Genomic DNA, 72,089 nt, shown 5'->3' with positions numbered 1-72,089 from the left:
TTATTGTTCTTTTAATGTGTTATTCCATAATCAAGTACACATTACCTGATCTTTAATATCAGATGGAGACAAGTTGACTTAATTAAATTATAAGATAACCATTCATAAGTTTACCTGATGTATTCTAAGCATCGGTATTTTTACGAAAAAGAACGGACAATTCGTCGCACGGAGAAAAAAACAGTAATCCGTTGAATGAACCACCGGTTTGCGACTTCTTACAAAATACAAAGGAACTATATGTTTAAAATAACGAATATTAATTAAGGTCGGTATAATACCAATAAATAATCACAAAAACTTTACAAATGATTGACAAATAAACCAAACATTCTTATAACAAACATCATTACAGCCATCTCGTGTTTGTGTGTCCGTTTACGACGAGCCTTTTGGTATTTGGGTAACTAACAGTTATGCGAATTCGCGCAATTATGTCGACTTAAAGGTTTTTTGCCTATTATTTGACTCGAACTCTTCTCCGCCCATTATCTGCAAATATAAGGTTATATGTCGTGTACACGTATTGGCGCAGCTGCATGGACGTTGCAAAGGTCTTCGGATGCAAGCCGCTCGTCTCGTCTGCCTGTTCCACACGTTTATTAAATCTGGGAACATTTCACACACAATCACAATTACGTACTCGTAGTCATATTGTATCAACGTTGATCAAACATCGTATGAAACATTGCAGAATTATGAATGAATATAACAATGATTAAAAAATATTTAGTTCATTACACATGGGTGGATTCACTAGAAGCGAATTATGCAATATGCATTGTACATGTATATAATTATGACAATTAGAGTGAAATAAACTAAGGTATAATACAACGCCACAAACTTACCTTTTTTTCAAGGAATAAATCGATGTTTATTTTAATACATTTTAATGCTATTTGAATGTACATGTGTTGTTGTGTGTTCTTAATATCGAATTATAATTTTACAACATATCTTATCGCTGAAAAAGTTAGCTTTATATAGATGAAATGTGTTGTCTTTAAAAGAAGTAAAGCATTCATTTTAATTTCAGTTATGCGACAGGTGTGTCTTGCTACGGCTCTATACACTTCGGCAAAGCTTTGTTTATCATTTATTCTAAAAAATAAACGAATTATTGTTTGTAGTGCGTAAACCTGGGCATGTGTTGGTTTAATATTATCATGGATACAAAAACAGAGTGTTTAAAGATATGGCACAATGCACACATGTGAAACACGACCTTGCAAACCACTATCATGGTGTAAAATAAAGGGTTTATGGAACATAATGTAATTTTTGGATTATTAAAACACAAATGATAATACAAAGTTCTAATAGTTTCGAAACATTACTGAACGACTCACAGTTTAATTCAGACAACATTAAATGTTTACATGAAAAACGCATTTGATTTCGTTAGATCACATTGCATATTGAAACAATTTAGAAAGATTGAAGATACTTGTCCGGAAAAGAACGTGCCTTATCTTAATAATGATGCAAACACAATAGGATGATAGTTGTTATTACTTGCAAAAGAGGAAACATGCATCAACCTGTTTTACTGAGTTATTTTGTTTAAGTTATAAGTTAAAATGATTCATCATTCGCAATGGGCAAATAATTATACTGTATAACTCATTCCTCTTTAACCATGCTAGATGTGAGTCAATGAAATGCCATCCTTTTTGTAATCAGGTTTAAGTATAAACATTAAGGATTGTAGCACAATCAAGCAACGACTTTTCATATTGCTACATCATTGCAATTTGCATGACTTATTGATTAACCTATCGACCTATTTAGTAAAATGTACATGTTTCTAGTTTACACACAACTGTAATCGAAAACGGCGTAAATAACAGACGTGTTTAAAGCGAGATTGTACGATTTTTTACATGCGTTAAGTTGTAATATATTGATAAAATATGTTACACAAACACAAAATAGGCAAGAACAATTATAAATTAAATACGAATTTCATAAAATGCAGCAAAGACAAATTAGCGTCCGTGCCGATTTTGACGAACATAGTTTCCTACAATAACCGAAGCATTCGTCTTTTTATTAGGACCAGAGTTAGTGTTCGTGTATATATCGTTGCAGAAATTTAAAATGAACCGTTAAACTAATTTTAGATTCACATCGTACATGCATGATATACATGCTGGCGAATTCGACTGTACAGCCGTTTTCGATTTCAGAATTAAATATCTGGCCTATTTCGCATTTTCGACACACGTTCTTCTGAACTTTTATTTTATTTTATATTGAAATATATATATAATAAGTTTTTTACACATGTTATATAAATTCATTAATATTTGACAAAATCGTATAATCTCGCTTTAACGTACGTTTAATATACACTATGTATGTTCATATTGAGTTTTTTTTAATACACTCAATTTCAAAACCACACTTGTTTCATCATAGTTCACCATGAACATATTTTATTAAACAGCATTTCTCTAGACAACTTTTTGATTCTGCTCTTCAGAATACTTACCATAGCATTTAAGCTATTGAATTTAAAAAGACCTCTATAATCCTCTGAAATATTATTTCGCAAATATGATTGATATGAGATACACAACAAACACCCTCTTCGCCTTGGTTGTTTACTTTTAGACATTCCCCAAGCACGTTTGTACACCATGGAACAAAATGTAAAAGGAAAAACCCATATTTAAATTAAAAACAAAACAAAAAGGAAGCACTAGTTACACCAGGCTTCAATTTGCCAACACACAATTTGATAGGTATACCTGCTATTGCATATTACCCCGACGGTCGTTCCGCAGTCACATTATATGTGGCTATTTTCGTTTGACAAAAGCACCGCCATACAAGCACGCAATATGCTATTTACGCTCGAAATGCTAAGTGCGAAGCTTCCATTCACGCAGTGTGCAAAAAAGTACTGCTTTTTTATATGGAAATTCTTTGTGTTGGAAAGGAGATGATGTTTCACGAATCTATTTTATGTGCAAAAATCATGCTGTATGGCTCTGCCTATGTATAACAATATGATATTATTAATAAATCAAAATACAAACCTTTACCTGATGTATTGCTGTACATAGGGGTAAGAAAGGTAAATATGTACATAACAATACAATCAAACCTGATATGCATTAAGAAAACGCGTGTATCACATAGAAACAAATTCAATCATCGATCGACATCCTAGTGTAGGTTCGTATGAGTTGCGTTAAAATGTGTGTGACGTGTTTAGTATGGAAAGAGTAATGTGCATACAGATAGTGTTGTATGCTATTAAATTATCATGCCATAGACATGTATATATTTTTTTGATGAAGATAAATGACGACATATTTGCTGGCACAGTGGTTATTTCTTAGAAACGCACACAAACAAACACCTTTACGTTCCTATACACACAATGGTCACAAATCAGGCGTGTTTTTTCGCGGTCAAAGAAAAGCTGCTAATTGTGTCTCTAAGGCAATAAAATGAGTACAATTGTACACTGTTATTTCACATTCATGCCGGGCCAAGGAGCATGGCAGTATACAAATATTTAAGCTAAATATCAATTTACTATTTACAATTATATGTGTCTATCTGTGCATGTTTGCGTAATGCGTTAACTCGATATGCAACATGTCAAAACATATGCATTAATTTATTCCTTGGAAATATCCCACTTGCAGTTTGTTAATGTTTTGTATTGGTCCATGCAATGCCATCTAGTACCGTGCATTCTTCTTATTATTTCAAAATAAAATGCTTATGCAACATCGAGTAAAGAAAATTGCTCAATTCTTTTGGCGTTTGTTAAACATTAACATGATTTCGTGCATGTATGATAGGACAATAAATCGCAAAGAAATAAGGTCGTCATTTTGAATTCAACATTGTTTTTGTTCAGGAAATATGTTTAAGTCACTGTATTACCATTTCTGATGGATGCCCTTGGATCAGTTTTATATTAATATTACATAACATAGCAAAATAATAAAATATTAAATATAAAATTATATACAGTCATTATGTGATAAGTTATTGATTAATTGAATGAATATGAACATGAATAGACGAGGAGTGACGGAACCAGCATTTGGGGAAGCGATCGATGAAAAAAGCGATTAAGCGTTTTAATACGTATCGCAATTATTTTCTTTGAAACAAGGTACAAATCCTAGTAAACTACATTTCGTCAATGTCTATTTGGAACATACAGACAACCGTATTTGAGGTATTCAATTGTTATATTGTATGTACTTAACTTCGTTGTAGAGACAGATTTCAATTAGGTCAACCAATTAAAATATTAAGATATTCGACCCATCAGTAGATTGTAAATTCTGTTTTATTTTTACGCATCTGTACCCGGTCCTATGTTTTTGCCTTTCGCCTTAGAAAACATTCCTCGACATCTAAACAGGTGCTTCGTTTATAGTCAACGCCGAAGAAATAAATAGCAAATGTAACAGTATCGATTAAAAAAATAAAATTTAAATAATTTTCAACGACCTTGAGCTTACAGCGCAGAGAACGTTATGATCGTCTTAAGCCCCTCTGTCAACACGGTAATTGTTGAACACGTCGCTATAACATGGGCGTATACAATAATTATTTAATTCTATTGCTTTGCACATATTTTTGAAAGAGCCATTTCACCAAGTCAGAAGCCAAATAAATTCTGATGTGTATACATTTTTAAGGCAGGTGTGTGTCACTGAATGTTTGTATTGTGCAAGTTGTTGGTTCTTTGGTACTTGTACAACAATGATGACTGGTGTTTAGTCGTGTTATTACTATTGATGATAAGCCTTTTCACGATGTGTTAAAACATCAGTGCTCTTCTTTAGAAACTTCAAACGTTTTACATTTTGCTGACTTGACGCTACTTGTACATCAAATGTTTCTTTAGAGAAACAATGTTTTACAAAATAATACATCTAATCATAGAAACAGCAATACTTTAAACATTTTATTGTAAACCTTTTAATTATTTAGATAATGTATCTAACAGTGTTTGCACCATGTTGGAGGTAATCCTGGCTGTCGGTGTTAAATGGCTTATCTTGAAGTATAGCTAACGGCGGTTATTTTTATCATCAACACATGGGTGGACGCAGCTGATGTGCAGTAATATGTACAATCAACGATTTCCTTTCCTATTGTAAAGTGATTGCGAACATCGCGTGTCCTCTTTTGTTCACCACAAGGCAAACTATTCAGGATAGGAAGTTTATATTAAACTATGCATGTAAACATATGAACCTACATTAGTGTCACAAACATTTACGTACAAAACAAGCTATTTATATGTTGCTTTTTTAAACGAAATAAGCTATTTAAACACAGCCTATTTCAAAATAAACCCTTTCATTTTTTTAAAGTTATAAGATCTACGTGTTGATGCTTTGTGTGATTCTTTTGCATATAATATAAATATAGATTTATTGTATCTGCAAATATATACGCAATAATTGAAACAGCCCTTCGCTGAACGTCACATTGTGCCTTAATGGAGGTCAGATTGTGTATTGTTGACTCATGTAATATGATACCAACACAATTTTAATATTTGTATTATAAAAACTATCTTTCTTTCATAAGGTATTAAACATATATTTTTAATATTTTTGGGGCACCAATCACATATTCCGAAAAACTTTTTCCAAATAAAAAAAGAAGATATATTATTTTTTTAGAAACAACGCCGTATTTTTTTAGGGGTGGGGTATACCGTTTGTCAATTTTGTATTTAATTTATTATCAGTTTATTTGTTTGTTTTTTCCTTATGTTGGAGCTTTCAAACACATAAGTTTTTCATTCAGTTAATGCATGATTTTATTTCGGCGGTAAAACAGCATTAATCATGCTCCATGTTTAATATCGTAGTGCATGTATTATCTTGTTTTGTAGAGGCACTCAGTCATTTGAAGTAAGTAAAGGGCGAGCGTAAAACTCCTCTCTTGATAATGTTCCTTGAGTTTCACAATTATTATTTATCACATATGATCTTATCGTAATAAGTTAAAAACACAGGAACAACTATAATGGTTCTGCATGCCTAAAGAGATAACGATGTTTTTGTCACTGTCTTCAAGAGCTATGAATTTGATTATTAAAAATCTTTGCGCCAAAACCTACAATCAGTGACGAATACATGCCAAACGATTAAATAAATCTGATTATTACAAAGCGTCCTGATTCGACATGGCTAAAAGGGGAATTATTTTTTAACTTTATTGATTGAATCTTGATTCTCATATTCAATTGGTTAATCTGTATACATGTATAATTAACATACACGTTATTGTTTACGTAATCGATGAATCTCGACGTTGAGGTGATCAAGTAAGTTAACAAAAAATGAAATGCCGAAGTTTGAAATGAAAATTCATATTATGTAAATGTAAGTGCGTAGAATTAAACATGAGCGCCAATTCACCGTGCATTTAGTCATACATTAAATTATAATTTGACAGAATCCAACGTCGTAAAGAAAAGCAAACCTTTGCATTTAAGCCACGTTACTTTACGCGTAAATAATATGTGCATGTTAATATAAATATTTTTTTCAATAATTAAATGTCAAGAAGAAATACAAATTTGTTCATTTTACAACACGCTAACTTTCGATAAATCAAATACGTAATTGTAAATAATATCGTGGAAGTAAGACATGTCGAAACAATAATTCGCTAACAAGCAGGACGTGCTAATGCTTCTTCGATATCTGTACATAAACGTTAAGGAAATGGTTATCAATAATAGTATGTTACAACCGATGCTTCTGTTAATTCTTATTGGTGTATTTGTATGATTTCGATTCTCGTCATTTGCCGGTAATCATATCAAATGTGGAGCGGTCGTATGATGGGAATGAATGTCTCAAAGCAATCACGAAGAGATTTCACCCAAAGAAGTAATCAATACATTGACAATTCATTCGATAACCACAAACGAAACATTTACCGTTATTTGAGATGAAGACATGAACTGTATAGTATCATTTACAAAATGTAAACCACATAAGAGCAATCAATGTCCGTATAATATATACATCTTTGGGAATATCAGTATGTGAAACATCGGTAGAATGAATTTCGTGTTCGGTAATAACAGAATATGTTTATTTCCAAATAAATCCTCAACATGTTCTGACTTCTCCGCCATAATCGTTAGTTTACCATTCGTGTTATTCCTCTGAGACATATTTTTGTATTTATATATCCGTTTATCAAATCTCGTTGCACTCGTATTTTCCATCGTTCAGACGTCATTTAATAAATCACGCGCTCTATGAATGCGAACACCACAAGTTAATGTCCCACGTGTCACAATAAAAAATGTTTTAAAGACTCGTCTTCAGGACCAACCAAAAAAAGGGTTCTTTCTTTCAAACGATATATTGTAGAGCCCATGATCACAAAAGTAAAAACCATTTGTTCGCAGTATAAATACAATATGTATGTACAATGTTTAACAATTGAACATACAACATTGATCGTGCTTCTTTCCGAAAATGCCGTGATATTGCGCATGGACTTCCTCACGAAGCTTCAAATACATGCGTGCTTTTAAGTCTTAACGTCTCTGAGATATAGTGTTTTTTTTAATTACTGTTTGTCATACCTTCTTTAGACTGCATCATAAGTGCCCTTTTAAAGCAGAATAATCCTGTCTATATGTAAGTTCTATTGTCTACATTTCCTATCACAGGCCCAAACAAATGGGGCGACAACGAAGGCTGGACTATTTGCAAATCAGGGAAATGTAAATCGCCTATTATTTTTTAACTTTGCATATTATTGTAAATTGTAGATCCGCATTTGAATCCGCCTTAAGTTGAAAAACGCATGTCAGGTTAATTCTACTCCATGATTTCTTTTCAAATTAAAAATACCTCAGTTTAACGTAAAGTTTCTATTTTTCTCAATACATATTTTCAGAAAACAAGCGCATTTTTATATTTAATTATTTATTTAAAATGCATAAATCGAAACTTAAAATACATGTCATCGTGATATACGAGACCAAAATTAAGCTAGTATATTTGATCGTATTATTTATTTTGCAAAACAGATGATAGTGTCATAAAATCAAATAACGAATAATTGCATTTAATTGCATATATGGTTTGTACATTGCAAATTCCTTTATGCACCCAATGTATATGATTTGTATCGAAATCCCCATTAGCCTATGCAAACTCGTGTATACGACACATAGATACCACTAATGATCTTCAATAAACACGGATATGTTTGTTATCAATGAATAGCCCATACAGAATCTTTAATAATTGTAAACAATAGCAATAGGTACTTTAGACCGGTTCCGAACAGACCATTAACGGCCGAGGTTGTGAATAGAGAGGTAAGAATAATCCAAACCAAAAGCTTTATTGTAATGACTTAATTTTAATACTTAATAATGTAATATAATGCAAGAGTCTGTTCACTTTTATATGCATTATTAAAACACTGAATAATTTGATTATATGTTTTTACCCTGTCTGTTTGTTGGAGTATTGGTTTGTTTGCGTCAAGCTTTAACATTGGCCATAACATTTGCAATTATGAAGATAGCAACTTGATATTTGGCATGCATGTGTATCCACTGCGGGGAATCACGTGATCTGAAAAGTACATCGTACGCACAAAATGGCGGAAAAAGCTCTCGCTTAATGACGAAAATCAAGGTATTCTCATATTTATTAATACTAAAATAAATGATAACTATGCACAGAGTACCCGCTTATCTTTGTTTATCATAATAAAATTGTAATAACATCTGTGATCAGCCAAGCGATTTTTCGTCCAAATGACGTTCCGTTCTATGATAGAAAACCCAAAATCCGGTGTCTTATTTTGCATGTTTACATAGTGTTTAATTTTATTAAATACAATTTTATTAAATTAAGTACAAGTCACGCTCGAAAAAGGTTATTATTTATATACATAAAGGCATGAAAATAATGTAATGCGAGGTATGTCATTTGGACGAAAGGTCCTTGGCTTTTCACATATTTATATTTAAAAAGACCAAATGTAGTTTGCAGTAAAACTAAACTAAACTTAACAGTTCTTTTTACAAATTTGGCGCATGTGAGTGCTTATTAAAATTATAATGCTCGGCTCGAAACAGTGGCAGCTCTGAGTTGCGGTGATTTTTGTCAAGCTTCAATAATATATGTAGTATATAATATTAAATGTAGTGTTAGTCTAAATTACATATATGTGGTAATCGATATATAATTATTTTTGTGAAGATAAAATATTGATGTCATCAAATAAATTGTTATAATTAGATGTCTGTTATACACAGCTGTTTTGTTATTTCAGAATGCGCCAAAAGTCAAGTCTATCTCTTCATCGTTTGAAGAGAAAGCGCTCGAAAACATCGCAATTAATACGATTAGTTACACCAAAATGCATTTCGTCGACTGCATGTCACGCTGGAGTTTGTCTGCAACAAATTACACCTGTGCAAACGCCCATTAAGTCACCATTTCGTTCACCAGTGTATAAAGTATCTCCACCCAAAAAGCGAGCAAAGAAAAGCATTTCTACAAGAGCTCTTTTTGAGCAGCAACCATCTTGTGAAAATATATGCCGTGGCAGTCATGACGCTACTGAATCAGATTATCTTCTGAACATTAACAATGGATCACTCAAAACAAAAGGGAACAGTTAAGTGGAATCGATATCGTGTGAATCTCAAAGCTATGAGAATACTACAACACAAGCAGACAATTAAACGAGATACATATTCATAAAATAGTTTGTACTAATGTATCTAAGATATGAAATATTTGTATATATACATCTCATATATTAACTCCTCTTAGATTCTACCACCTCCTTTTAATACCAATTTTATAAATTGTTTTAGACTTTCCGATTGCTTTAAGAATGCTTTGTGCTATTTTATGCAAAATACAAATTATGTTTATGTTATGTCATGAAATAAAATTTAAAGTTAATGTTAATAAAGAAGTCATTATGACCTAGTGTTATATTTTATATGAAACATCATATAGAGGCCCTCGAATACATGTATGTGTTATTTAATCTTGACTGGGGTCAGAAGTGGCCACACGCAGCCAAGAAGTAAAATATTTTATTGACTCAAATAGCTAAATAACTGATAAAATAACTTCTTACCGGACATGTGCCCAATTTGAGGGGGGGGGGGGGGATATAAGACATTAGCAAAAAACAGCAAATACAATTTACACAGGTTATCATGCTTCAAGAGGAATTTACTGGATAACAGCATTTTGAGACCTTTTTATCTATTATCTATTGTATATTCAGGAAACCCGGTACATGAATGTCCTCCTATCAGAATATACTGCTGTTGATAGCCCAGCGCAATGTTGAAATTATGCATTTGTACACTTCAGCATGTGGTGCATTACAACTAGTGCATAGCGTTTTTTCTACATTGTCAGATACAAGTTCCAATAGACAACATCAGCGCAGCAAGATTTTTTATTAACGATAGTGTGACCAAGGTTTTGCTTTAGCCATACAAGGTAAACTTTCCCGCTCCCATAACAACCAATGTTCGGACCAAGTTTCATGAAGATTGGAGTATAAATGTGACTTCTAGAGTGTTTAAAAGGTTTTACTATAGCCATGTGAGCAAATATGCCCCCCTGGCGGCCATCTTTTTCAACAAACCTGAACCATTTTCAAAGAAAGCTTATATATCATTAAGACATACTTTTTGACCAAGTTTCAAGAAGATTTAACTATAAATGTGAATTTTAGTGTTAACAATCTGTTTCTATATTTTGACCAAGTGACCTTGGTTTTGACCTGGTCTGACCCAGTTTCGAACACGACATCAGATATCATAGGAAAAACTTGTCTTACCAGGTTTCATGACAATCAAGCAATAAATGTTACCTATAGAGTGTTAACAAGGAAAACTGTTGACGACGCATTAAGGACAAAGTGTGATCCTAAAAGCACACCATGAGCACATTGTGCTCAGATGAGCTAAAAAAAAAGAAACTATACATTCCATGTTTTATGAAACAAATGTAATTTTTATTTGCACTAAACTGAATTTCCAGTACTTTACATTAGTTATGTCATAGTCAAAGAGGTAAAGATTATGCACATATACAGTACATAGATTGGCATGTTCCCAAATTCAAATATATGACTGTTAGATTAAATAAATTCTTTATCACAGTCATTCTCAAGATTTATTAAAGTCATATCACGGTGATAATTTTGTCATCAATCCTTTGACCGGATCGGCTGTTGGGGGGAAATTAGGGACAACAATACAGAAATACTCCTCCAGTCAGGTCTGTTGTGTGTTGCTTAGAGTAATTCATCCATGGAAAGGGATGTCCACTCTTACATTATCCATCCAGCTTTTCTTCTGACGGCCTCGGCGTCGACCTCCCTCTAACGTGCCCTGGATAACAGTCTTGCACAGAGATTCGTGCCTGGTGACGTGTCCATACCAAGCCAGCTGTACCTTAGCACAAATATTCGTGGTCATGGTAGTGCAGTTATAAAATTACCCTTACTGAAGCTTGTTTCATTATTTCACTGTTGTTTATTTCTCAATATGAAAAATCAAAAGCAATCCAGTGTAATGTGTCCACTTCATATTGAGGGCTTAATTTATTTGCCCATCGATATGTAGAGAGAACATTACTGGATTCGATTTGCTGTTGGCATATATGGTAAAGTCTTTTTGCACCTTGTGTAGTACAAGCTGATTATGGTTTTTAAATTAATTCCATAAACCGTTCATAGTTAGCTATACAATGTCAACGTGTTCGACGTTTTTATTCGAAGTCATATTTATCGTTGAATCCCTGTTAATAAGCAAACAACTGCTTCAATATAAATTATTGTACGATTAATTGTGTAATTACACATAGAATATTGTAATTATCGTATCGCTGCATTTAAATCGGCCGAATATAACGTTGCATGATATATATTTGTTATATCAGTTCAACAGGCAGTTCCTCTATCAGTCGGATGTAGGTCATTGTTCTCTAAATCAACTATAAAGTAATCATTTTTAGTTAAATCGAATCAGATTCAACAAAACCAACAAATTGGTACCAAGATGTAAAATATTATAAACACAAAAAGGAACCCCAAAAGCAAAAAAAAACATGTTCTAAAAATATAAAGAGACAGCTCTTATTACGTTATTTTTAACCCGTCGAAACACGAAAATCATATTCTTGCCCGCTAAAAATGCAGCTTTTTAGCGATTTAAAAAAAAATCTTTAAAATCGGGAACGTAGAGGTATGATTAACAGATATCAGGGTTACTGCCTGATAATTGTGTAATGTATCAGGCTCGGCACGAATAAAATAACTCGACAAGCCTCGCCGAAATATTATTCTAAGCCTTGTGTGATATATCGGAAACACATCAGGCAGTTACCTGTTATCACAACACAAAGAACACAAACAAATATGTTGGTATTTAGCGGAAACATCATGCGGCGCTTCAACTTTGCATATAAACCAAAATGTGCAAACTTAACCGTAGCGAACATTTGGAAAGATTTGGTCGACAACAATCTAAGGCATGTCGATTCAATTTAACGCAACATAAATTAAACTAAAAAAAATAAGACAAGAACTTGAACGATTTTTATTGGACTTTTGATTGCTATTTGACCACCGAGAACAATTCTGAATCCCCGTAACTTGGGGTATACCATTAAAAATAAAGTTTATAAAGGTAAACGTTATAGAACGAACAAATCATTGAAATGACCGACAATTGGCACACATAAAACACCGAGTCGGTAGGGTTTGTGCGGGAGTTTTAATTTAATTTTAAACTTGATTTGTGTTGCTGAAACAAATGACACCAATACAAAGCTATATCAAAATAAAATTAAGCAAAGCCGGATATCCGCCTTGATTTTTGATGCATGTTGATAGTTAATTGGCACTGCTTCTTAGAAGAATGAGAATAAAACAAGACTCATCAACATCTTCTTTAAATTCATTATATCCGCTCAAGTGTTAATAACAATGGGATCACAATCACCAATATCACCACCACCATCTACTCCATCACAATCATCACCATCGCCTCCTATATCTCCATCGCCACAACCATCACCACCAGCAATGCCACCACAATCACCATCACCACCACAAACAGAGCCATTCAAACAATCAACAACAAAATGACAAATTACCTCCATCATCACCACCATTACCATTTCCACCACCGCCATCACCATCACCACTACCACCATCACAATAACAATCACCACCATCACCACCTATATCTCCATCAACACCACCATCACCACCACCAATGCAATCACAATCACGATCACCACCACCACCAGAGCCACCCCAAAAATCAGCAACAACATGACAAATTACCACTATCATCACAACCATTACCATTTCCGCCACCATCATCACCACCACCATCAAAAGCACCACCACCAACGCCACTATTACCACCATCACTACCACTATCACCCCTCACCACTTCCATCACAATCACCACCATCACCACCACCATTGCACCCTTCAACACAATCACCACCATTAACATCGTTATCATGACCACAATTCCTTTAACCATCTAAACCATCACTAACACCATCATCATCACCACCATCATCATCTTCCCCATGATCATCACTACCATCATCACCACCACCATGATAATCACCATCGCCATCACCTTCACCACCAACAGCACCACCTCCATCACAATCACTACCACCACCACCACCGTCATCACCACCATCACAATTATGACACCACAACTATCGCCTTCAACATCATCACCATTATCACCAACATCACCACCACTATCATCAACACCTTCACCAACATCACAATAAACACCACCACCATTACCACCACCGTAACCACTGTCACGACTTACAACAATCACCACCACCGTCACAACTTTTATCATAACCATCACCAACACCATCACAAACACCATCACCATTATCATCGCCACCACCATAACATTCACTACCGTCATCACAGCCATCATCATCATCACCAACACCATCATCAAAAACATTACCACCACCACCACAATAAACACAATCACCAGAACTTTCACGATTTCACAACCACCATCACCATCATCATCATCTTGCATTATTTTGCTTTTTAATCTAATACAATTTATTTTCTTATAAAAAGTAATAATACGTGGACAAATAAGGCAAGTGTGTTTGTATTTTACGGTTTTTTACACATAAATATTATAAATAGTATTCAGTTTCTCTAATTTCTTTAATATGCAACGATGTTTAGCCTCCATGGAACGTCTTAATTGAGGAATCTTCATGGCATCCGTAAACGTTGCGCCATACTCCATTTGTTTCAACAAGTTTTACATCTTCATTATGTATTATTTCCAATTCACTAAAACACAGTCTCAAAAGGTATCTTTCTCACATGCACCGTCTCAATTGCAAAGCACACAACGATCCAGCATGCGTAACACAACTTCATATTTACCTTATCAGGTGAACTACACATCCATACAATTCAATATCCCGACTACCAATGGTCTAAACAATCAAGTTTCACACCTTACCATATTACCTGATCACATCTCAAAAAGGTGCAATACGCCATTAGAACAACTCAACATATGAAGTGGTGGTACATATTTAACCCTTTTCCACTTAGGAACGTATTTTGACGCATGTTTAGTCCCATAGAAAGTTAAATTAAATTTAAGACCTTTTTACTTAATTCAAATTTAAAGGCTTCATTTCATACTGATGAGAAGCAAACAGCATAAAACATGAACAGACTGCGAGTTACTCGCAGGCTATTCAGGTTTTATGCTGTTTGCACATATGCATTTTGTATTTGCTTCTGAGTGGGAAAAGGTAAATCGAATGAAGGATTTATGCGGTAAAAAGATCGTCCGATTTCAAATAAGATCGTGTTGGCATCTAGTGCCAGGAAAAGCACTGAGCAATGTTCAGTTATCATTTAGGTATCGGACAAAGCATGTGCAGACATAGGACGGCCACCTGTACAGAAATCAGAATTATTTTTTTTAACACAACCGCAATATTATAATTTCATGTCGAGGGCAAATCGTTTAATTATATAAGCATAAAGCATGCGTACTCGGTCAGCACGTCTGAAAATCGTTCCCGATCGCCTGAATAGGCTACCATTATTTGCCATTTTGCAATATTTGGTTTTTTAAATTCAATTTTATATCGGAATGCATTGTGCTAAAATGTGCTAATTACAACTCGCAATCAGATTTAAAAAGACACGCGCCATGCGAAAATGGGTCTTATGCCATTTGCGCACATCATAGCTTTAGCCCACACAGTCTGCGCATCTCTCAATCTGGTCAGGAGATACAAAATACGACCATAAAACACTAGGTGATTTAAAACGGACAGCATCGCCTCTGGCCTGACTACGCAAATGCGTTGGCTAGGCTTAAACTACGCTAGCCGAAATGCCATAAAACCCATTTTCGCATGGCATGGCTATGAATGTGTTGTTTGAATGTTTCACAAAGAAAACTGCGTGTTAAATATTCACAAATGTGTTTTTGACTATAATATAACACATTTCATGTGTTGAATATGCGACTTACAAATGTAAACACATACACAATAGTTTAACCTTTGTTTTCAATTTATTTGTTTAGAAATGAAAATGTCAAGCTTTATTTCAAAGTCAGCATTATCGCAATCATGTTCAACGTGTTATAAATTGAGAACTGTGAATATAAATAAGCTTAACCTTACACTATTGCGTTGTTATCATCCGTGCAATTGAGGATACGCGTGATATTGCCGCTACCTGTTGAGAACAAAAAAACGTTTCCCGCTGTAGTAGCAAGCACTAGTTTTTGCAACAGACGCGTGATAGTGTCATATGACACTATACTTGTTGATCAGCAGTAAATTTATTTTTCCGCATCTATTAATAACCGCATAATATGAATGACCTATGCTGAGCACAAATACCATGATTTAGACGCAGCAGAAAGTAGACTATTTTAATCATTCATAAACATTCTCTTTCGCGACATGTATATTTCTAACACTGTTTATTGATTATTTTCTATATTTGCTCCGTTCAAAATAGTCCACTTAACACGATATTCACATTATATTTCCATTTGTAAATGAATATTTTTGTAAGAACTCAAACCTCTGGCATAAATTATACAACTCTTTTTCGTCGCGAATGCGGCAGATGCGACAGTTATCAGATTTATCGTAGTTACGACAACTGGCTTGAAACGCGTGGTATTGAAGTGATATTATGGGCATTTTTCACTGTTGAATTGAGCTGAAAAGAATTAACAGGTCAAAGTTAATTAAAATGTGGCTACTGACCAATTATCTGCAACTCATCTTGCTACCAGTTATTTATAAATAATTTATATTAAATTCATTATTTAACATGACTGGTGAGTCCTCTAAGCAGAAATGATCCGTACAACATAATAGTGTCTTTGTGTCGTATGAACGAATCTGCATTAAACTCAATTTTGATTCACATTGTAAATCGATAATTTCTGTCGTCAGTTGTCCAAAAAAAAAGGACGGTTGATATTCAAAAGCATTTTATTTCTCTTTCCTGGATATGTTTTTTTAGTATGTTGATGCTACATTAACAAATATAAGTGTATATAAAGTGAAAACACCAAACTTAACAACGGTTGCGATAGACACCTATAAACTGTTAGATGCCTATAAAAACACTTTAACCTTAGTTGTTCGCAAGCGAACAACTGAAAATTGAATCCATCTAATCGTGTTTCCATCATATGATTAGATCATTCAGTCTATAAAGCACACCGATTTCATTAACTTTATTGGTAAAGCATATTTGTTTACCCTTTATCAAACAAGTATTTTACGATACTTTGGATGAGTAAGTACATCAAACTTCCATTCAAGGTTAAAGATCCCTCTCAGAAAGTAAGCGTCCTCTAGCTCCCCACCCCAAGCACACGGACGGGCTTAAGTATTAATAGCCGCTCCGAATTCGATGCATTTTTGTTAACAATGAACGGATAAAAAGTTAACGTTAATACTGAATATTAATATAGAATGAAAATGTAAATAGTTATGGACTTCTAAACTTTTAATATGGACCATATCAGCATACTATAAGTAGAACATGCCAATAATGCTATACGCACACTTCATATCAGTCCGTTTGTTTTGAGAAAAACAACATGTTCATTTATTGTTGACCGAAAGATATATATTGATCAATAATGTTTGCAACTTTAGCCATAATGCTTCAAGCATATTCGAGCAAGCACAACAGGAAAAGGTAAATCGAACGGAAATAAGATGTCATATCAAAATGGTTGATGGTTTTGTTCAGGCAAAAACAATCATTTATAGGAACTGCCGTTTTCCCTTAATTAGTAAACATTTTTCATAGCATTCGTTTGTGTACGATAACTGGTTATTGTTGTGCAAATCAGTTTATTGAGCAGTTTAATCAGACGAAAATGTCCGATGAAATTAAACTCGGATCTTGATTCGTCGCTCAATTGAAGCGATTAGTGCAGTTGAGTTAAAACAACTGAACTCATCCTCGTCGTGTCAAACGCTATCAAGGAATTAATTGGTGAGTTCCAGCTGCTTATGTTTAAAGTTCGATCGCGTATAGCGTCTTTTTTATCCTCAAATTAAGAAATTAAGATTGATTTTACTGAATATGTTTTTTTTCACAATATTTTGTACTATTCAATACACGTTTTCTTACGATGAATTGTTTTATTTTAATATTTGGAAATGTTTGAAAACGCATAATATATATTGGCGTTATCGATAATGGCAATTATGATTGAACACGTCTGTAGATGACGTTAATTATGACCTATACACGTTTTGAATATACATATATATTAATCGGTGTACGGATATGAGCAACTATTGGAAAAGGGTGCGGTTATTAATCAACAGTTGATGTTGCTGAAGTGAAGATCTATCGTACATGATGTATCTTCGACGCCGAAAATAAGTCTAGTGAAAATATCTTCTGATTAATTAATTGTGTATTATTGTCCAGTACATCGTGAAAAGAACGTCCTGAGTATTGTTAATCAGGAAAATATACAGATAATTTACTAGAACATTCCCGTACATATGCATTATTCTGCAATACACCATAGCCTTTTGTAATAGTCTCTCAGTCATATTTCAGGTTTGTTAATGTTAAATATCAACCATTTATGAGTATATTGCTGTGCGATTACATCCACTCTCAGCAAATTTGTATATATACATCAACTATTAATACTGCTTATAATGCATCAACCTGTAGCCATGCGTTCTGTATGTTATAATATGGCCTCACTGCAACAAAACCTTGTGTTTGCAAAATAAATAACGTAAAGAACAAAAAAATACCATGATAATATATACATGGATGAAAGGAAAGACAATTATAATATTTCTCTTCAACAAAAATTCAAAACATATGACGAATACATGTTATTGTTTTGCTAAAAACTGATGTTAAACGTAATAATTGTATTTTAAATATATACATAAAACATTCCAAACAGTATTCTGAATAATTTGTTTTCACAATGTATGTTGATTTTTGGTGGTTGCATTTACTAATGGCGGACGGATGAGAACGTTTGCTATTTTAAGTATATCTGCATTCCAAATTTATCATATAATACGCATAGTTGTCAAAAGTGTTCGATGGAGGTCATCCTTTGGCTCAATCTCCGCGCAGACATTTTAGTGGAACAAGCATAGCTGGATCAAATCCCTGCCTTCATAACAAACCACTTGATGATAGGAGTGCTAAGCGGAACAATAATTCTCCCGTTGTTAATCTTACATATTTAATTTAGGTAATTACTTATAAGGTTTTTATAAACCTAAACGTAAACACTTTTTTTGAAAATATAAAAGAAATTGATGCTACTTTAAAATGCTTAAAGGGGCTTTACACATTGTCACAGCATGCTCCGATGAAAATCAAGAATAAAATTGAAAATAAAAAGTAACCCTGAACAGGGCTCGATTCACTGAGCCCTTGAGTCTTGGAGTAAAAGGTCTACCGCTTAGACCACTCGGACATCCGTGCTTATGCAATGATGTATGTATTTTTTACTTTATATAAGCAATCCTCGTAGTTTCACAAAATATAACGACAACAACAGAACTCACCAAATTATTCAATCGTTACACGTTTCAATGCTGAATAAATTTTAGCTTTTTTATCGTGAAAAGATGCATATAATGGCTATTTAAGAAGATGGTAAATGTTCAGTATTACTGTTTCTTCACAAAAACTAAAACTAAAACGAAAATATGCGAATCAGAAACAGCGTTGTTTAATTTTGTCAATTAACCAGCACGTAATAAGGCCCATTTGTACAACCAAATCAAATTTTACTAAATCTGCTAGATCTTTCTTGTGATGGCAGAGATTGTATGTGAGAGCATGGGAAGACAACTCTGCGTGGAGATTGTCTTTGTCTGATTGAAGACAAGATTGAAAAATTTGCGTTAAAAGTTCCACAATATTGACGACAGTCGATGAATGAAAATTATAAGCTTAAGTGCACATTAGCATTTTTCGCAACCTGTCATTGCTGCAAATAATTCAAAAATAGTTTGTTTGGCAACATTTTGATCACATTTTCAGTGCTAACAATCATAGTCAGTTGATTCAGGAAAAAAGCATCTCGTGAAACAGAAAACAAACAGTCTTACACAAATATTGCTTCATTTCCTTTGCAATAATAATAAGGCAAGGTACATGTAAAAGGTAAGTGCGCAGTGTAATATTCACATGAAGGTTATGATTTCAAACTAATTAAGCTTACATCTTATCACGAGGATAACGGATTGATGGCCAGATTAACGAAAAAGGTTATTCACTTAAATAAAATGACGATATGATATGTAATAGTTACTCGGACTTGGATTTTACTATTGATTTCTGGAAAAAAATCTCTGCTGTCGCGAATGAGTCACCACCTCTTCCGCTAAAATATTAGCATGGTTGTGACGTAGCTCCAAAAATACAATGATAAATGCATATCTTCTTTTATTCATTTGACGTGTTTATTCAATGCATTTTATCTATGTAGACTTAAATGAACTTTGGCAACGCCATTTGCTTGATTGGCAGATGAGAAGAATAAACAAATCACGATAACTGCCGTTGGACATGTCAGCCTTTTATACTCGTCAATTGGTATCGCTAGTTATCGAGGATATATTGTTTAGTGCTTTGATTCTAGCCGTCGGTCATACATTATGGCTTTAACTCATAACCCGGTAGACAAAAGGCGCAATGACAAACGTTCGAAGCCAAAGTGATTAACTGTGGTTCAGCTTAAAGGGGCCTTTTCACATATTTTGGCATGTTTTGAAATTTGTCATTAAATGCTTTATATTGATAAATGTAAACATTGGATCTAAAAAGCTCCAGTAACTAATCAAGAATAAAATGTATTTACAAAGAATACATAGTAACCATCAGCAGGGCTCGAACCACTGACCCCTGGAGTCATGGATTAAAAGTCTACCACTTAGACCGCTCGGCCATCCTTCCACATACAATGCAAGACGTATTTTATACTTTATTTAAGGAATCCTCGTATATTCACAAAATATAACGACAACAACAGAACTCTCCAAATTATTCAATCGTTTCGCGTTGCAACGCTTTATAATTTTCATGTTTTTAAATCGTCAAAAGATGCATATAATGGCTATTTTAGAGCATGGTAAATGTTCAGTATTACTGTTTCCTCAAAAATAATATAACTAAAACGAAATTGTGCGAATCTGAAACAACTTTTTCAATATTGTCAATTTACCAGAACGTGAAAAGGCCCCTTTAATCATTTTGGTTGGAAATATTACTATTATTACTGGTGGAAAACTCAGGCATCCAACGCATTCGATAAAACGGCCATTATTTCTTTTAACTGTCAGCCATACGGTATGTCTAATGTGTAATCATAATTTCATAAATTTGATCAGACACAGAATCAAATTATCAGTGTATTTTAGGGCAAACAATAAGAACGATTCACAAAGTCGACTTGTTTGGAAACAGTTTCGAGAAGTGGTGTGTTTGATTTAATAATTACACCATTAATAAAATTGTCTTAATCCCTAAGAGCATATCGACGTTTGAAAGGCATTGCTACATTTAGTAATTCCTTTGTTAAAATTGTGTCCCGGTAATTGCAATGTTACCTAGATAATGTCGAGAGGGCATCCAATACATACATGTATTTATTGTATTATTCATTTGCGTATCAAATACATCATTCTGCAACTTAACTCATATTTTCAGACATTGTAATTACGCAAGATGCACAACTACTATGCATAAAACTCATTCAAGCTTTACATATGTTATTTAAGAACGTTTAACGGCCATTCACTATTTATGCTCCATACATATTAAATGTAAAAATCAGGCGATGTCTTGGTATGTTTTATTAGATATTAAGCACCTAATTAAGAATCATAATTACCCGGAAAGTAAGCCGGTATTATTTTTGACAACACAAGCTATTTAGTTGTGTTCTATTTAGAAATTGAAGTGCGCAACATTTAGCCCAACGGTATCCAATCTTATTACTCAGAGAATGACCATTATAATGACTAAATAACTGTAAATATTAAAAGACAATACGGTTATTGTAGAGACTCAATTGAAAAGACTGGATTCGCCCATTTCACCACTTAGTTGAATCTGAATGAATCAGGATTGTCTCCAATGGAACATAAAACAATGCATGAAATTCAGTTTAAATTTTGCCCTGAGACCCTTGATTCGTCTATTAATCTATAAAATATAACAACATGCATATGAAATCCTAAGGACGTTTATATTTTCCAACCAACTAATAAGGATGGTAGTCAAAAAGTATCAGCAGGTGCCCATACCTAGGCGGCACACCATATGAATACGATGCTAGTGAGCTAAGCTCACATTATGTTATTGCTATCAATTGTTCCTCAGATACGCGTAAGTGCAAACGCATTCAAACACATACTTATATCGTATCGTCTATCTGGCCCAGTTTTCCGTCGAGCATGAAGATTGGATACCTAATCGTTCGTGGTTAAATGTACATAGCAGACCCTTCTTAAAGTACTTAACCAATGAATGTCAATTGCGTATTGTAGCTGAATGCGTTTCTGCATGTATTTCAACTGTTTAACACCAATTACACCCAGACTTGGATAACAATGTTAAATGGACTATTGAAAATATCTAACAATGTTTAAGTTAAAAAACAACTTAATATTTCCATTTCTGAATGACAAGACAATTTCACGAAGACCCTAAACGTTACATTTGAGGTCCCATACTACTTGTTGATAATGTTGACAAGTTCCTTGTTATGGTATTTAGGGGATCCAATTCTTCAACTTTATGGATTGAGGTTTTACATAAAAAGGTGTCTAATAAATTGTTAATCTTCTGGCCAGATGGCAAATGACGGAATATTATCTTCTATAACACAAGATGTTTGTTAAATGTTTTCCCGCAACTTGTAGTCAGGTCGTCAGGACGTGAAATGGTTTGCAGGTGTGTTTTAATATTAAAGGCCGCTTCGGCATTGAACTATTGTCTCAAAATCGATAGAGATCGTCCTTCTCGCAGGAGTTATAAGGAATACTTTAAATAATCGATGGGTTAGACTGGTTGATCTCACAATCAAAATGTGGCTGATCTTAGAAGTTGCCCTAAAGTTATAAATCAGAAGCACAATTGTGTATCTAACGGTCGTTTTGACCGGTTGTCCGTAAATAAATAGGCTGCGTTGTTTTTTCATTCAGTACACTAACCATCATACTCATAGGAATATTATGGTAGTTCATAATGTTCTCTCGATATCATAAGCATCCAATTTTCATGTTCCAATTCCCAGTGGCCTTGGTCTTCGCCTAAAATGTATTAGGCGAATCGTTCATGTCAGGTTAAGAACCTTCTTATGCAATTATCAAACTAAGGTTAAAAGCGATCTCTTGATATTGCGCACAAAACAAAATAAAATAATCTCCATAGCAACCTACTATCCGTTCGAACGACTGACGAAAAGTTTAACACCAACAAAGGGCCTACATTGTACCTCACCAACTCACTTTTTTTTAAAGGGACGGCCTATTGAATTGAAAACGTGTACGTTTGGATTTTATACTTCCTTTTTTAAAAAATACCGCATTTTTCTTATTCAAAACAATATCAGTTCGAACATATTAAAACCATGTGTTAATATGTATCGGCAGTTTTACATTCTATATTAAATGTCTTTTTCGAATGATAAATATGGGGTTAGCGATCATTCACAATAGTGAAAATATTTACCATGGGAATGATTTTAAAATGTTGTCATCGTCGCCGCTTGAATCGACAGATAAGTAGAAGTAGTAATACTCTATGGCAATACGTTATTTCCCCTATTTCTACGAAGTGGGTAGTTATTTGATAGAACGTTAACTGCATGCTTAGAATACCCTCGCAGAATTACTCTTGTCAATATCAATCATTAGATTAACGGGCTAGGTCAGTCATATGATTGTTATATTGTGTTAACACATAGATATACGTCATTATCGTAATTGAACAGTCAGCTTACAAACCCATCTGGTCAGCCTAAGTCGTTATGAACAGTCAGCTTACAAACCCATCCGGTCAGCCTAGGTCGTTATGAACAGTCATCTTACAAACCCATCCGGTCAGCCTAGGTCGTTATGAACAGTCAGCTTACAAACCCATCCGGTCAGCCTAGGTCGTTATGAACAGTCAGCTTACAAACCCATCCGGTCAGCCTAGGTCGTTATAAACAGTCAGCTTACAAACCCATCCGGTCAGCCTAGGTCATTATGAACAGTCAGCTTACAAACCCATCCGGTCAGCCTAGGTCGTTATAAACAGTCAGCTTACAAACCCATCCGGTCAGCCTAGGTCGTTATGAACAGTCAGCTTACAAAACCATCCGGTCAGCCTAGGTCGTTATGAACAGTCAGCTTACAAACCCATCCGGTCAGCCTAGGTCGTTATAAACAGTCAGCTTACAAACCCATCCGGTCAGCCTAGGTCGTTATGAACAGTCAGCTTACAAACCCATCCGGTCAGCCTAGGTCGTTATGAACAGTCAGCTTACAAACCCATCCGGTCAGCCTAGGTCGTTATAAACAGTCAGCTTACAAACCCATCCGGTCAGCCTAGGTCGTTATAAACAGTCAGCTTACAAACCCATCCGGTCAGCCTAGGTCGTTATGAACAGTCAGCTTACAAACCCATCCGGTCATCCTAGGTCGTTATAAACAGTCAGCTTACAAACCCATCCGGTCAGCCTAGGTCGTTATAAACAGTCAGCTTACAAACCCATCCGGTCAGCCTAGGTCGTTATAAACAGTCAGCTTACAAACCCATCCGGTCAGCCTAGGTCGTTATGAACAGTCAGCTTACAAACCCATCCGGTCAGCCTAGGTCGTTATGAACAGTCAGCTTACAAACCCATCCGGTCAGCCTAGGTCGTTATAAACAGTCAGCTTACAAACCCATCCGGTCAGCCTAGGTCGTTATAAACAGTCAGCTTACAAACCCATCCGGTCAGCCTAGGTCGTTATAAACAGTCAGCTTACAAACCCATCCGGTCAGCCTAGGTCGTTATAAACAGTCAGCTTACAAACCCATCCGGTCAGCCTTGGTCGTTATAAACAGTCAGCTTACAAACCCATCCGGTCAGCCTAGGTCGTTATAAACAGTCAGCTTACAAACCCATCCGGTCAGCCTAGGTCGTTATAAACAGTCAGCTTACAAACCCATCCGGTCAGCTTAGGTCGTTATGAACAGTCAGCTTACAAACCCATCCGGTCAGCCTAGGTCGTTATAAACAGTCAGCTTACAAACCCATCCGGTCAGCCTAGGTCGTTATGAACAGTCAGCTTACAAACCCATCCGGTCAGCCTAGGTCGTTATGAACAGTCAGCTTACAAACCCATCCGGTCAGCCTAGGTCGTTATAAACAGTCAGCTTACAAACCCATCCGGTCAGCCTAGGTCGTTATGAACAGTCAGCTTACAAACCCATCCGGTCACCCTAGGTCGTTATAAACAGTCAGCTTACAAACCCATCCGGTCAGCCTAGGTCGTTATGAACAGTCAGCTTACAAACCCATCCGGTCAGCCTAGGTCGTTATGAACAGTCAGCTTACAAACCCATCCGGTCAGCCTAGGTCGTTATAAACAGTCAGCTTAAAAACCCATCCGGTCAGCCTAGGTCGTTATAAACAGTCAGCTTACAAACCCATCCGGTCAGCCTAGGTCGTTATAAACAGTCAGCTTACAAACCATTCTGGTCAGCCTAGGTCGTTATGAACAGTCAGCTTACAAACCCATCCGGTCAGCCTAGGTCGTTATAAACAGTCAGCTTACAAACCCATCCGGTCAGCCTAGGTCGTTATGAACAGTCAGCTTACAAACCCATCCGGTCAGCCTAGGTCGTTATGAACAGTCAGCTTACAAACCCATCCGGTCAGCCTAGGTCGTTATAAACAGTCAGCTTACAAACCCATCCGGTCAGCCTAGGTCGTTATGAACAGTCAGCTTACAAACCCATCCGGTCAGCCTAGGTCGTTATAAACAGTCAGCTTACAAACCCATCCGGTCAGCCTAGGTCGTTATGAACAGTCAGCTTACAAACCCATCCGGTCAGCCTAGGTCGTTATGAACAGTCAGCTTACAAACCCATCCGGTCAGCCTAGGTCGTTATAAACAGTCAGCTTACAAACCCATCCGGTCAGCCTAGGTCGTTATGAACAGTCAGCTTACAAACCCATCCGGTCAGCCTAGGTCGTTATAAACAGTCAGCTTACAAACCCATCCGGTCAGCCTAGGTCGTTATGAACAGTCAGCTTACAAACCCATCCGGTCAGCCTAGGTCGTTACAGCATGCTCTGAACCTGCACAGTCAATACATGTAGAAAGCATGAAATGTAAATTATTCACTGAGTTTATACCAAATGTTGGCCAACAAATTCATAAATAACATGCTTTAACTCATCTTAACCTTACCAACTTTGAGTTGAACGCCTACAAGAATTTTCAATATAATTATAAGTCTATTGACAGTACAATTTACATTTGGGATTACGTTTTTCCCTAAAAGTTTACCCCCCCCCCCCGCCTTAAAAAAAAACAAAACAAAATAAACACAATAACAAAACTCGAAACATGCATGTTGATATCGTTTAAGAAAAACGCATGAACACGTTACACTTGACGCATAACATAAACGATCCGTTTTTACTGGGGTTTCCATTCAAAGACTCAGAAATACTGTAGACGCCAGACAAGAAATATCATATATAATTTTTGAGCTGACATTATTCCTAGAAGGCACGCATTGGTTTAATTAATTGATACGTCTGAGTAATTAAAGGATGTAAACCTCATTGTATGCCATCACATAATTACTTGTACAAGAAAATAAATGGTGTTTGCCTACGATGTAAAATAGTCTTTACATTCTTTTTTTTATTTTGTTAGATTATATAAACACTAATCATTAGTACGCGATTACAAAAATACACTTTAATAGTGTATGTATATTTGTAGTGTATTGCATTTAGACTTTTCATTCGGTATAATTTGCATTTACTCATATAAATATAATTGTTAAGATGACATAAGTAATCAGCTTAAATACACATAAGCGTAATTATAAAAAGCATTGCTATTGTGTTCATGCATTCATTTTACCGATATGTTATCGCAATATTGAATTTTGGAAAATAACCCCACTTATGTAAAACTAAAGTAACATTATTTATATATTGAACCCCTCATTGAATATTTTCTAGTTGTGCTGAAGTCAATATTTATTGTTCTAGTTTTAAGTATGATCTCGACTATATAGATATTTGAATTTACTGACGGTAATAATTTAGTGTTTGCAGTGAAGACCTTAAACTTACAAAACGGTTGAACAATATGAGCGCTTGTTTAATGTTCGCTAGTGTAATTTTTTAAGTAAGGATATACTCAATCAAATTGCGAACACTTTTTAACACATATTTAACCGGATTTTGATTTGTTAGTTTTTCGAGATTTAAGGTTGCATTTAAACGAGAATTCGAGTTCTAAAATTGAAAGTTTACAGTGCTTTCATTAAAGACATAAACACATTTTTTAAATAAAATACCAAATATTATTCAATTTTTTATTTACGACAGAAAGTGAAAAATATATTTCTTCTAGTATGATTTTATTAAAAAGAATAGGTATACACAAGCATGGTAAATTCTTTTATTTAGATAAACACTATTTAATTACTTTTCAAGTGGTTGTTAGCACAAAAAGAACAGTAAATAAATGCATAAGTTACATATATTTACAGCACATTAAACATATATGTGTAAATAGTAAACATTTACGTTTATTGTAAACACATGTGTAATATGACAGTGCCTAAAATGGCCAGTTCAATTAACTTATGAATCCCTTTTGTTTAATTACCAATGACTTTCAATGCCATGACATGATTGAGAACACATCGTACATTTGATAAGTAGCCCAGCGGGTCGCCATTGACAAATGTATCGACCTGCATGCATAATAATTATAATTAAATTGCATACATTATGACCGCAGTGGTTTGAAGAATGTTATCCTGCCCAGTACAGCTATGAAATAATGATATGTGGTAAACCACTCGTTGCCTTGTGAGGTTAGTAGATCAAATGTTATGATGCTCTTGGGAGTTTTACTCATTAAGTCGTGACAGATTATAGATACTGTAACTATATCAGTACTACTCATAATCGAAATTAAACAAATTAAACAAAATATAATTTTAAACAATAAAAGTGCTTTTACAACATCATTCATTTCATGCTACATGTAACAATACCGTTTTACTTTGTACTGTTTACATCTACTATTATGGGAAGATATACTGTACACTCCATTTCAATTTGGAATGGAGGCGATTTCGGTTTTCGGCTGGTCATTATAAACTAAAGAGGGATATAATTTAAAGAAACAAGTGCTTCCTTTCCTAATATACATTCATTGTGTCCATAACAGTGTTTCAAAATTAATGAACGCTGTGGTTATAAAAGATCTATACAAGAATTAATTTTAATGTAAACGGAGATCACAAACAGTAATACATGTATATTTGCCATTTATTTTGTCTTCAAGCTCGGTCAACGAACGTCAGTCCTAGATTGAAGTGCCAATAACAATGTGTATATGAATGTTATAATACAAAACAATTCCTCTATCGGTTATATATGTTGATAATCAGTGTGAAGTATGACATCGACATAAAAATCATACAATTGAATAATGATAAACTTTCGGATAAATATCCATTTGAAAACAAATTGCAATTAGTATATGTGTATTTACTGCCGGTATTCACTAGTGCTTTTATAAAATGAATGAAGATTGCAAATAATAAACAAGTAAATCTTATTACATGTAGAGCATGTCTGAGGGTAATTGAAATATATTCGACGCATCCCTGGCAATTAGCAATGACGAAAATATGCATTTGGTTTTGAAACTCATACTGAATGAGTTTTAACAAATATTACAATTTCCTTCCGATTGCATCATACATTTACGAAATACTTTACACGTTATAGATGATACTAAATTAAGAAAAGTTATTGGTTGAAAATATTTTCAGTAATTACAATGTTTTTTCATGTTACAAACTCTCGAGAGACGTTATGACGTTATCAGATGTATTTGTAGCAAATAGATTTTATACATTATATTAAACTTCGTAACATTAATTAAATACAAATGTAGACGCTTTTCAAAGATGTTTATTCCGTTGTGGACTAATCACTTCACCATAGAGTTGCGTATGAATTGTTGGCATGTTCGTTAGTTAATCAGACAGATTGGAGCATTTACACTTTGCTCGTTGGTAGCCTGGTAATGTATGATTATTGAAACGGCATGTTCGTTGGTTAATCAGACAGATTGGATCATTAACACTTTGCTCGTTGGAAGCCTGATAATGTATCATTATTGAGCCACATTCCCCCTTGGAACATATTTACAAGTGTGTTATTGTTTAGACAGTGATAAATGTTTTAACTAACTTTCTTGGACGATAGGTAATTAATCATTCCGGCGCTCGCTAGCAATGACGCTGATTTTAGCACGGATAAATGAAACCAGTAAACACTTCACTTGGTGAAATATACATGTTGCAAAATTGCAAAACTGTGATATACCACATTTAAGTATTCTTGGTAAATACATTTTTATTAAATATTTAATACACATTAATGAACTGTCAACCAAGGCTCCTGAAGTTTATGAAAATCCAAGACGAACCAAATATGTATTACTATCATCTGTTGTAAGGTCACTTTAAGAAGCAGCTTTTGTCAATGAAGCGAATCGCGAGCCAGAGATACAAATCGGAACGGAAACAATTGAAAGCAAATAAAAGTAACCAGAACTTAAATATGCACCAGTTAGGTGTGTTCATTCAGAATAACTAATCACAAACGCCATTTTCAGTCATCGATTGTTAGATTAATCAACAGGCTACTGAAGTTGTTGGACAGAAATTACTGCGATCGTATGTGTTAAATATTAATTAAGCTTATGCTAACCTTATACTAACCTTTGTGATTCACCATACACGCTCGTAAATATACTAAGACAAGGAGTGGATTCCCCATCAAAACCAATTGACAAAATGTGCACAAGCGAACTGAATTGCGGTTGGTCCTGCCGCACCCCCTGGTTTAACTTTATCTAAATTGCAGAACTAAATCAAGCTGAATAACAATACAATTAAAACAATGTCAGTCTTGTTTAAGTGTCACCTTGCTGCAATTTAAGCCAAAATGAATGACAAATATTTATTGATTGTAAATTATAGTTAAGAATCGTTTATTAATATATATATATTATATAATATGTAGATGTGATAACACCGTAAGACTAATACGGTGTTGATGGTCGATTTTTCTCACTAAGAACAGTTCAATCGTAATATTTAATATTCTGATATACATAGTTGTTTAACTGACACATGTGTAAAAAACAGCATGTGTGATTGATGTCTTATGAGCAGCACCCATTCCGCTATCAACAAAGACATGGTAAATCGTTTAATAGCTAGAGACCCATGGGGCGTAACGGCGCATGTTATAGAAAATAACGGTTATTCTCCTTTATGGTTAATTGCAAAGGACAATAAGAAACTCTTAGCCAAAACCCTAATGAATGGCATCGGCTTACTAATTTCAAATCAGGTTATGCAGATCTGCAAATTGTGTAACCTCAGAACGGGAAGCCTGATTATCCACAAGTTGTGTTATTGTACTGCTATTGAAGCCGAACGTGAGAAATTGTGAACACTTATACATAAGAGCTGTGGGTGTGGGATTGAAGACTATAAACGCTTCATCCAGATCAGTGCCTTTGAGCAATGTGTGAAAATATTAAAGTTGGGTTCTAAAACATCTCAGAAGCGTTTTTTACACTTTGGTATTGCCGTCTCAATTTGCAAATTGCTTCATTAATACAGCGATGATGCTGTTAATGATTAGAAGCATATCCAGATGTATTATGTTGTTCTTTCTTTTTTATTTAATGTTATCTTTTATGCGTATCTGATTGTCCATAACGTATACTGTGTCTTTATGTACTTGTAAACGTATATATTCTTATGCGTACGTTCACGCGTGCGTGTGTGTGTGTACTAAAATCATTATCATTGACTTTATTCATGTCATTTACCTAACAATTATTTTAATATATACTCTAGTTATGTTCCTTATCTTTGTAAATAATATAATATCTGTATTGAGTTTCTTCATTTTGATCTCTTGTATGTGTATATAATCGATTGTATTTAATTGTTTATAACCTGTATTATATGTAATGCTTTCCATGAATGGAGGAAAATAAAAGTCTATCTATCTTTGTAGTCGGTAGGCCAACACGCCTGTATCTGTATTATATACGATGCAATCAATTTGTCCATTGCAATTGAATTTGTGAATCTAGTTCATTTGATGTACATGTTGCATGTGAATGTGTTTTGTTTTAAAATAACGTTCATACAATATTGGAAGTAGTGATTTAATATTACTGCAATTTTATGCACCTGAAGAACCTTATTTCCTGATAGATTTTCAAAACGACAAATTTGAGGTGTTATTTCACTGTGTTGCATCGTTATAGCGTAGAATGCATCCAAATCACATACAATTATTATTTTACTTACCATGGTTATTTGAGTAACTTACTGTAGAAATTGATTAATGTAATTACGTTTTGTAAATCGTTGGATAGATGAACACGTACCTCAAATACACATTTCACACTTAATTAAATCAGCTTTGTATTTATAATAACTATGCGAGTATTGATTGTTAAGACAATCAGTAGTATTTGTTCTGAAAACAAGATGACAAACCAACAGTATACGCAGTTTATTTAATTAATCGCTTATACACTCTTTTTGTTGCTGTTTTCTTGGGCGGAAAAAAAAGGGTTAATCGAAGTCATTTAAATTAATTATTCTTTTTTGTGTGACTGTACCATATAGATGATATAACTAGAAACATTTTTATTTTACTAAGGTCGATAGGTTAATCAAGCAGTCATGCAATTTGCAGTGATGTAGAAATATGAGCAGTCGTGGCGTTATTGTGCTACAGTTCTTAATGTTCATACTTAAACCTAATTACCAAAAAGGTTCGAATTTCTTTGACTCACTTATAACATTGTTAAAGAGGAATGAGTTAAACAGTAAAATGATTATGCTCAATGCGGATGATGGATCATTATAACTTATAACTTTAAGAAAATAAGTTAGGGAAACAGGTTGAAGAATTTATTTCTCTTTTGCAAATAAAACAACTATCATCCTATTTTGTTTGCATCATAATAAAGATTAGTCGCGATCTTTTCCGGATCAGTATCTTCATTCTTTTTCAATTGTGTCAATATAGAACGTGATCTTACTTGATATAAAACGCTTTTTAAGTAAGCAATTAACGCTAGTCTGAATTAAACTGTGAGTTGTTCAGCTATGTTTGGAAACTTTTAGAACTATTAATTATCATTGAAAATATTAACCTATAACGAAAATATTAAGAATAGTTCTCATCGTATATAAATGATGTCATTTACCAAATTACAAACGCGTGTGTCGCTTTGACACAGAATTTTTGCTGATTGAACGCAACGTATTCTCACATTAACATCACATGTGTTAAGGTCAAATGTTGTTTGGTCCAAAGATTTGAAGTACAACGATTTGAATTTTGCAGTCATATGTTATCAGTTATATTGTACTTATATAACAAGGATTTTGTCATTGATTGATATGTAACTTTTGTTAACAAATATGTCACTGTCTTGTTTGAATATGCTTTAAATCACCCTTCGCATCGTCAACTATATAACCGTTAACTACTCACGGTCGGTGTACTGTTTAGCAATCGATTGTCATGAACATCTTTATTGGTATCATCGAAAGTTAAACAAACATGTTTCGGTAAGCATGAATATAAAACAAACATGTTTCGGTAAGCATGAATATAAAACAAACATGTTTCGGTAAGCATGAATATAAAACAAACATGTTTCGGTAAGCATGAATATAAAACAAACATGTTTCGGTAAGCATGAATATAAAACAAACATGTTTCGGTAAGCATGAATATAAAACAAACATGTTTCGGTAAGCATGAATATAAAACAAACATGTTTCGGTAAGCATGAATATAAAACAAACATGTTTCGGTAAGCATGAATATAAAACATGTTTCGGTAAGCATGAATATAAAACACCTTCAAAGCAGATTAAACTTAAATATGCGTTATTTGCGGCTAAGTTTACAGGATGTGTAATACTAACAATACGTTCAATATAGTATATATAATATTAGATGATTACTAAAACCCTAAAAACATTATTTTTTTAAACACTCTCGTTAACTATCATCTCTGTCTTTCTGTTTAAATACTCCAAAACAAAGAAACACGCATTAACTTCGGACCTTGATATCTACTTCTAAGTTATGACTTGTCCTTTTTGTACACCGTGTTATGTTCGTAATACAAATTCAAAAGCAATTTACAACATATTTCGTGATATCATACTTTACATGTAAACCGATAATAATATATATATATATATATATATATATATATATATATATATATATATATATATATATATATATATATATATATATAACGTACACTTTATGACATTTACATTTGAGTAAAACGCATTTTTCATTTAATTCAATGAAATATATATTACGAATACCTTAAATATTACTTATTGTATAAATACTATTTAAACATATAAGTTTGAATGAAATATGATAATATGATTAAATTAACAGCCATATAATTGGAACACCGCGTAAGCGTATTTACTCTAAATGATTGACACATATGATCATGTTTCCAACTTCCGATTAAGCTTTATGCAGCCTCCGATGATCTCAAAAGAGCCAGCTAGACCAATAATAGCTCGACACAAAGCCAATAATAGCAACATCACACAGGATTGCTTTGCGCCTGCTAGTCATATATTAAAGGCATCCGTGCGTGGTTTCAATGTGAATGCAGATGGAAGACAGTTTTGATTTATCATGTCTGTGTTCTTTTTGGATAAATATATTATTGTGATTAGTATCTTTCAAAGTATGTGTTAAATCAAGTGTTAAAACTTAAGTGAATTGGGAAGGCTCTTAGATTAGAAATGCAAATGTTATTGGCATTTGTAGAAGGACTTCTTTTTCAAACAGGTAAGATTAATGCATTAGGACATAATACTTAAATTACCACATCCGTCGTATTTATGAAAAGGCTTATCATCTAAATTTCACGACCCGGACGTTAAAGAGTGAATATGTATTTTATATGGACTTTTTTTGGAAATAAATCCCATTCTTACATCCTGTGTTTCTTCAGAAACATTTTTAAATACATTGTTTTAATTGTTAATTAACCTCCTTAGAGCTCTGACATATGCGTTGGCAAACATGATTTTATGATATAATTGTTCAATTCCTACTTCGATATCGAGACATTCCCCGGCAAGTTCGTACACTAATCACACATCTCTTGCCTTCGGCTAATTAACCAGAGTGGATGCTTCAGTTCTCATTTTCAGGGGATACATAGTGCAATTATTTGGGTACGTTATTGATCCCATATGTAAAGTACCTTTGTCAAATAAGAAAAAAATATATCAAATATAGAATTCTAGTAATTATAAATTGATATTCAACACAAGACAATACAATTTTTCTCAAGTAAAAGCCCCCAAATACTTTTGAGGCAAAGATATTTATTTTTGTCGGCGGGACACTTCTGTTTTGTATACTGACTCTGTGTACTAATTAAATAATGTATGCATTAGTCACTATGTTTTTTCTGATATAACTGATAAAAACGCTAATCAACTTTGGATTTGGTATTAATGCATTGTATATTTATATATATACCATATATATATATATATATATATATATATATATATATATATATATATATATATATATATATTTATTTATATATTGTATATATAAATACCAAACCCAAAGTTGATTAGCGTTTTATATCAGTTATATCAGAAAAAATATATATACAATGCTTAACGGTTTATTAATGTATTACTACTCTATGATTAAACAACACAAATGAATGCATGTTTAAATAAATTATTAATCAATTAAATTATATGTTATGTCTGTTAAGCATTTGACAGTTGAACAATATATTTACCAAAGGTTATATCACAACCAGAATGATAATGAATATTGAAGAACATTTTGATGAGTGTCAATTAAATTATCTTGCGTTTCCAAATGCTCCCTTATACTGTTACTCACTTATCCCTCCCATGTGTCATGTTCAGAAGAAAATAATAATAATAATGGACAGGAATGTATTTCTTAAAACTATACAAATATTCAATAAATATGAACAAATGTAAAAATGTAATTTCGCCCAATTTTTATTGAAATCGTATATGAGGCTGTTTATTTTTCAATTGAACTTCTTTGCATAAATCGAAAATAGTATTGAAAACATATGTCCTTCGGTAAAAAGCTCTTTATTTATAGATTTCCGCTGATAGCGATTGATTTATAAGTCTATTTGAAATGTATTGAAAAACATTGTTAAAAAATACATGCACGTGTCTGAACGTGTTTCAAGATATATGCATGAATATTTTATAAGCATTCTTTTTGATTATATAATGTTTTTCCAAACTGGTGCTGTAAGGGAGGCGCAAATGGTTTCGGTTAAAATGTAATGATGTTATAACATGTTTTGAAGTTTTATAGCATAGGTAGAACTCAAGCTTTCTAACTCCACTTTAATTGTGAGATTGTATACAACTGTAATGTAAAATTAAAACAAATTGCATGCGCGCACATTTCCGCGAAATACTTTTTTACTTGAGGAATACTAAAATTGGCAGAAAATTGTCTTATTGAATTTTTAATAGTTCTTTTAAAACACTTTCGTTGAAAGATTTTACGTCTTTTAGTTTCGTCGTCATTAGATTGTTGCTTTTATTGTCATTTAAAAAATGGAATACTTCCTCGTCTGTTTAATAAATATAGTGTTTTAGCACTAATGTCGCGATGTACTTTCAGTATCGAACCAATCAAAGGACGATACAGGATGTGTTTGTTGTTCGGATTAATTTTGTATTGTTGATCTTGCCCTTAGGATCAATGATGGCACGGATTTAAACTATTTAGTGTTGGTATAAGGTTGCATAGTGCTTTCTGAATACATGTCTCTGGTACTTGCTAATTGTATAATATGTCATGAAAAAGCACTTGAGTACGAGATTATTCAGTACAGATTATTGTAGATGTTAGCCTTGATTTAAAGTGGGTCACCGCGTGTATGAAGTGATTATTTGCAACGTATAAGCGCTGTCGTTAAAACGTTTGAATAATATAGAGCATTCAATAGACAATTTTCACACTTTCTAATTTTATATCAGTAACGATATGTCCTCGTCGCTCATTCTGATTTCGAAGGTTATACATGAAATCGGCATTATAAATATCGTTAACGGTTACAAATTATATGTTAATAAAGGGATGCCACCCATATGCTTAATATTGTATTACGTACCATTAATCGAAGCGCACCAATATGTGTTCACTGGATCTCCAAAACTTTGTTTGTATCACCAGATTAGTGGCTTTGTCCAACACGCAGTCCTATACGATTTATTAAACATTTTTTCAGATAACCGTATCATAATTATAGCTCATACTAATCTGTTCATAAAAATATGTTTATCGAAATGGATATGTTATTGAAAATATTAACAGAAGGAACTTTTTTGCCAGTATTTAAATAATGAGTCTTAGTTTTTATACAATCCAACATAATATAATATTCTGTGTCTAGGGTTATCTTTCAAAGAAAATATTAATATTTGACAAATATTGGAATAATATTTGTAACATTAGGTCAAATCCAATCTCGATTTTTTATACATAATTGTTAAGCATTGAATAGTATAGTCTTAACGATTTTACTCGAACTGCATTGCATAAACACAAAAAATGTCTTTCAGTTTTATACAATTAACCAATTCCAATTTCACTAAAATGCCACCATACAAACACACTTGAATTCTGACTTGACATGTAATTGATTTAGGAACGCAAACTGTAAATGCATCATCTTAAATTTAAATACTGCAATGGCCAGTTTCTTCAATGTAATTTGTTTTCAAGTTTCGTAGGTATTTTTAACGCAGTTAACAGTCCATATGCCATGTCATTCACTGATGAAATCCTACGCACACACTGGATAAGCAACTTTAGTTGTAGACACAGCGATGTCCCTTTGGGAATTTTGAAATCCTCCGCTATTAGAAATGTTGCTAATTATGTACAATAAATACGAACGTGACAGTATGAGCAGGATTTATGTCATTGTATGAATATGGTCTTCTTATTGAATTGTTCTATTGTTGCGATGCACTAGGTTTAATTTGTTTCCGATAAATTGTACAGATACCTCTGTACCACTATTACGTACTACATGTATCTGACTAATGAGGTGGGATGCCTGTTTGATGGACAGGGAACCGAACTGATTGGAATCAAATGCATTTACAATGGCATTTAATTCTCCTTTGGAAAGGAAAACTATTTACATAAATGACCCAATGTATGTGATAAATCGAATGTTTATGGTTTGCAATTTTAAACGCTGCTGAACGAATGACAAACTTAAACGACTTGTGCTTATTGTTTTACTTTTTGAAGTGTATACAACTGATTGTTTCGAAACGCTCACTTGTATTGTACAAACACTTTTGCTGTGTAAATCGTTGTCACGACGTTCGTGTTTGATCTCTTTATTAACATGAGTCTAATATCGTCGGTATTAAAAGATTTTATTTTAAATGCGAAGTTTTTGTTTACTTTATATATATATATATATATATATATATATATATATATATATATATATATATATATATATCAACATCTCAGTTTCAGGTTGCATAGGCAATACTCTGTATAATTTACAAATCAACACACATTAAGTATGCATTTAAAATTAACATGAGAAATGTGTATGTAATTTTGTGCCCACTATTTTGTGATCGTTGAGCGTGAATTTTTACAACTTATTAAAGCGGGTGTGCACGATTTTGTCAAATATATATGAATTTATATAAAATGTGTACAAAAAAACTAAATATACATATATTTCAATATTAATTTAAATAGAATTTAAGAAGAACATGTGTAATAAAATGCGAAATAAGCCAGATATTTAATTCTGAAATCGAAAATGTCTGTACAATCGAATTCGCCAGCATGTTTATCATGCATGTACGATGTGAATCTAAATTGAGATTTACGGATCATTTTTATTTCCTGCAACGATCTATTCATACGACACACGAACACTAACGTCGATCCTATTAAAAAGACGAATGCTTCGGTTATTGTAGGAAAATATGTACGAAATATCTTCGTCACAATCGGCTCGGTGTGCTAATTTGTCTTTGCTGCATTTTATGAAATTCGTCTTCAATGTTTAATTTGTCTTGCCTATTTTGTGGTATTGTAACATATTTTTTTCAATATATTACAATTTAACACAGATAAAAATCATGCATACCCGCTTTAATAAATATTCCATTTCGATATTACAAAAATACTGATACCAATCATTATTACCACATGCACTGCGTTGAGTTATCAGTTTAAAGCAGAATTTTACGTCTTATATGTTTTGTTTTCAGTGCTGGCGATGTGTCCGGAGTCCGATCACTGGGGAGGATGGTGGGGGTACGATGGATATTCTTCTGGTAAATAAGCTCGTTTCTAGTTTCTTTAAATATCCGCCTATTAAGCATTTAATCCTTAAAATATCATGTCCGCTCCGACTAAAATTTGTGCAAATAAATTGACGGCCATTGTCTACATTGATTTATGGTAATAAATTCAATCTTTCAGTTGTACATTACTAGTACTTTTCTTTTTCTGCTTCTGTCAGAGTGTCGCTGTTTTCGTGTTATACATTTTGTCGCTGCTCGTATTTCACCTCAAAGTGCTAAAAATTAAGGATTAAATGTACTATGTGCGCGTTTTTTCTAAAACACGTTATTCATATTGACCATACCACAAACTATAAACATGTGTTTGCATGTGTATCTTTAGTTGGAATTAAATATTATTTTAGTCATACCAAGGCGATCTGTTTTACCGACTCGTTTTCGGGGAGAGATGGCTTATCTGAACTAGGTACATATAATTCATGTACCTGACAATTGCCCAAATAAATTAAATCAGACGTATGAAAAATATGGCCTTGGGAAGGACTTCATGAATAACTGCCATACACGTTTTGTTTCCGAGTCGGGCTTATATTATACATCGTGTATATCATGTTTCGCATGACACCATTGAGTAACTTGCTTTCCTTTAAGGTATAAGATTTGGTATGTCATTAAGTGGCATGGTAAAAAGCTTATCCGAATGATCCAAACGATATCAAATCTTGCCACGCTTAAGAAGTGACATTTGCTATAAACCAGTATATAGACCTAAAATATAGCGTTTAAAGAGATCGGCTTTAATCATTTGGTTAAGACAGAACTTTGCTCTTCTTTCCACATTTTAATATTCGTTTTCATCGTTTTTTTAGTACATGTGCTTTAATCTTGCAATTTGAATTCTTCGTATAAACGTCGATACCGTGAAAGGAATAAACGCACACATTTGAGAATAAGATAAAGGTAGTCAATGGACATAACTGCTTGTAAATTTGTTCACACAAATGCAAATAGTTTATTTCTTACCGGTAACTCAGTGTTTACTTTTCTGAATCTATTTGTTTTACAGTAAACAGCACAGTTGCAGATGACTTCTTTGTGAATCCCTGAGCAATCCTATTATTAATGTAGAGAAAAAACATGCTAATGCATCACCGCTCAACAATAATGTGCGCTTTCATCCCTACAAATTTCAATACGTGAAATGTGAAATCGTTGACATGACGGGAAAAGCGGAAATGAGGTTGTCATTTCGGAATGATTTGGTTTTCGTTTCTAAAAGGGATATTTAGTTTAATAATTATTTTTCTCACTATAATAACACTTTTTTGGCATGCCGTTGATGGTAATACAGGTGAACATATTAAATCAGTACCATGTATCTATAAGCTTTCTTAATAATATATGCAAACAATAATTAAACAATACAATCTTTGTATGTAAATGGATTGCAAATATTTAAGAATTTTGTATTTTACCTTCCGTTGAGTATACATTTTATTGACACGATCAGATTTTTAACATATAACTCAATGCAAACATATATGATAAAATAATTTAATATATTAAAAAAAATAATTTAAAGTTAATTTTGAAACAAAAATCAAAAAAATATCTCAAAAACTATTAAGGAAGAATGTAAGTCATAGAGTCTAACACTAATTAAGATATTCAATTTCTCACGCGAATGTTAAGGACTTAATGACAAATTGATTGACATTCAGTAACAGTCTATGTAACTGTCGATTCCCATAGTATGTTTTATTACAATATTCATAATGCATCCATAATCAAATTAAATCTCAGTTGCATCGCGGCTGCGTGATAAACTTAGATGTCTTAAAGCAATAACTAAGACAATTCTCTCACAGGAGAAATCCTTTTTTAGACAATACATTTGATTACGATGAATGAAACATTAACTGTGAATTGAGAGGCAGACAGTAACATGATACATCCATTTCGCACGTGTAGACTATAATAATCAAACTAACCGACGTCCGTAAATTATAATTACAAAGATGTTTCTCAGGAAATACTATTATTTTAACCCTCAATAGAAGAGGTTTCTTTTCATTTATACACTCGGAAATGTCCTAGTATTTAAGACCCTTTGAGGCATAATTTGGTACTCTATCCGTCTTTCTTAACTAATTTTTACCCGTATTCCCGAATCAATGCGCTATTTTAATAAACGAAGAGCACAGAAAAGCATGTTGTTGTGTGATGTATAAACAAGCTATAGTAGACAACAATGTTTGACCATGAAAAACAACCATCAGAGAAACGACTCCACAGTACCAAATCATCGCGTATTTCTACACATTTAGCTAAATGTATATGCACAATGTCTTAAATTTAATATGAATGTTTAATAATATACGTATATCGTATTGTTATTATTGTTATTATTGCTAATGAGATACAGTTAAATAACACGTTTAGCTTTTGGATATTGTCATGATAATGTGTATTGTATAAACAATTTGCTATAATACTGTGGAAAATATTCTGCAGTTACTTATGTATACTGTTTACCACATGTACTTTGCCGTTAACGATAAATTAGAATGTAAGTAATCATCTGAGTTATTTTGAACATTTGATTGAACTTGTAATGAGTGTAAATATGCACGCACATTTGTTTACAATATTGAATTGGGAAAAAAATACAATTGTCAATAAGCTTTAACGACTTACAAATAATAATGCTTGTGTACGCCAAACTTATGCAAAATTAAATTTGACTGATATTCTTCATTACTTTATTTAGAGACGTAATTATGCACACATGTTTGATTATTTAAACTGTTGTCGGTATATATATTTATTTATATCTCACACAAGCATCGTATAAACAAGTTTTACACTTGTTGTTATTAAAGAAACATGATTATTTTCTGTCGTGTTAATGATCATACACTGACAGCGACACATTTCCTCTATTTATCAAAGGTCCATCACGATGGGGCGACAACGAAGACTGGACGATTTGCAAAACTGGGAAACACCAGTCGCCGATTAATATAGAGCCTCAAACGTTACTGTATGATCCTAATTTGCAACCGCTTAAACTTGAGGCCGCGGCGGTAATTCATGAAATCCTAAAAACTTATGCAAACTTTACATTGTTAAGATTTCTGTTTATTCCATATTTCAAAAATCGTCTTAACAATATCAGTCTTCGAATTAACAGGATTCTTAATCGCAGCATCATAATAAACTATCATTGCAAAATATAATCATAAATCTGATATATATTGTTTAATTGTACAGGAAAAGAACCAACCGCTTAAAAGTGTATTGTACGCACATATTTTTAGTCTCAACACTATCATGAAATCATTGGCACGGCCATATACAAAATTAAACCTGAATTACAATAGTTTTGTATTGAGATTTATATTGCTCAAGACAGTAACACACGTAACAATATCTTATTGTTAACACTTGACACTCAACCATGTTCGTACTTTATTTTACATAATCTAACTATTAGACAAACTTCATGAGCTACAAACTACCGTTATTGAAAATAATATGTTTTAAGATGTTGCACACAGTTTTGTTAATGAAAATGCATTCGGAAAAATAAAAGTGTGCTTAATTAATGTAAATTGAACATGTTTATTTCAATTATTTAATAGTCTTTTTAAAGAAACAGCGTATGTAATAAAACTATACATGTTCAAGTAAATGTTTTATATTGTCATTTAAAAGGTTCGTGTGCTGTAGCTTTTTTAATTAAATGCAGACATACACTTATACATATATTTATTTTATACAATATTTTTTTTCTTATTTTAACTTTTTATTCTAGTATTATTTATCTTGCTTATTTTATTATGACAGATCAGTGGGCTTTTCCGAAATAATAAGAAGGATCTAACTTTCCTGGTGAACGGACACGGCTTTGGCGTAAACATTTCTTCCGGTCCACTTTCTTACCGGTATCGCCTTTACCAGATAAAGCTCCACTTTGGCAGGCAAAACCAAACCGGCTCCGAACATACAGTAGACGGGCGCGGATTTGATGGAGAGGTAAGAGTCATCTTAACAAAAATGTATTCCTTAAATAAAAAAAATGAAATATACAAATAGGCTCAATTCATCTAAATTATAAAATAAAATAAACAAGCAAAGTATCTTATTTGAAGTTAAAAAGATCTTAGTTGAAATAAATGGAGTGATGTTTTTTATTCCTTTAAAACCAACATTTATATCTGGATGTTAACATTTATTTTGTTACGATTTGTACATCCCAACACGTATTGTGCGGATTATTATAAAACAATTGATTTAGGTGCTCATTCAGGCGTTTGCCTCAACAAACCCATTACACAAAATCATTTCTATTTATTACAGCTTCACTTCATGGCGTATAATACCGAATTATATGCAAATTACACTGAGGCCCAAGTGAGTCCTCGGGGAATAGCAATATTGGCGGTATTTTTAACTGTAAGTTTGCCGTCGAGGCTAATTTACGTTTCTGACATCAACATTATGGTATATCAACTTAAAACATGTCGGCGTAAATCTTTGATTACGAGCACCATTGAAAAAAATATATGATTACGAATAGACGTCATAATGTCTTACTATTGAATGATGAACCCTGTCAACTTATTCAACCAGATCATTTGCATGTCAAATGTATTGATTGTTTTCAGACAGGCGAACACGATAATGCGGCGTTTAAGACGTTACAGGAACGTTTTTTCATAATCGACAAGCCAGGTAAATATTTAATCAAATTGGCTATGAATTCCATTGATTTGTTTTATTTTATCTACACGCACTGTAAGCTTTGTTTTTTTTTATCATGAAACATAATAAATATTTATTCTTGATAACATCAAGTTAATGATAAACGAACGATAAAGTGTAAGCATGTCTCAAGCCGTTTAATCATACAATATCACACCGTTCAATCGACTAACGCAACGTCTGTGGTTCATCCATCGGCTGATGTAATGTATACATGTCGGTTAAAAGCGGAGTGTAAGTATTTCCCGATTATTTATATTTTACCTATTGAATTAAGCAGGTGTGCGTGTGTTCTTTGAGAGCCTAAGTAAGAAGGACTTTGTGAACGTAATCCATAATTTCCTAGATGCTTAATTTTAAATAAATCCGTTAGAATGTGGTCAAAAATCCAACAAAATTCACCACTCTCTCTGTCAAACTCTAATAACACAGGGTTTAGACCAAAGATAAATATGAATAACATTTTATTGAAATCTTTCATTGAAATCTTCGGTTATTCCAAATTACAGTATCCCACATGAACACACAATTTTTTTATCAACGTTCAAATTCGAGTGGGGTTTGAAAAACGGCTCAAGACAACGGCCGTGGCTACTTATGAGATGGTCCTGCCGTCGGCTGCGATAATAAAATTATGCTAAAGCCATCGGCTGAGGTAATGAAAATTGGCATGATGAGATGTGGAAGTTACTCACTGACCATATTCTATAGAACTATCGGATATTTTGATCACAAAAACCGTTTTAAGATTTTCAATCGTATTTTGAAATAAAATGGGATGGGTGATTGGATTTCTTTTGAAATAATTCAAACTTTGACATTATTGAAACAAGTCATTTATACGCAATATGTCTCTAATCATGTAGAGTAGGTTGCAGGTATACAAATAACAAAATTACATAATTAAACTTGGATATCGCGTAACACTCTGAATAAAACAAAATGATCATTAACGACCTGTTGAAACAGGTCACGATTGTACTCTCGTTAACAAATGATTAAATACTTTCAGGTGCAAAACTTTGCATTGGTATTACAAAAAATGTTACACGGGTACCAAACGATATAAAACGATATTTGTTTGCTAAGTGTTTTAAAAATATTTTCAAAATTCTAGACTCATGCACGGACATAGAAAACTTCCCGTTGGCTGATTTGCTTCCCGAATCTACCGATCATTTTATCACATACAGTGGATCACTTACCCAGCCAGGTTGCAGAGAGACAGTGCAATGGGTCATAATTAATAAACCCATTTATATATCACACCAGCAGGTACATATGCGCACGTGATAAAACATACTTTTTTCATAATACCAAAGGCACTTCTAAACATAAAATTACACATTAAAGGGGTCTTTTCACAGATTTTGGCATGTTTTGAAGTTTGTCATAAAATGCTTAATATTGATAAATGTCAACATTTAATTTTAAAAGCTCCAGTCAAAAAATCAAAAACTAAATTTAAAATAGGAAAAAAAGGACTCCGCAGCAGGGCTCGAACCAGTGACCACCGGAATCGTGAAGTAAAAACGCATTAGCCAACTCAGCTATCCTGCCAAGCATAGACAGGATGTGTATTTTATACGTTATATAAGCAATCTTCGTAGTTTCACAAATTTAAACGACGACAACAGAACTCTCCAAATTATTCAATCGTTTCGCGTTGCAACGATTTATAATTTTTAGGTTTTTAAATCGACAAAAGATTAATATAATGGCTATATTAGACCATGGCAAATGTTCAGTAATACTGTTTCCTCACAAATATCATAACGAAACCGAAAATTTGCTTTTTTCAATTTTGTCAATTTACCAAACCGTGAAAAGATCCCTTTAAAAGTATCTATGCCATGAGCAATAACATATGTTAGTTTTTCTAAATGCTTTGCTATAATTGTTAATAACAAATCGAAGGAATGCATGTTCAAAATTATAAACAAAATACAAACATACATTACTTCGTATATTGTTATCATTTTTAAATAGTAGCAACATAAAAAAAAGGATATCAGCCTTCGTAACACGCTTTGCGTTCAGTGTGAAATTAGATTGTTGACAAATGTTGGATATAGTAATACACATGCATCATTAACAAACATGGTTATTGAATAACAAGACATGTGAATTGTTTATCGGTAATATTCTGTGACTTTAACAAAACATTCCAGCAAGTTTAAATGATTAAACATAAACCTCATATACATATAATGTCAGTCATCCTTAAATAAAAAAAACCTAGTCAACATCTACGACATAATATTTAAACAGATATATATTATTAAAAATATATTTCTGCAGTATACTATGTTCATTGATTGTTTTCAGTTAAATGACTTGCGCAATATTCCCTATCAAGAATGGATGGATTCAAATACTAGACCCGTGATGCCTTTAAACAATAGAAATGTACGAACTAATATCAACTTTAGAAAAAGAGTAAGTATTTAAATTGGTTATCATTTCTTCAAACAGAGCGCAATATTTAATTACAATATGCTAACACGGCTTAAGTGTGTTCATTTCTTTTTGTTATCAAATTGTTACCGTCTGTTTTCAGAGTAGACTGTGTTCTATGGATGTCTCAAAAAAGTACCAAGGTGAGATTGTATTGTTCATATACATTTGATCTGTATCAAAAACGGTTAGAGGCTGTTTCATTATAAATAACTTGTTCTTGTATCATAACGTATGTGCTCTTTTCAGTAAATGCAGAGCTGTGGCGAAGATAGGATTTATATGGGGATCTGTAAAACCCTCCAATACCATTTAGAAAGTCTGCATTGCAAAATAAACAATAATCAGCAAACATATGTAGTGTCGTATGATTACAATGAACATATATGTGGACAATGGCACTCTCGGAAAAGCATTCTGTTATGAATGGTGATTAATCGGTGTTCTTTAGAAACAATGAAATGTTAAAATATGAAGCTGTAATTTACTTTTATTGAATAGTTATTGTATTTGCTGATTATTTTATTTTTTGTCAACCAACACATGCTTATGTATTAAGTATTGATTGTGTACGGGGTGACTCTCAATGACAAAGTGGTGCTTTATTACAGTAAGAGTTACATGCAAATAATGTGTATCGTTTCCATAATAGTTAAAATGGTTAAAAATGTTAACTTCAATATATTTTAGGTTTTGATAGATATTACATAATGTTTACATGTTTTATTTACCGAAATGTTGCTGTTTATTGTATTTGTAGTTGCATACTACGTTTATATTACATTTTCGACGTTGTAACGATGAACATTGTTGTATTTGTTTTAATACCTATGTAGTCAAAATGTATAGTGTGTAAATAATTGGTACTTCATTTATCGACTAAGTTAGTTTACATATGCAATACCAGTGTTTGTCTGCCGATAATGCTTTTATAAAGAATAAAGGAAACATTGAAATTGTTACAAGTTTGCTTGTTATATTACTTTCAACAGCGAATTTGTTAACGTACTTAAGCATTGACATAACGTACATACACATTCGTTACTATGTGAATAAGTGTTATGAAATATTATTCAAAATGAGCACTGAAGTAGCAAATTAATACACATTACATAATGACCAATAAACCAATACACCAAACATAGAAAACACTGCACATAATATACTGCGAAATTTGTTAAGTACGTCTTGCTAAGTTTGATTAAAAAGCACGCAAATATAGTATTGTAATATGATTATAATAGTGCATTATTTTGTAATCCATAGATGTCGAATTGCGTTTGTTTACACAGTGCGATATTTCGTGTTATCGTGTATTTGACTGAATGAAAACGACATAACAACACATTTAATAATGTGTTTTCAATATTGTGAATTAAACTTAAAACGAATGCCATCGTTACTGTTCATAAATGATTGGTATGTGTATATTCGCATTTATAAATGTTCGTATGTATAATGTTAACGCGAAAATATTATTACAAACTTTAAGACGGTTTGACAATCGTTTGCGAAACAATGTCGGTTTTTATGCAAATCGATAATAGTTAAAGCGGACATATATCGTCAACGATTTTCCTGCTAGCATGGTAAACGTTTTGTTGAATTATACTCTGATGGATTAAAGGGAGTCGCAGTGTTAGCTCACGTCCAATACATCGTCCAATAACCGTCCTGCGTGCTGTAATAACAGTAGATCTTTGAACCTGTTGGCGTTATTTCCTAATGCTTGATTCTGTCTGTCTTGTGCTGCGTTCGATTGGTTAAGAGGAATGTTAACCCATTTATGCCAAGTGGACTATCCCATCCTTCTAATTTGGAACAATTTATTTTCAAAACAAGGGATGTCAAGTATATTTATTTCTATATTTAGAATATTTCTTTTAGAAATTCCTTTAAGCAAACAGCGCAGACCCTCATCTGGGTCTACGCTGTTTGCCAAGGCATTTTTTCTAGACGCTAGGCATAAATGGGTTAATAAAACATCTGCTTATACATGCATATGTAGTCGTCTTCAAGTGCGATGCTGCAGCGTTGATTTACAATCGCCACAAAGGACAACGTTTAACAGCAAGCGAAATAGTTAATAATAAAAGATGGGTTCAAAACACGAATCATATATAATTAGTACTTTCAGTAAAATGTATACTATAAGTTAATAGTTAATATTCAAATAATTCATATAGATATTTCCAATATCATGTTGACATAGGTATGCTTCATGAACGTTCTAACAACTGATATGGTACAATCAACACATTGCAGATAATACTTTGTGAAGTAAAATGTTAAAGACTAATTTGATGTCGATTCATTCCATAAAATGTTCTCATTTAGCAGGATATATTCCACACTCTCACGTAGAACATGATGCTGATTGCATTAACGACACGGATCGCAACTGAAGAGACGTTTATGGCGAATGATATAACATATTTAAAACAAAAAGCTCTGTCATTTTGCCGGGTAAGACCGATACTGTATAATGCGATTGCATAAACCGAGTATACATATTCTAATAAGAAAGCTAATATGAAATCGACCGCATATATGTATTTTACTTGTACCAATTATTGTTAACAATTTTGAACTATGATGACATAAACCACAATAACTCCCATCGGTTTCTTTAAACAAGGGAGTCGTTATAATTGTCAACCGTGATTACTAATCATTAACGATATAGTGCACGGGTATGACGCAACAGAGTGGGTTGTATTAGAACACCACACTTTTACATTGGAACTAAAATCATAATTTGTATATGGGGTTAAGTCTTAACCTTATCATGTGTAACGAATATCGTCTTCACATTGTATCTCCTGAGATATTATTGTTATAACTGCCAATAACGGAATAATGTACATCTATACACGACATAAAATACAAACCGCGCGTGAAAGGTACTTCGTAAAATAATAATTTTTGGCACATTTCAAAATCGTTCATCCCATATTACTTTTGTAAAATAATGTTTAAAGTGACCAGACTCTAAGTATAATAGATTCATAGCAGAAAAGTAGTTCATAGTATGCATCGATATCGAAGATATTTATTCGGACTTTTGACACCATAATTTGTATGCCTGATCACATACACTAACAAAAAATCTTCATGACGTTGCTAGATATTCTTTTGACTAGGTAACTCAAAAAACTCTTTAAACCCTTTCACCCTTATATTCGAGACTATAAAATGCACAATTTGCTATTCAAATTTAGCAAACAACATTTTATTGCAGACCGTATTTATTCTGTCCTACATTGAAAACACCTGATAAATCTTCGGAGCCTTATCCTTCTTCATATACGGTTTGTAAGATATGCCCAGATAGAGCCAATCTAGTTTGTCCCTTCAGTTCGATATTTTCTCGTTTAAATTCCTTTGTTTGCAAAAACAAACGTATTTTAACGATGTTCTATCGAAAGGATTAACATGAATTGAAGTGTTCGTGACAGCATTCAATCATGATATTTTCGATACAACTTGCAGTTGTAAAATTACAAATATTGTCAACATCACTTATGGTAAAACCTGCGCATGGATTAATTAAAAACCATTCAATTGTCATACATTTTACATCTGAATTGCATATTTAAAAAATCATATGTATGATAACTAGAAATTAGCAAACATTTTGTCCCATGCCCGTAGCATTGCTCATATCTACACAAAGTTTCTATATTTGAAAGTTATTAAGCATTCTCGTAAACTATTTATAGAGTGCAAGTCTGCTCCCATGATCTTGTCTTTAACTGTCTGCAAATGGTCGGGGCATTATGTTGTTTGAGTTTTCATTGATAGCTTTAAAACCGATGATTGCTTGTATTCCCATGGGTAAATAGAAGATCAATCTTTATTGTTTGCATAAACTACGTTCGCACGTAAATCCATCAATAAGTCATCATTGTGTTTGATAGGAGATTGGAGTCTTAACTTAAATCCATTACTTCGCCATTGATAAAAAAGAGCCTGCTACCTCGGGAAATGATGAATAACTACAATTAGGAATCATTTTCTTAAGGTAATCCGAAATACTTTTTAATAGGTGTAGATCTAAATAAATAACAAGCAATGGCAAATCTTGTAAACGAACTGCTGACAATTCAAATGATATATAAGATGGTTGTAAATACTATTTTTAAATCGCAAGATGCAAGAGGATATTTGTTTTGTATTAATATTATATACCCATTGAATAAATTGGACGGCAGCAGCTTTTATCTTTTCTAAAACTGGCTTTCTGGACCAATAACGATATAATACGCTACTATGGTGGTTGTATAATGTTTCATAGAATTTCATGAAAGTTTATTTATTTAAGTCATTTATTTCTTTAAACGTATTATTCGGAAACGCATTATTATATAAATGTACAGATGAAAGTGCATTTAGACAAAACATATTTAGAGTCCGATTCTGATTATATATGGCACCATTTCGAACGAACTATAGATCTACCTAATCGATGAAAGGGTATGAACAGTTTTTGAAAAAAACAATATTAATAAAACAATACTTAAAAGATGAATCTTCCATGACTATTCTGATGTGTCGAAATTATGAGCTGATTAAGTTCTGCCAGGCAGAGTGTTTCTTCATGTCAAATACATCGTGAAAGTAACGTCCTGTGTACTGGAAATCACACAATTTAACGGAAAATTCACGATCAAATATGCAACATACGGTAATACAAAGTATCAATTTACATAGAGTGTGTCAGTTGGATCTGAAAAGTTATTTATAAAATAACCAACACTTAAAAACGTATTATTTTCTGGAATTAAAACCGCCCCAAGCAAATTGGTGTATTTTTGATAATGCCGATTTAATAAACATATAGCCGTGTGTGATTGGGATTTGATAACATAAATAAAGATTTTCGTGTTATAATAAGGAGTCAGCGCAATCGAAACGCCTGTATGTTGAAAGATAAAGTGCACATACTTGGAAATAGTTCAAGGTCAAGGCTAAACCATACGCCTCTTATGTCGACCGTAGATAATACAGTCATTCGTGGGTGTGGCTTTGATGTAAAATCTATAAAGCTTATTTTTAAATGTGGATCTAACGGTTTTCGAAACTTACCCTGATAAATGCGTATGTACTGATATTTAATCTTTTTTTTTTGATGTACTGCACTTTATCAATGCCCACTCAGTTCAACTTTGGCAAGTGTATATTAGTCTGATAGACGAAAATGAATAGTAATAAATAAACTGCCGTATCATATGTGCTCTTACAAATCATCAAATATCCTGATACTATCAGTCGGCCGGACGTTAATTAATTTTTTGATGTTAATCTGGCAGATCATATACGCGATGCCAAATGGTCGAATATATATTAACAATTGTTTCATCGCAAAAGATTGGTTTGACTTATTACTTACGGAATCACATGGCAACCGAAACACAGGATAAAATGTACAGAGTTTGTCACTTATCTATTGGTAGTCTAATTAACATATACCATAATCCTTTCATAAATCTTACCCATTATTTTATTAAATTATAAATGAAGTGTAAACCAGGATACAGGAAAGATATGTATATGTAGAACATATGATACATTATAAAAACAAACATCAAAAATAATGTTTGTAAGAGCGTTGTGAAAGGATTTATGAATAACAATTACACTTCGCTTTATTATCTTATTGTTGAAGGGAAAATGGAATGAAGTTGAATTGATATATGAAATTATTCTTTGAAAGAAAACATTTGTTATTTCTGCCAATTGTTGTTTTCTTTGTTCGACTTGGTAGTTTTAGACATTTTAATTACGTAGTCTTATAACCACTATGAATGAACTCATTTTAATTTTCGAAATGCAATTTAATATCGTATTATAGCTATGGATGATATTATACTAAAACATATGATACATTATAACCCACAACCCTGTATCATGGTACGTTAAACATTATTTTATTTTGAATAGATAATCTTTATTTATTTGGAACATGCAACGAGTCGGCGTGTCTATTGATATTCACAAACCTCAACATGTACTTAAAGAAATACTTCAATATCCGTTCATGTAAATGTCATATGGATTATTTGTTCACGTTTGTTTTAAAGTTTTTTTAAAAGTTAAACTACATGCTAGACATTCACTATGTTAAACATCAAATATAGCAATGAGTAAACACACACCATACAATGTTCATTTTATGTCATCGAAAACCCACCGAATCGGAAATTACATCGCGGCTTAAATATCAAACATTAATATTAACGATTTATTATCAGCGTGGTCATCATGATCATATACAAAAACTATCACGGTGTTAATTTTTTTATCCACTGTATTCATGTTTCGATTAGTTTGAGCGGCTATGAAGACTAAATTTGGGTCACCATGAGCATTTCAATATAGTAGCTATCTTATGTAATTTTGTAATTAAATTAATGTCAACTTATTTTATTAAAAACTGACGCATAATAAATATGACACTAATTGAACAACCAAAGTGGCTTCGAATAGAAAAATATAAATGATGTTTGTCTTTATTCTAAATGTCTAATGACATGTTTGCACCAATTTGAAATGGCATTTGCAAGATTAAATAGGGTGCACGATTAAATTATTTGACTAACGAGATGAGTATATTTATTCGAAGGCGATGTTTTTCTCCGCACATATATAATGCTTGCTTTTATCCCACTTTCAATGCGACATTGACGGTATAACACGTTGTGGAAAATATTAGCCTGTCTTCAACACTGTGGAATATACCTGTCGCGTGCACGGACTACTTTTCAAATGACGTGATGCGCTAAAAATGCGAGAAAACTTTAGCTTCAAAATTATACGACCTTCAACCTTTAAATCTAGTCATATGACATAATTTTTCACCATCCGTATAATGAATCAGCTGAAAATGACACTTATTGCATCATTTCCCCGCCAAAAAAAAATTGACGATTTATTATAAACGCAATTTATTTCACATGTACATGTACTGAATATCGACATTTTTGAATTGTCAATTTATCACATTTTCCTTATTTCGTGTAATGTGCATTGTTTATAACCCATGCATATACTTTTGAGATTTAAGAATGTACAACAAGCCATACAAATATCGCACAATTCATAAACAATCTGCAATATTTGCTTTCCGATTTAATTTACGTTAGGCATAGAGCTGTGTAAAGTATAAGATGGTAAAAATAGCACCAAACTGGAATTCGGAACGTCCCATTTTGTACAATGGTATTATACACTCATTTATTTGTTGTGTAATGGAATGTTTTCATTCTTTGTGTATTTATATATTAAATTATTTTCTTGTACAATAAGCGCATTTACCATAGACAAATAAATAATTGTGCAAGTTTAAACATAATTATGTTTATATGCAGAAATCTGCAAATGCAACCGAGTTTACCAACGGCTATTATTTGATAAACTGCTCCGGTTCATTTTAACAGCAGTAATGTAGAGTACATGACGTAGCGTGTAACGAAGAAGAAAGTTTATTGAGTTCGTAAACTCATTTGAATATAGTGATAGGATAGCATAAGGGTCTTTATTTAAGTATGCTAAAATAATTATTAAAGACCCTAGATGCAAAATCGTCAATTATTGATTTAAATGGATTATTAGATGGATTTTAAAGGATAATTAAAGGTAAGATACTAGTTCGAACGTGTTTTTGCTTTTTTGTACTTATGTCGTTCCCTGTTCTCGGGGAAATGATTTAAACATGGACGCCATTGGTGCATCTGATCACACACGGCATACCCATAACATTATATAAAAATCACGTTCTGCGCGTACTTTAATTCGTCGTCCGAAGTCGGAAAACGTATTGCCCTGTATATTAGGTCAAATAAAGTGTCAGTCGCTGCAATTGTCTGTTTTCTCGTCGAAATTGTCAAGGTCGTCGACGGTGTACATGTATGTTTACATCGACATGATTGTGATCATTTTCTTTCGAAAATAAAATGAATTATAGTGAAGTAAAATTTTCTTTTTGCGGTCGTAATGTGTTACAATTCGGATACTGCGTAAAATTGAATCGAGGCATATGGTGATATTTGTAGTTGTTTTACAGTCTGTGTGTGAATTTTTTAAAGACTATTTTGCGTACCAGAACAAATACATTTATATCATTATATCACTAGGCATGGTTACATTCGTTAGATTTTAAGAGCTTTTAAGACTGAATTAAAATTATTGTTAAGGTTATTAGATCTATTTATGTTAAATGTCACGTTACAAAAAAATCAAATGGGATAAATAGAATACTAGGATTAGCGTTGAATACAGAGAAGTTTATGTTGCTCGGCTCGAACACCGAAAGCGCTCGCCAAGGCTCGCGCTTCCGGCGTGCTAAGCCTCGCAACATAAACTTCTCTGTATTCAACGCTAACCTAGTATTCTCTATTTGTGCAATGGGTTGTGCCGATGTAAATATGCATTGGCAGACCTTATAACAGATAAGATTATTGAAAGATTTTTTAAGTCTTACAGTGCACCTAATTAAGGCTTACAAAATGTAGCTATCATGAAACGTTTCGAAAACAATCACGTTTAAGTACCTTTTAAGTATACAGACAGTTATCAAAACACTATACCAAAAGTCGCATTCATTGTACCACTTTCTTTTAAGCTGAAATTATAGTTATTCCAAGAAAGTAGACTGGTTGAAAACAAATAACGGTTTTAAACAATGAATGTTTTGTTTTCAAAAATCGGTAAATCAATAGAGAACTCATCGACACTATAAGTTCAAAGTATTAACATTCTCGAACTATTTAGACTCTTATTAAAAACATTCTAAAGATTGACTCGATCATCAGATATCTTCCACCGACTCTCAACTAACCAATATTTTGCAAGTGAATTTAAAAATAAACATAATTTTAACGGTGACTAAAATCAATGCATTGTCATGCATATTTTTACCATTCATTGGTCCCAACTTGCCGATTTAGTTAAATGTCAATATGTCGTAAATATCAACATTTTTCATAGAAAGTCATTATTATGTAATCTTTTTGAAACCAAAAGGGGTGTTTATAGTCGACACTTAACAAGTTTGACATATGTCAATTGCAGAAAATAGCCTGTAATCAAATGGCAATGTATCAAATATTATATAACGTTCAATATAAATGTATCGCTGAAAACACAGGATAACAGAAATGCACCCTGTACAAAAACGATATATACTTAGCTAATTTGAGAGAAAGCAGTGACGGTGGTGAAGTTTCTGGGTTATGTAACAGCAATGGAATCATTCAGCTTGATTGAATTTGTCATTGATGGATATATATGATAGATACATTCAATTTGTCTTTAAACTAATGTAGTTTGAGGCTAAACATTTACGATTCATACTACATCTGTGTCCACTAATAGCAATTATTCCTGTGCCGATACGTCGTTAGAAATTCGTAATAAATAGAAAACGTTTGCAATTGATTCTTTTTAATTTGTAACAATTGTAAATAAATATTTTAGAAACAAACGACACAACTAAACGTCGCGTTTTAATAACTCATACTGCATACCAAATTAACAATTCGTTATAATATTCCATTTGTATAAAAGTAGGCATAAATTAAACATACCTGTCGCACCTCTTTTTGCATGCAAACATTGTCTATTGTAAAACTATTTCCAAAATGACCGCAATTTGTTTTGATCAGACTATCGAATATACTTACACATACTAAGCTTTATAAATTAGCAGAAAATAATGTTTTAAAATACTAAATTTGTTCTTTTATTAACATTAATAACATGGAAGTCTTTTGCAAGCAAACTTAACCTTTTGATAACTGTTTTGTAGCTATTTTTAAATGACCGCAATGTGGCTTTTGTCGCAATGTCAAAGTGAATATTTGTCAACCATTTCCGCATTATTTGAAAGATTTCAAAATAACTATTCAAACATTTGATGTATAGACTAAGCAACATTTGTAGCATGCATTTATTCAAACGCTGTACGTATATGTATTAGATCCAAGAGTATTCTTGATTCTTAAGTCTTAGACTAGCTTGGTATAATCGGGCACATGTCAAGCATGTGTTATGAAAGTTCCGAGTTTTAGTATAAATCCTAAACATCTGTATAAGGAAAATACGTTGTAGGCAATTTCTCTTTCATTCAAGACTGAACAGATGACCTTGAGAAAAGCCGGAAATCAACTGTCAGTTTTTGTTTTTGTAAATAACGCCTTAGTAATGTCTTTTCACTAAACAATTGCATGGAAATGAAATCGAAACGATTTTCCTTTTACAGGCTTTTTCCGCTCCATTTTGGGAATACGCCACACTGGAATTTTGGGAATTTCGCGTCGTGAAAATCCCCATTTTGGGAAACAAATTATTCGCAAAATTGGCTCAATTGGGAAAAATTATCGCATGTAAATAGTGTTTCTTATATTTCAAAGAAGCCGTTAACTGGTAAATAACGACTATTTTGATAACTTATTATTAAAATTTTACAAAGTATTATGAACATGTGAGATAACTGCAGGTTTTTTAATCTGAATTTGGGGAAAAGGCCTGGCCTTTTTTGAGGTGAAAAAAATCGTGCGAAGCGCCGGATTTTGAGGAAAATAAGGAAAGTCTTAAATAATAATAACATATTTTACAGTCTTTAAAACAAATTCAAGGAAACAGATTCTTAAATTATGCAACACTTTCTATTTTCTACACCGGATCAGGTTAACTTATATATTTTAAGGTAAAAAAAAAAAAAAAAATTTTTTTTTCTTTTTTTTTTTTTTGGAATTGGGATTTTTTTTTCAATTGGGAAAAAAACTACCAGATTTGCATTGGGAATGGGGCCGAATTTCGGACCCGTGGCATGGGGCGGAAAAAGCCTGTTTTATGACAACTCAATTGAAAATTATGCTATGAATTTGATGACATATACACAATACGGGCAAATGGTGCGGTTTGGTGCTCCTTAACAAGTGGTTAATACCACGTTTAACAATGCAATTCATGTGTGCGTGTTTTGCGTAGAATTGTGTGCGTGTTTTGCCTGTATGTGTTTTGTATCAAACTGTTTGAGACTGGAAGCTTACCATAAAAAAGACTAGCTCAAGATGCACGTTATTATTGCAATTATAAATATTAATCAGGTATGATCAGGCGACGTAGCTTCAAATCCCACTTGACCAAACAGAATTTCATCTTAGATAGTGTGCAAATTAAACTTTATTTCCAAGTTGTACCATGATAACGTCATAATTTCTATAGTGGTATCATGGTTGTCATTATATTGTAAAGAAATTACCAAGATTCTGACCAAGTATCTTTATATTGATTAATGTTAGATATAAGGTGGTACAAATGCTTAAAGCTCATCTGAGAAAGTTCAGGATGAGCTGATATTTAGTAGGTGTGTTACTTCATTGTTAAGCAACAAAATAACTTATTTTATAGAGTACATTTCAATAACTACTCTTGAAATTTAAACAGTTGTTTTCAAAGTCAAACATTGTACATGTATTATTATTACTGGCTACGTTGATATGCACATAAAGAGATTTGTTTCCTGTTAACAACAGGTAATTAAGAGTCCATGTTGGACTTAGTTCTTAGCGAATATTCAGTATTTTACAATTCGCAAACTAAACTTTATTACATCATCATTTTACAGGTCATAAAAATGTAACAAGCGTGCTCTAATAGATACAACCTTTGCAAATCATCAACGATTTATTGTAAAGATAAACCGATATGTATATATGTGAACTGTACAATTAAAAAAGAAGTGCTATTTATTGATGCGGATCTTTTATCGACAGGTTCATTGGGCACTTATGCTGTAAGTATAGTGTTGAAATGTGTAAACTTGTAACTAATGAGTACATTGACAGCTAATGTATTATTGAGTCGGTAAGGGCAGTCATTATTTCAATCCATTGATAATTTATAAATTATATCTAACAACTCTGCGCATAGTCATCCTTGCATTACAAATGTAATTTAATAAGAAAGTATGAGGGGCACGCATCTTACGATGAGATCCGTGACGCGATAAAATATTTGCGTTCTTACCAATGAGGGTTTTACTAGTGTCTATAATAGGCATACATAAACATACATATCAGGAAAAAAGACTCAGAGCATCCTAAAACTCTAACGTTAAAACTAGATCAGAGACCATATGATGTTGGGCTACTTTTGACGCAAATGTCATAATTAATAAGAACATACCTCGCTATGTTAGTCTTTATGAAACATTTTAAGCCACCACAAGGGTGATGTGATTGTTCACAGACGCATACGTTACTTAATCTACTAGAAGACTTTCTAATCCTATATACCAAATATTACATTTTGGTTCAGGTCTTTAGTAAGGACACTTAATTTGCTTATGCAGTCTAATGTTTTCCACATTGTATAATTACGACATACTTTGTAGAGTCTGTAGGTCCATATACACAATACCTTTTGGAACGATAAGCTTTGACTCCATGGGATCCGATCAAACAAAAACTCATTTGTGTGTTTGTTGAATGTTTACAGTATTTCAGTCATATCATGTCGGTCAGTTGTTTGTATACCAGTCCTATGTGCACTAACTGTCTCTTACTAACAGTTGATCCTCGTTTTATGCATGTTTTTGCTTTACGATTTAGGCACAGTATAACATATATTTGTATTTAAGTAAATAGTTATCGCATTAAACTTAGGATAAGAACGGTTTGATTCTTCTTTGAATTCAACTGTCAACAGTAGTCACGATTTTATAATCTTAATAATATATTAACTAATAGTAATGCTGTGTTTTCTAACAATAAGATAAGACTCAGACGTGTCGTTTGTTTCCACTAAGGTTTCGCACACAAATATGGTAGATGAGTCGGCTATTGTTTTGTTTAACTGCTGAACGATTTCCAATTGAATATGAAAATACAACGACATGCAAACATTTTTAAAATGTCATTTTAACAGTATGTCTGTAGTTGCGTTAAATTTATTTAAAATCAGTGTAGTTAATATTATCGTACGAAGCCAACATGAACGCTCAAATAATGATTATTTAGTGAATTAAGCACAACTGATGGAACAGCACAAATGGGACCACGTGTCTTCCACGTGGTTTATCCACGTATCCAGGTATTCGTGGCATGTAATCGTGTCAATGACAACATATTAAAACTTTAAGTGAGTTAAAATCCTTTCTTAACATAATTGTTTTGTCACACTTTATGACCACATACATGTATGTTATGGATGTGTGTAGCATGTACTGGCAATCAATGTTTAACGGCTTAAATAACATGTATATGACCTCCAACGTTTGCTTAGTTTACTATTATCCTTTAACCTTTTATACTGTGTAATTCACGGCATTGTTTTAATGCTTATAGACACTCAATATTTTATGTAATGCCCATTGGTACTCTGTTCACGTTTACGCACATGTTCTTTTAATGTGAAGGGCCTTAGGTCAGTTTACACTGCTTCCGGCTTCTGGAATGTGTGTTATGCATTTAATTATGTAGTTCGTATTACATTTGTGTAAGAATCAGAAATACCATGGTATGACTTAACGTTTGAGATTCATTTATGCGCACATAGAATCAAATAAAAATGAGCGTTCCGCATTTGTTAAATGACGCACATCCAGTTTTTCTGTTTCTGTGTTTAATGTTTGTGTTTGTTGTTTTTGTCATTCAACAATTTCGTATGCAGCTATAAAGAAGAAAAATACATTTCTTTATCGCCTAAACAACAACAATGTGTCGGTCTAAAATATACTTAAGTTTATTGAAATAATACAGAACGTGCGTGTTTATTTATGTTTACGCGTGCGCGTTTAGTCGTACACACGTACGTGTGAGTGGGTGTAAGAAGTTGAAACATAGTTTACCGCAAGTGTGCGTGTGATGTGTGTGTGTGAAAGTCTTTGAAAAGACCACAAAATAGCCTTATACAGCATACTGATTTTTTATAATAGCGTATTTACTGAAGTGGCACAAACGGAAATTAAACACTCATCCAAATGCCCCAAAAGCCGTTTAGCACGAGCTCTTACACTTGCCATTCTATAGAACAAATCAGCTCTGATATGCGGACCTGGGCTTGATGCAAACCGCTGAAAGTGTAGAACATTGCAAAAAATCCAAACAACACTAGTTAACAGTTCCGACAATGTCAGTTTTAACTTTGTCGCTTTAGCGAAATTAATCATTCGAATAGTATTAAACAACAAGTCAAATATATATATATATATATATATATATATATATATATATATATATATATATATACCGCAAATGTCAATGTGTCACGATCGAATTATGTTAAAAATAATAACACATATTTAAGTAATTATATACCTTCTAGCCAAGGTTGCGGTAGCGTAGTTGATATGGTGACCACTCAACTAAAAGGGCGACACGGCTCTGATCACAACTCTAATGGCATCATAGTAATCTTTTGGAATATATAACGTTTTAGTTTTAAAAAGACAACGTAGAGACAAGCCTTAATATAAACCTTACGCTTTAAGTAGTTATTGTCATTTCACTGTTTAAAGATTTGATAAAAATATAATATCTCAAGGGGTTTAAGATGCATGTCTGTTTTGTGTTTAGTGCAGTTGGGGGAAGATACTATTTTCTTCCTTTTTTTAATGACAAATGGTCATGCTGTTAATAACTATTTTGAGACTTTATGTAAAGATATACATCTGCGCACCACAGGATGTATCAAGCTAATTTAATGTGTTTTAAATGTATAATTATTTTCGTCCGTATTGTTAATAGCTCACTTATATTGAACCTTAAACGAAAACATATTCCAATATATGAAAATTCAGAAAACAACAACTTATGAATCAGATAATAAATGTTTGGAGTAAAAAAGAGTACATAATTAACATGTTTTCAAAAGAAAATAATTGGTTTATATATATTCAAGAAGTGGACTAATTAATTGAATATTTAAACTTGTTTATTATGACAGATACATACCATTATACGTAAACATTTATTGTCATAGAGTTGAAATAAAATGGAAGGAACAAGTACGTAATAATTAAGAGTTTGAAAGCAAGAATTTGGCATTGATCAATAAATATATGAACAATAGTTCATCGTTACACAAACAAGAGTTTCATAATGGCCTTCAAGCGCTCACCATAGTTCACACGGGCACACATTATTCTAGAGTTGACCTGATGATGTTTTTTATATCACTTGGTTATTTTCATCAATTAAACAATTGTCTTGTTAAAATACTTTACGTTAAGAACACCAATCTTAATCGTATCACTTACAAGTGAACACGCTTACCGCATAAATGCGTTTCAAATTTTGACATAGTTGTCGATGGATCAGACGGATTTGATACTTACTTTAAGACAGGTTATTGCTCTTTAATCAAACGTCCGAGACAATGAATTATCTGCAGATTGTTTCTCCGCTTATTTTAACATATAAATCTAGTGAAATTTAGTTATTTATTAAATGATGTCTTCAACATACCATATTAACATAACGTTAGGTAGTGCAATATCAATCATAACAAAGTAATCCATGACACACTAATAAAACATAAACATATTGCAATTTTGCCTATGAACGTTTATTGTAACTAAATAGGACTGATTAGCTGAAACTTAAATACGTAAACACAGTGAAAAACTAAATACGTAAACTAAACATATTTAATTCAACTGTTCAAACTTTTGCTCATTTGTTTGCTAACCAATCTTCAACCAGCTAAATATTATTTCATTCATATATTAAGTAGAGAAAACCGATCAAAACAATTGGTTCATCGTCCACACCAAATAACAAATATACATAAACATTTTCTTATAATTGAAGATAATGTGTTTATCGACCGAGTTTGGTTAGAAACAACTACGATTCTTTGTTGTCAGTTAGATACTATTGAAAACTATCTAGTAAGGAATTACAAATGCATATATCCTTCAGATTTAATAGAAACCACGGCGATTTGACACAAACGTTGACCTCCTTGCTCTCGTCAAGTGACTTGTCATAAAAAAGTATGTGTTTAGTTGTAGAATCGCATATTATGAATCTAATACGAATACCGAAAAAACGTACCTAGCAATTTAATACATATAAGAGTAAGTGCACTTCATAAATCAGAGCCATGATAAGTAAACTAATCGTCGTTAAGTCACTTTTGATACCTTTGTAAATCACGAAAAACGTAATACTGTTTGGTTTGTATTTTGTAAAAGTCTAAATACTTGTAAATTCCTCCTAACACCGCAAGGTTTTTTTATTAAATTTTACTAAAAAATACAGAAATTATCTGCAGTAAACATACACCTTTTTGGGTGGAAAATAAATAAAAATAAAGCATGAATGCACTGCAATGCACAAGAAAATATGTGTATTTGCTATCGGTATATAATAAGGGAACATTATGAAGTCAGTGTTTCACCAGGTCGTTTGAAGAGACGGACGATTATTGTATTTCAAACACTACGTGTATACATTCTATGAGAGAATCTAATTCAAAAACGCGCTCATAAGGATTTTTACCAGTAAAGAAATTAAAATATCGTTAACGAAACCCCAATAATTCCCGATGATTTATGTCTGTATTCCATAAACGTATTTGCCTCTTCAAGGTTTAATTAGAAAACATAATCGAAAACGCACGATAAAAATAACACACATATTAGCAAGCTGTTAATAAAGAATATTTATTGTATCAATACATTGCTTATCAAGGCTTAAACACATGTCACATAACAGATGATATCAGCAGTAAGAAAAGTAACTCGTTAAAAATATTTAATAGTTTCATGTTTTTATTTCGATTTAATTTCATGACGAAGGTTAGGCAAACATCATTATAACTCAACCTAAATATTATTACCATATGAGTATATTGTTGCCAAGTAAATATAATAAGTGTTGGATCATACACCGAATGATTAATTGAGTAGAACTGTAGATGCATTGTAAACATGTTTATCCAGTCCGCAACAAAAATGTTTGTCTTACAAATGTGTATGAACCCTTGGAATGTTCACTGGTTAATCAGACAGATTGAAGCATTTAGATTGCCTACTCGGTAGCCTGGTCATATCAGTATTGACAACTCTGTGAAAATATCCACAAAAGGTTTTCTTTCTTGAAGGCTTTGATAAATGTTTCGCCGAAACGTAGAATTACTTCGTCGAACGTTTATAATACGAGTTCGACATTGCTGTACAAGACGCTGCTAGACGAACGGCATTTAATATTCAATATGACATAATAGAGAGTTTTCACTTGACTTAATATGAAGGTTGCAAAACAATGAAACGGCTGCATTCGCATCTAGCTTAAATATTGCATGCGTGATAAGGCCATATTGCTTAAAATTAAAACGTGTATAGCATAACAATGGGTCTAGTGGTAATGTGTCTATATTTATGCAAAACCACCGATGTATCCGTTATAATATATCTACCGTTTGTTCTGCCACAAAGACAAATCTTATATGACAGGGTTAGCCTTGCATGTGGCTTTTATTGACAATAACGTTTAATTTATGACAGTAAAGCAAATCAAGATGTATTTCATATTCAAAACACAACATCTGAAGAAATATGTTCATAAACATTTGTTAAGTTACAGACATTTAAAAAGTCTGGCCCCATTAGAAACTATAAGAAACGTTTGATGGGTAACGACAATTTCTTAATGTTATTAAAAAAATGTTTTGATAAATTTGAACTGATATGCTTTATAAAATACTAAATTTTGTATACATGAAAAATGACCACAAACGATCGTAAACGCTTGAATGCAAGCTTAGTATACTATTTATTAACAACGATGTGCTTAACTAAATAAGGCTGCATGTATACGCACTTTGCAAAAAAATACTGTTTATTCGTTCCATCAATTTGAGTTATATCTATCATATAAGTTTTACGCTAAAACAGTAAGTGTTGTATCCTTATTTATTCAAATTCAGATATTGCAGTTTTGACTTTCGGAAAATCCATTTTTTACGTAACTACTTAGCCCTTCATTTCTCAGTTAAGATGTTTACAAATAAGAATTAGATTTTGAAATTTTATTTCACATCTTAAAAATATGTTTATTGGGTGTGTCTTTTGAAATGGATTGTGTGAGTGCGATTTCTAGGAACAATGTATGGATCACATTTCTCGAAATGAACCGGTTATAATAGCCTTTATCTATTCGTTTAGAAACTAACTCGGACATTAAAGAGATGCGTAGAGGACACTGTTTACAAATCTTTTATATAAATGGGTTGTTATATTCTTCGTCAATTGGTTAAATAGTGATAATAAATCATATAAATGCATACAGGTTTATTTCATGTATATACTGCTTAATTTATTCGATAAATATTTAGAAAAGCCCATTGACATAAAGTGTTTTCAGAAAAGAAAACCCATGTTTACTTTTGTATTCCATGTGTAGGTTTACAATGAAATGTGGACCCTACGGCATCTGCGGATCATCATGCTGTTGGATACCTCGTTTAAGAACAGATTTATTGAATATAATATTCGGTCAATGTACTATCGGACGCGTATTTATACACTACATAACCTTTCCATTTTGTATTGACTGCAGATATCCGGTTACTTCTTTATAAGGTCTATGTTGCACTTAGAAACGTGAGATCATATTTGATATTCTTAGTTAATGCACTTTTTATATCAATTGTGAATTATAATCCAACTGCTTCATTTTTTTAAATTCATATTCGATATTTCCATTACTTCCATTTATTTAATCAAACTGTAATGTTTCCATTCGATTTAAATAAACAGCAAGATGATTAGAAAATTGCGGAAGCGTATTTACTCGACCTGATTGACAAATACACTCATGTTTCCTACATCCGATTATGCATAATGCATCATCCGATGATCTTTAAAGAGCCAGCAAGACCAATGATAGACCGACACAAAGCCGATATTAGAAGCATCTCACAGCATTGCTTTGCGAATTGATTTAATGTATTTAAGGCAAATAAGGCATCATTGTATGACTTCAATGCGACTGCTCTTAGCGTGAAGTGGAAGGTCTTTGATTGGTCAGGTCTTTATTCTTTTTGGATAAATATGTTACTTCACATAATATCTCGTAGCCTGTGTAAATTGTGCTTCGACAGTTATATGAATTTGGAATGCTCTCTCATTAGAAATGCGACTAGTTCTTGCGATATTTGAAGGCATTATTTTTCACATAGGTGAGAAACATAACTAAAAACATCGCACTCAAATAGATACATCGTCATAGTATGAAAAGGTTAAAGAAATACCCAAACGTGGACATTGAAGTTTGCTCGATTTTATTGTAAAGCATTTCATTGTGTCAATAAATTAAATTTAAAACCATCCTCTTAATATAGAGTGTGTTTACATAAACATTGTTAACATAAATTATTATCAGCTGATAGCTTTTATATTCTGCCATTTAGCGTTCTGCGTATATGAGAAGGTTCCATTGAAAGCTATTACGTTCTAATACAATCCACAGTCCTCGTCAATGCGCTAGTATGATGAATATGAACAACGCGCCTCCAATGTTGACGCTCAGACATCCTTGGGCAAGCTAGTACAGTGAGCATTCAGACCTTACTTTAATTACGTCGAGTGGATGATTAAAGTTCAATTGGACGCGTATAATGAACACCATACCCAATGATAGGTTACATAGTGCAGTTCTTTCGTGTACGTTATTGATCACATACTATACAAATTGCTTTTTAAGTATAAAAAATATGTAACTCTAGTAAGTTATCTGCATAGACCAAGAAAAAACCTAATTTGAGCGAATAAACACACGTTTTAAATAGCATTTTTATATAAGCTGTAATAAATAGTGTCATATGATGAATGGATATCTTTGAAGACTGGCGGTGTCGACAAATTTAAACATTATATATTGGTTTTTTTATCAATATTATTTTTTCGAATGTATACATGTAACCTTTCAGTATTTTAAATAAAATTAAGCCTTTGCCGCATTAACATTCTGATAAGATTTACAATCAGTTGTATCGGCATCTTACTTAAAACAAGATATTCAGTCGAGAGCCGATTGTTTTAATTTATGGACTTGCACATGTTCTGATATATGTGTTATTCAAAGAAACACGTTTATACAAAGATACACGGGTGCATCAGTCATTGATATTGTATGCATCTGATCTTCTTATTTTATGTTTTCGGTGGTTCGTACTGATGCAAGTAGGACTAATATATTACCTGTAACATGAACATAGATGAACATATGCTAAACTAATTCTTAAACCCATTGTAGTATGAGTTAACTTCATGCACATTAATACTTAAGATTTCTAAATACAACAACAACAGTACCATATTGCCTGTCACTGTACACTTTTCTATTATCAAGATGTATTGGTGCACGGCATCCCCTGGGACGGTGCGACTACCTTACTTGACGATTACTGCCAATGACACGAATGAGCTGTCAAAATGACGTGTGTTTAACTTGTTTCGAATACAATAAATTACTCTGAACAAATTGTACGTGGAAAAGTTTATTTCGAGTCGTTTAAGAGTACGCATTTATATTGCCATCGCTTCTCGTGAACAAATAAAATATAAAGAACGAATTGAATGCCACATATGAAACAGGAACCATGTCATGAAGATATTGTTAACGCATACATGGTTCAGATTGATACTAAAGTCACAGTAGCGACAATGCCTTACAGGTTAAGAGTTATTGGTGTCGCCCTGAAGGGCGGCGACTAGTATGTAATGCATTTTGTTTCGCTTATGGGAGGAGAAGTCATTTTACGAATCAGTGTATATATTTTTGTTTAAGAATATCTTGCATAGTGGTGATTTTTTTTTTGTAAATTAGTGTAAATAAGTACTGCATTAGTGCCTATTACATTTATTACAACATTTATTGCCAATAATGCTTTAATTAATAACTGATCCACAACTGATCACAGGGGAAAAATCACAGTGATCGGGCAAATACGCGAAACTTTATGGTTTTGTATCAAAACAAATGATGTTTTGTTTAAAAACCAAAAATAATCAAAAAATATTTATTTTGTGTTTTTTTCTAATTTTCTTATTTAGTGGAGAATCAATGTAGTACGATATTTGACGACCTATCGCGCAAGCAAGTTTATTGGAAGGCGTAGTGGTACGAAAACGTACACTGTATTAGTTTATTTATAGACATATAATAACGATCGCTATACATAAATTCACCAAATAGCAGTACATAAGTAAATGTCAGCCGGAATAGATCAGTTAGGAGAGCGTTAGACTGAAGTTGTTTACGCAACAGTCATCTAAAGGCCCCCCGGTTCAATCCCGGGTTCCGGCATGAACGGAACAGTTCGGCGGCTGACATTTTTTTTCAGCCAGGTTAATAAATATAATAAAGCTTTATTTGATGTAGACATTTTAAAATCCATTTTACTACAATTGGAAATTTGTATTAAAATTAATGGATGCAACGTGGTGACAACGTTAATTAAAATTTATTACATCACTTAAATATCTTATGAAAAATACACGTGTTTTTATATTAACAAATAAATGCAAACAACACATCTATTATCCATGTATTTTTATGGTTGTCTATCATAGGCCTATCCCTACCACATATAGAGCGCGAAGTGCGACACGTAATATTGATTGTAACAATGAGTTGCAATAAAGGAAGCAGCCGCTTATCAAGGAGGAGCTGTGTCCCAGCAACCCGTTTCCCTAGAGTCAAGTACATCTCGGATTTTTTTTAAGAACCACATCCAGGTGGTATGGGCCCTTTAGCATTATCCGACCATTACGTCCATAGTTATCTTCCTTAGAAGTTTAGAATTTTGAAATCCTTGTTCGAAGTCCAAAATTTGCATCCGATTGTTCCCAAACTTTCACAGGTTTTTTTTATTAATGAGGACCCAACCCAAACTCTATATGAGCAATATCGGACCATAAGTCCAGAATTTTGTCTCCTTGAATTTAAAAATAAAAGTGAAAAACTGCTTGGTTAGGTAATTATGTCAACATTTTCTATCAGATTCTTTCCAAACTTACAGTGTCTTCATATCAATAAGCATTTCTACCCCTTTTAAAATGAGAAACATCGGGACAATAAGTCCAGATTTTTTTCTATTAAATTTGACAAAATAAACAATTTCCACTTGTTTAAAAGATTTAACTACTTTCGTCTGAATCTTTCCAAACTTGTTAAGTGTTTTTATATCAGTATTACTCGAACCCTATTGAAAATGTTGAATATCGGAGCAATAAATCTATTATGATCTTTTACTGAATTTCAAAGTATTGTGAAATGCAGCTTCTTTATACAATTTACAGTTTTCATTCATTTCTTTTTCAAACTTTTACAGTGTTTTCATATCAATGAGTACTCAACCCTTATCGTAAATGAGCAACGTTAGAATAAATTCAGAATCATATCCCCTTGAAGTTGAGAAAAATATGAAATAACGCTTACAAGATGAAGCAGATTTTTTAAAACCTACACAGTTCTGTTCCATTAATGAAAACTGCACACGGATACCAGTAAAAAAAGGAAACCAATGTAAATAAAATGAACTATGAAATATTTGGGAGTTGCAACACAAAATTATAGATAATGGTTATTTGGGGGTTATAACACAACATCATAAATAATGTTTATTTGGGAGTTATAACACAAAATCAAAGATATCGGTTATACCAGTATCTTCTTTTATTTTGTTTCAAATGATCGGCCAATATATTAATATTTACAGTAGAAAAAAATCGTTCCATGAAACTTCATTGAGTGCCTTTTACACTGAAATTCCCGACGCCCTTTGATGCTTTGCATCAATACTTATCTTGTTTTGTAAATTGTATTGGATGTAGCTTCGTATTCGGATATTTATGCCCCCCTTCGAAAAAGAGGGGGTATATTGCTTTGCTCATGTCGGTCTGTCGGTCTGTCGGTCTGTCGGTCGGTCTGTCGGTCTGTCGGTCGGTCCGTCCACCAGGTGGTTGTCAGACGATAACTCAAGAAGGCTTGGGCCTAGGATCATGAAACTTCATAGGTACATTGATCATGACTCGCAGATGACCGCTATTGATTTTGAGGTCACTAGGTCAAAGGTCAAGGTCACGGTGACCAGAAATAGTAAAATGGTTTTTGAATGATAACTCAAGAACGCATACGCCTATGAACATGAAACTTCATAGGTAGATTGATCATGATTTGCAGATGACCCCTATTGATTTTGAGGTCACTAGGTCAAAGGTCAAGGTCACGGTGACCCGAAAAAGTAAAATGGTTTCCGGATAATAACTCAAGAACGCAGAGGCCTAGGATCATGAAACTTCATGGGTAGATTGATCATGACTCGCAGATGACCCCTATTGATTTTGAAGTCACTAGGTCAAAGATCAAGGTCACGGTGACCCGAAATAGTAAAATTGTTTTCTGATGATAACTCATGAACGCATAAGCCTAGGATCATGAAACTTCATAGGTAGATTGATCATGACTTGCAGATGACCCCTATTGATTTTGAGGTCACAAGGTCAAAGGTCAAGGTCACGGTGACCCGAAATAGTAAAATGATTTTCGGATGATAACTCAAGAACGCTTTTGCCTAGGATCATGACACTTCATAGGTACATTGATCGTGACCGCAGATGACCCCTTTTGATTTTCAGGTCACTAGGTCAAAGGTCAAGGTCACAGTGAGAAAAATCGTATTCACACAATGGCTGCCACTACAACGGACAGCCCATATGGGGGGCATGCATGTTTTACAAACAGCACTTGTTAATATTATATTCAGCGATCGGCATGCTCGTTTTCTGCAACTCACCTAGTATATTACAGCATGATAAGGCAGTAACCTGTAATTATCTTTATTGTATGTTACGATGCATTTTTTAGTAAATGCTCGTAATATTAAACAACCTTATCTATAAAATTATTATATTCGTTACAAAGTAAATTCAATCGCATTCATAAATTCAATTGTATTCCAAGTTGTAATATAATTTAGACACAACATGCAACAAAAACAGCAAAAACCAACAAAAATGCCTTGCAAAGATCAGCCGTTAAATAAATACGGAAAACGTCATACAACAAATTCATTCCCGAAAAAATAAATTGTTTAAAAAAGAAAAAAAGAAGTATAACTGAAAACATATTCCAGCCTTATAGTTGTTTAATATATTAAGCACTCATCTTCAAGTTAAACTTTATATATAACACAACGATTTGAAAATAACTTGTAATTCTCTTAGAAGAGTGTAACTCTGATTTAGACTGGGTATCAAAGTTTATACAGTGTGTGTGTGGGGGGGGGGGGAGGGGTGGGGGTGTTATTTATGAATTGGGTAACTGCTTTTGTCCTTGTTTACTTGCCTTGATATTAATAACGGAATACCTTTCCGTACGAAAGGTCTCACATATTGACTTTTTATTTTATGTATCTCTGTTTATATAATATAAATATAATTGTATTGCCTTACCAGTATTACATTATATCTAAATGAAAGTGATCCATTCATCAGTTCAATATTGCATTACGTGAAACGTACCATAAATCAAAGCGGTAACAATGGTCTACACTCCTTGACTTTTGATATCGGTTGTCTTAAATGCGAATGTGAAGTACTACTCACGACTAAGGTTTCAATGCAAACCCTACTATGCTATTTTAATATAGTTTTGTGGATCTTTCTAAATTAAAATCAACGAGACACATTTAATTAAAGAATTACAGAAGGTTAAATTTTTATGCACACATGACTACTTTATAAAGTTTGGACATAATAATAATGCATATACTTGTAGAATTTCACGCATTTCTCAAACGCTTTTGAGATACTATAATAAACAATTCAATATAAGATACTGTTATATCGGTTCAAACATCAAAATAATACATCACGTATATTGTTTGTTTAATGATACTGATGAACGGGTGTATAATAATAACAATTGTTGATTTAGTTACAATGTAATAATGGGCTTACAATCAACAATTCATTAAAAAACCTATATACATTTGATATATACAACATTATGCTTCTTCTTTTCTAAATTTTGAACATCAGAGGGTAACGTTTATGACCATTAATACTAGATTACACGCATCCACTACTTCGGCCTTGAGTTATGGTGAGGGTTGATTAAAAAATGGTTAATCAGATATCTATTCGTATTAAGACAATATATTTGGAAAAGTAACTTCATTGAATGATTTGTTTTTCAAACTAAACGTCAATACAAGTTTAAGAGACTTCCAAATGATACCATTTTTACCTCAAAAAAGAGATAGATAGCCAAATTATGTTGGATATTATCAAACTAGCCGATGCAATGTTTACATTATTCATTGGGTCTACTTACGATAAAATTCAACAACATAATAATTAGCAAAGTCAATACATAAGCTCTTAGAATACGCAACAATAGATCGTAAAACAACTTAAAAACCACTACATCATAATTTGATTTCATTTATATAAATTTATTTCATTCAGGTTTGTTTTTGTTTTTGAAAATGAATAATAAGTTGAACAATACCGCCACAAACATATCTGCACGTATTATAAATACAGGGACTTTTTCTTTTCAACTGCATTCATTGTCAAATCCGATTCCGTAGTCTTTATATACAATATCAGTTCTTTAAAGTTACTCATGTAATGGTCAATTATTATCCCGATTTCTTAGACCAAAAGTTTTGAAGAGAATAGCGTAACCATTCATATATCATTTAACTGCATCCATAAAACACCGAAAACGATTCATTTACATAAATCTAAAGAAAATATAATATCGTCCTATAGTCATTAAGAAAAGATTATATGTCAGAATATAAATTTACAATAAAACACAAATAAAACAATTACATAATTCTTGTTGTGTTTGATAATAAACATTTCGCAATTGTTCCCATGTAACGTGATACGAGGAATGTTTTTTGTAACAGAAACACTTGCAGGCAATGCCTGACATGACGCGTGCTAGGTACTGCATTCACGGATCCATTAATTGTGTATTGCGTGTAACCCTTATGCATGTTAATTAAACAAGTGAACTTTCTTGCTTTTTGCAATTTTCATTAAACAGTGTTTCTTTATACATTTTACATTCTGCTCCATGTTTCTTTGTTAACAGAACAAATCTTATTCACACACATGTTAAGCGACTGTAGATGTAGACAGAGCGATGTCCCATCGGGAATTTCGGAATACATCGCTATTTGAAATGTTGCTAATGATGTTCAATATATACCAACGTGGCTGACATGTCCCAATACATACGGTCTGACGAGGATTAATTTCGCTGTATTTAAATGGCTTCTTTGGAGAAATGCCGCGTTTGTCTTTACTTAAAGGTCTCACGCTTAATTTATAACTGGCAATTTTTGTTGTAGTGATACACCTGCACACGTATTAATTATCAACTGACTTTTTATCATTTATGCATATGGAATGGAGAGGGAGATGAGATAAAATATATTTTGACCGTGCTCTTTGAAAAGGTGTTTTAATGAATGTACGTAAAGTGTCATCCCAGATTAGC

General features: G+C 33.0%; 1 protein-coding gene across 1 annotated transcript; it reads left to right on the top strand.

The window, feature by feature from the left end:
• The first annotated feature begins 16,416 nt into the window (after positions 1 to 16,416).
• On the top strand, positions 16,417 to 46,289 carry LOC127878633 (putative carbonic anhydrase-like protein 1). The gene is made up of 10 exons (XM_052425159.1): positions 16,417 to 16,423; positions 38,293 to 38,358; positions 41,281 to 41,414; positions 42,178 to 42,366; positions 42,691 to 42,786; positions 42,999 to 43,065; positions 44,213 to 44,370; positions 45,424 to 45,534; positions 45,656 to 45,695; positions 45,802 to 46,289. Exons 1-10 carry the CDS (start codon positions 16,417 to 16,419, stop codon positions 45,825 to 45,827), a joined length of 894 nt encoding a protein of 297 aa, XP_052281119.1. The 3' UTR covers positions 45,828 to 46,289.
• The last annotated feature ends 25,800 nt before the right edge of the window (positions 46,290 to 72,089 follow it).

The sequence above is a fragment of the Dreissena polymorpha genome, chromosome 4 (assembly GCF_020536995.1).
Source record: "Dreissena polymorpha isolate Duluth1 chromosome 4, UMN_Dpol_1.0, whole genome shotgun sequence".
Classification (NCBI taxonomy): Eukaryota; Metazoa; Mollusca; class Bivalvia; order Myida; family Dreissenidae; genus Dreissena; species Dreissena polymorpha.
The sequence above is the reverse complement of the archived record's forward strand: the minus strand, read 5'-3'. Positions and strand labels throughout refer to the sequence as shown.

Bases quoted from the DNA above. Each gene is read 5' to 3' on its own strand.
- LOC127878633 (XM_052425159.1), top strand. The intron at 42,787-42,998 runs GTAAGTTTGCCG...GATTGTTTTCAG, and splicing joins TATTGGCGGTATTTTTAACT to ACAGGCGAACACGATAATGC. The intron at 44,371-45,423 runs GTACATATGCGC...GATTGTTTTCAG, and splicing joins TTTATATATCACACCAGCAG to TTAAATGACTTGCGCAATAT.